Raw genomic sequence first — 71,391 nt, 5'->3', positions numbered from 1 at the left:
CAGTTTTGAGGACTAATTCTCTTGCATGCTTTAAGAGTGGACCTTCTAATAGATGCTAAACCCAGTACATTGGACTGAAACCACCCTGTGTCATCATTAGGAGTGTGCTGGGTCAGGCTGAGGAGGGCAAGAAGCACCCTTCCTCCCCTCAAAGGCAACAGAGGGCCTCTCGCCATTCACAGCAGTGATAAGTTGGTCTCTGCTGAGGAACTGGGGAGCTGGGGGCATGCAGTATTATGTCCTTTTTTTCATATCCCCATATATCTCTATATCTTTTGCCATTATAAAAAAGAGAAATTATAGCTTGCATCTCTTGGCTTCTTTCTTTCGTTCTTTCTCTTTCTTTCTTTTCTTCCCCTCTTCTTGACTTCTTTCTTCTTTCTTCTTTCCCATTCTTGGCCCATGCTGATGTCTAAGAAGTCATGACCTTTAAAACATGGCCCATTCACCCCTCTAGCCTCATTTATTTTCATTCTCTTTCAAGTATCTTGCATTCTATCTTCTCTGGTTTATTCTCTGTTTAGAGAATATTTTGTCTTCTATTTTTGTGCTGAGGTCCATGCCCCTTTCCTCAGTGTGAAAAGTTTATCTTCCTTGGTCTCCTTTATACTCTTTCCTTGCTCTATTCAAATAAGATTTATGACACAGTAACATGAGATATATTTAACCAGTGAAACCCACCATGAGGCGTATCCAGGCAGAACTGAAGAACAGTGAAGCAGACTTTGAGAGATTAAGTATACTACAAGTGTGAAGAATTCTACAGCAAAGTGAAATGAATTATGACTGCTAGAATTTGAATCCTGACTTGGCTTACAAGCTTTGTGAACTTCTAGGCACTTCATCTATAAAATGTAGATGTAATAATAGCAGCTGCTTTAGAGGATTGTGAAAATGGAATGGGATTATCTTCATAAAGTTCTTAACAGGGCACTTCACACAAAGCAGGATTTCACAAATCAAATCTTGGGATTCTGTTTTCTTTTCAGGGTTCACTCTATATTCTCTTAGGTATTCTTGGAGCACTTGAAGAAACAAGACTCTTTGTACACTAAGCAGCTGCTTCCTTCTGTAATCTGGAAAGCCCCAGAGGCTAGAATATAGAGAAAAACCAGTCTCTGGAGGAGTTGCAGTGTTTGGCTGTTGGCAGTGGCCAACAGAAACTGGAGTGTCCAGGGAAAAAGCAGGATGGTAAAATCTTAAGGGGAAGGAGAACTCCAGTGGGAGGTCTTTCAAAGTGACACTACTCACATCTTTATGTTGTTCATCTTTGATTTTGTGTTGTTCTTCCTGCTCCTCCTGAAGGCTACTGAAAAATCCCCCTTATTTTGAGTGAAATGTGGACACATCAGAGGAAGCTGAATAGTGAATACAACAGGAATGTGGGTAATTGACCTGGGGACTGGGTGTTGGGCTGATGGAGTTTTAAGGCAGGGTCACCCTAGAAAGGAGGATGAAAGTCCTCCATCATACTATAAAGGAGTGTTCAGGTCTGGTGGGTAGTGCTGAATTGAAGATCACCTCCTGGAAATGATGAGAGGATAGGGGGAGAAAGAAAGAAAAGGGAACACATATTACTTTGGTTCACAGCTGAGAAAGGAGTAAGTCCAACTTTGGGATAGTGGAGAGACAGTTTTCAGGGTCAAAAGGGAGTTATGAGAAAAGAAATTGAGCAGTAGGACTGATGGGGAGCATGTTTATTTAGTTGTAGAGGGGAGGCATAGGGTTATCATAAACACAAAGGCTCCATTCAAATGATTTATGCATTACTGCTTTTACTTTGAAGATAACTTTAATTTGAGTTGTATATTTCCCACTCTTTAAATAGGATTAAAAAATCCTTACATACCCTTTGATCTAGTTATTGAAGTTGACTTGTCTAAGCTTTAGTGATTGGCCCTCCAGATCTTCATGCAAATGCCTGCAGGGTTGAAGGAAGAGGCAGATTCTGGGCTGGAAATGTCTTAGGAGAGCTTGACCAGAGCTTTCTGAAGAACAATGCACCTCAACAATTAGGAAGCAATTGTATCTGTACATTGCTCTGGGGAGTGGCTATGTGGGTGTGTTCACGTGCTAACTTAAAAAAATTTTTTAATCAAGCTGTACACCTGAATCTGTGGATTTTATAGTATGTCATACTTCAATTAAAAAGTTAACAAATATGGCAACAGGTAGTCATGTTAAATGTTTTGGGTAGGTTAAGTTAAATAAGAAATGAAAAGAAATCACTGGATTGGTTATATGTCATTGATGGGGACCACTGTTGATTTTAGCAAGAAAATTTTCAGTGGCAATATAGAGTGAAATAAAAATGAAAAAAAAAAAAAGATGACCAACCAAACCAAATGTCCTGTCGTTTCAAAAGACTAATAAATATATAAACTTCCAGATGTGCTAATTAAGAAGGAAAAGATAAGAGAAAAATAAAATCTCATGAATGAAAGGTATGACTAGCTAGAAGTTGCCAGGGCTAGAGAGAGGAGGGATGGGCAGGGCACCAGCTGAAATTACCCTCAGAAGAAAGGTGGATTTAAACAGGGCAGTGAGCCAGGAGAGGAGGAAGATCATGGATCAGAGGTGAGTGGGGTGGTGGGTGGAGGCATTCTGTTTCCTCAGGCTCTTCTTCTTCAGCTCTTTAAGCAGTAATGGTCGACTCTGCATTTGTAGCATCCAGAAAACACATGGCAGTCTTAGGGATGAGCTGAATATTTTTTCCACCCTTTACTACCATTCTACTTCAAAAAGATTTCCACTGTCTTCTCATTGGTATCACTGAAGATGTCCCACCCGTGGCTACACACAGCAAGGTTCTTTTACTCTGACCATGAAACAGAGCTCACAACTTTAGTCAATCTGTTCCATTATAAGGCATTTCTGGTTTTTTTTTTTTTTTTAACTTGGCCTCCAAGTCCATATCCTTTTGAATATGCTATTCTGAGAAATCTAGAACTAGAAGATTAAAACCAGGAAACCACTCTTATTCTTTTTATTAGCAGTGTTTTATTGAGCACCAAATACTGTGCATTGTGCTAAGCACCTTTGCACAACTTCTCACTTAAATCCCAAAAGATCTCTATAAATTATGAATTATTACCCTCTTTCTACCAATGAGAAAATTAAGGCTTGGAAATTTTAAAAACTTAACCAAGGCAAAACAACTAGCAAGTGTAAGAGTAGAATTTTCAGTCTAGGTAATATGTATCTTGTAACAATGCTTTTTAGCCACTTTGCTATCTTGTCTCTTGATAATGTAGGACCAACAACACATTCTGAGTGGAGTACAAAGAAGCATGCAGGATTTATATGCTCTATTCTAAGGAAAGAGAAACTAGGGATCCCTTGAAAAAGTTCAACTAGTGTCTCTCAAGATTGAGTGATACCAATAGAAGAATAAGGGCTCCTTGTAAGGAGTATTCTTAAATGACTGGAAGAATGTACACATGCCCAAACATGATCTGAAATCATGGAAACCATCTATAATATGGGTAAAGTAACTAAAGGACACCATAAAGGAATGGAGTGGTGGTTATTGATGACTCCTTATACTGAGGGTGACTCTTTATACTAGGTTTTACCCAACCATATTCCTACATATTAATGATATGGTAACACTAGATTGTGGTAGATTGAGACTAAATATAGCAATGAGCAGAAATAGACAAGCTCCTGGATGTGCAGAGTAGTAATTCTGTTTCACCAAAACTGGCTGAGGGAGACCCCTAATATACCTATAGATAGATATATCTACATATATATATGTATATATATATATAATACCATCATATTATATGTCAGATATCGATCTATCTATCTATCTATCTATCTATCTATCTATCTATCTATCTATCTATAAAAAATGCTTGGCCCCTAATATGACACACACACACTTTGGTGTCATAGGTGTTAACAGGAGATGGAAAGACCTGAACTTGATTTTCAAATTTACCAACTGCTTGCTGTGTGATCTTGGACAAAATATTTAATGTCATTTTAACTGTATTAACTGTCTTATACGGAATGGATATCACTTTACAAATGGATAAATACACTCAGATTATGAATACTAGACTCTTCAAGTTAGTATTGGTACATACTATGTACATTAGGAAGTATTTTCCTTTCTAAAGGATAAAGCTTGTTATTTGGAATGTCTCGGTGGTTTAACATGAAGAGGGAGTTATAGGACTTGAAGAATTATAAAAACCTATTGGGGCTCATCTATGAAGGAGCCCTAAAGTTTTGTCTGTAACTATTTAATCTACTAATTGAAACTAGCTCAACAGAAAATCCATGCTGAAAATTAGGGAAGGTAGGAGGTCACAATTATTTCCAGACAATTTATCATCACCTATGGAAAGTGTTAGTGTTGTTCTCCAATCTCATCCAAACTCATCAATCTATTTGTTCAACCAGAAGGATGCTTCATTCATCTACTGTCAAAGCACTATACTAAAGATACAAAATATGACATGTTAAATCTTAAGAAATTCATTGTTTCATTCAATAATTATTAAGTAACATGAACTGAACATACAAAGATAGAAGACAAATTCCTCTGTTTTCTCACTCATTCTTTGGAAACTGTTTGCTATGAGGACATGTATCTTCTTTTAATGTACATGTGACATCATAGCCATGGATCATACACTTGGTATAAGGCCATGAACAAGACACACAGTTGATTGAATACAATGATGTCATAGGTAGAGTATTAGAATTGTTTAGGCCCCTCAGAGGTCAACATGGGAGATTCCATGAAAGTTCTGAAAAAGGTACCTCCCTCTGTGTGAGCTGGAGAAGGGGCCATGAGCTGCTATTTGAATAAAGAGAATTAGTAAGGCAAAGAATTCTGAGGGAGATGGAAAGTGGGGCAGGATAAACTGCTCAGATGTCAGTTTTCTGATCCTGTAGTCCACTGAGCTGAAAATGCCACCAGGTGCTCCTAGCAGTATACAGCTGGGAGCAAGTCTTACAGGATTGCATCCATTTCTTACATCATTTTATGTGTTAACAGGAAAGCAGTCTCACCTGTGATGCTGGGGACACCCTATAACCATTCAGTGGAAACCCCTGACACTTTCTTCCTTGTGGGAATCCCAGGTTTGCCATCTTCACATCTTTGGCTGGCTATTTCACTGGGTGCCATGTATACCATATCCCTGTTAGGAAACACCCTCATCATGACCGTAATCTGGGTGGATTTCACTCTACAAGAGCCCATGTATTGCTTCCTGTGTGTTCTGGCTGCCGTGGACATTGTTATGGCCTCCTCTGTGGTACCGAAGATGGTGAGCATCTTCTTTTCAGGAGATGGCTTCATCAGCTTTAATGCTTGTTTCACTCAGATGTATTTTGTCCATGCAGCCACATCTGTGGAGACAGGGCTATTGCTGGCCATGGCTTTTGACCGCTATATAGCCATCTGTAAGCCTCTACACTACAAGAGGATTCTTACACCTCAATTGATGCTGGTAATGAGTATGGCCATCACCATTAGGGCTGTCATATTCATGACTCCACTGAGTTGGATGGTAAGTCATCTGCCTTTCTGTGGCTCCAATGTGGTTCTCCATTCCTACTGTGAGCACATAGCTGTGGCCAAGTTGGCATGTGCTGACCCCATGCCCAGTAGTCTCTACAGTGTGATTGGCTCCTCCATTATCGTGGGCTCTGATGTGGCCTTTATTGCTGCCTCCTATAACCTGATTCTCCAGGCAGTATGTGGTCTCTCCTCAAAGAATGCTCAGTTGAAAGCGTTAAGCACGTGTGGCTCCCACATGGGGGTTATGGCTCTGTACTACCTACCTGGGATGGCCTCCATCTATGTGGCCTGGCTTGGGAAGGACACAGTGCCTCTGCATATCCAAGTACTGTTAGCTGATTTGTATCTGGTCATCCCACCTACCTTTAACCCCATTATTTATGGCCTGAGGACCAAACAAATACGGAAGCGAACATGGAGCTTGCTGACACGCTGCGTCTTTGACCACTTCAAACTGGGTTCATAAACACAAATTCTGTTCAGGTCTTGAGCAATCAAGATGACTCAAGATCAAGCATTCAAAGATGCCTTAGAAATCAGTAGGGCTTGTTTGGTTTGCTTAGCACCACAGAGAGTGCTAAGACGAAGCTGTAAAAGGTATTCTTGCCTAATTTTCCAGTTTCTAGTAAGAATGTGGATGGAATGATTAATTTTATGACAACATCTTTAATGGTTTCAATCAACTAGTATCTGTATAAGAGATAAATCTGGGCAGAGAATACAGATTTGGGGTTTTTCTTTCTTTAGCTTCTGACCCTTATGTTCAACTTAGTATCCTCAAAGTCTCCCTGCAGACAGATACCAACTGTTTTGTCCCCCCACACCTGGCTGATTTTCTAAGAATTGTTCATCTCTCATGTGATTATTATGGAAGCAAGTGTTAATATATAACCCTGCCTTCTGGCTCATTGATGAATCTACTCCACTTGGGTCATGTGCTTATACCTCAACCAGAGTCCATCTCTAGTCAAACTGGATCCCGGTTCATCTGAGGAGGTAATAAACTTGAGGTCACTGACTGTGGTCATTTTCAAACACATGAACTTGGAAAGAGAAATCTGTACCATAGCAAGATGGCGAATTAGCAAGATGGGATGAAGAATCTAAGTCTCTGGTTCTCTGATTCCAATTCATTTTGGACATACAGGCACAACTGTTATTAAGTTTTGTAAGATACCTCTATATCCTTTTCATTTCTCTCCTATTGTGAAGCTAGTTGGAGTCAGTATACTAATAACCAGCTTTTGCTTTTAAACAGCAGAAATTAAGGCAATATGAGTTTGGTTGTGGGTATCTTCCTTTTTGCTTCCTAGTCATGATTTATATATATGAACTTTAAGGCATAAAAGAAAAGGATCAAACATAATATAGGTCTTTCTTCATTTAGACACCACCACAGAAGTGTGCTCTGGGATGAAGAGGTTAATAGAAAGCAATATCAATAATGAAGCTGAAATGTCACTATCTTTTCCAGGTCACCAGATACTGGTGTTTGGATTTTGTTTTTATTTTCCACTTTCTGAATCTTAAACTGAATAACCAGTATATGTTAAAAGAAGATTTCACATGTAAAAGACACATAAATTTAACTTTGTTACATGTGAAAATCTATCTTAATAAAAAAATAATTTCTTAATAGTGTTGATAATAAGTTACTATATCTGAGTCTTAGTATTTCCTTGCTACTGATGGAGGATACAATGTTAATTCATAGACAGCACTAAAGATTAAAGAAAATAATGAATAGGGAGCATATAACACAACATCTGATATACTGTCTCTACTTAAAAAATATATGCCTCAAATTTCTAATTCTATAGTTTTAAGACCTAGGTCTAGGCTCTATTGAAACTGTATTCCCATGTAGGTCAGCACTCATGTGATTACTGTTCCAAATAGTCTGCTTAAAAACTTAGCATCCATACCTTTTGCAAGCACTGAAATTATTTACCTACCCAGAATGTATTCTATTTCTGAATACCACTGAATCAGCTTCTAAAAACTTCATAATGATGTACTGAGTTCCCAAAGAGTAGGAAAAAGAAACTCCTCTTACAACCCCTAACATAAAAACAAATCAAGATCATGAGGTGATTAAGTGCATTTGATAAGATTTCATTTTGAAATGTCACACTCTTCTTTCCCTATAAGCAACCCAAAGAAGAGACTATGTTCATCAAATACAAGAATATTAGATGTATTAAACAATCTGCTGTAAAGTAACAAAGGCATAGTCTAGCCTCCACTCAAAACAGAAATTTATTCCCAGCATTTCCCTCAGAAGTCTGTCCTGCTTTATGTTTCATTCACAGTATTCCCTGAAACTAGCTGGGATCCACTGTTAGACCTCAGATGTTGAACTACATACTTCCAAAGTGGACTAGTTCCCTGCCATCGCATTCCCAAAACAAAAAATCCTGTGCTTTTCCGGATATATCCGATCCGATCCCTGCCCTCTCACACTATGCAATGTATGCCATTTAACTAGTGCCTGGGACCTGCACAGCCTCTCAGTGTTTGGATGTTAAGCGATTAGAATCAATCCTGCTTGGGGCACCTGGGCAGCTCAGTTAAGCATCTGCCTCTTGGTTTCAGCTCAGGTTATGATCTCATAGTTTCGTGAGATCAAGCTCCACATCAGGCTCTGCGCTGACAGCACAGAGCCTGCTTTCTCTCTCCCCCTCTCTCTTTGCCCCTCCCCCACTCACACTGTCTCTGTCACTCTCAAAATAAATAAACTTAAAAAAAAATCAATCCTGTTTGAAAAATGGGGGACTGAATTTCCTGTAGGGAGTCCAAGGATTTTCCCTGTCTCTGTGCAGGAACTACCTATTTTCCCCACGAATACTCTTTTGCCTGAAGGCTCAGACATTGCACTCCTTGGTTTCTCTGCTAGTAAAGTAAGGGTGGGCAAAGCTCATCCCTGTCTTGTAGTGAGTGATCTCACAAAGCTGGAGGAGAGTAGTGCAGGCATTCTACCCTCTTCATGGCCACCTGCTTTTTCCCTTTCTGGACCACTTTTGTTAACTATCCTTTGACTTATTTTTTTAAACTTAAATTATAATTAAGTACCATCTAGTTGTTCATACCCCTATGAAATCAGAAGAGCTTATTTTTGGGTTCTGATTCTAGGCTTGGATTTCATTCTAGGGAATGAAAGTTCCCTCACTTAAGTATTTACATACTCACACCCATACACAAGTGGAAGACTGGGCTATAATGGTGAACCAAACAAGTTTCTTGTCTTCATGGGGTTCTTAGAAAGGAAGTAAGCAATAACCCTAGAGAAAAGGGTTTCATACATTTAGGAACTTCAATATTCTTGCCTGGTCTTAAAAATCAGACAGTATGAAATAAACAGTGTATTTAACCTTGTACTTCTTCTCACAAGTAACTAAACCAAACCAAAATAAAAACTCCTCCCTCAAACAGCATGTTACCAATGAAGCCATTTCACTACTTAATTCGCTCTAGGTTTGAATGAATTTCCCACCTAATAATCCTTTTTCTAAAAGACTTCCAGGGTTTGTCCTAATAAAACAATAGTAAAAGAACAGCACTGGTTTGGTCCCTATCCTCTTCTGCTAAGTATCCATGGACATAACTGGAAGCGCTTCCTAAAAATCTATTTCTCAAGTCTATAAACAATTCCCCAGGGACTCCTCCTATACAAAGACATGGTCTCTTTAACGAGGTCAGCTCAATCCTTGGCCAAGACCAGGTCTGTGACTTACCAGTTCGTTCCTCTCCAAGCAGAGAACAAAAACTTCTCCCCTTCTGCTAATGCTTGAGGAGTGACTCGGAAGCACAGTGGGTAGAATGAGTTTATTTCTCCATTTTAGTCTGCTTTACCTCCTCCGTATGTGAGCACCCACAATGAAAGTACAAGACAATTTTTGCTACTCTGTATTACAGGAATTACTTTGCTTCTGCCTATACCTGACCTGCTGTCTACTTTGCTGCCCAATCCTGACTCAATAGTCACTCCCTTCAAGCTTAAACCATATCAGACGTTGTGTTTTATAGCATTATGGTGACAATACGTGACAATACATGACAATACGCATCATGGTCCCTCATAACAGGCAAGGACAATAGTTCTCACTTGCCTTGTGGTTGGTTTCCAGGCACAAGCATTCTCATCATACTCCTAAGCCCTGTAATGAACTATTTTTGCCACACACAACCATCATGCTAAGGCCAATAAGCCCAGATATATAGTTTCAATTCCCTTTCATTATAATTTATGGTTCCTGAACTGGCTTTTTGTGCCTCGTCCTATTCTTTCTCCCACGCTTACCTCCTACTTTTCTCCTTCTGCCATAGGTTTAGAGAAGAGAAAGGCAGAATATCATGTAGTTACCAGAGCCATGAAGATTCCATTGGTGACAGAAAAAGATCTAAACTTTAGCCCAACTGGCTTGTGGCTGAGCCTTCTTTCTAGTGCACCTGTTTTGCATTTTTCTTTTTATTATTTCCATTCTCTACCTTGATGTTACAGTCCCCATTCTAATCCAAGTAGAAACACATATAATAGATGCACTACATATTATTGTGGTCCAGAGTCTGCCACTGGACACCTTTCTGTCTGAAGGGCTGAGGTTGTCAGGAGAAGCTCTAAGGAACAAATACACTGCTGTAAAATGCTGGCTGTTAAGACAGTAAGGCAGGAAGGCTACTACCGGTGAAATCTATGGCTTGCCTTCCTCTGTCCCTGAGAAAGGAACAAAAGTAAAGGATGGATCTGAGATCTTCACAACAATCCTGTGAGGTAGGGGAGTATGCAATTACTATACCCATTTTCCCATTGAGGACACTTACAATCTTTCAGACATGTGGGATGTTTCAGACCCAAATGTAATGAATGAAATGCAGACATGTGACCTGAGAAGTGAGTCTGTCAATCCTGTTTCATTCAAATGTGAGAGATACTTTATAATCTTTACAATCTTCTTTCAACAGTTTTGTGAGAACTTGCTGCATTAAGGCCATTTCAGTTTCTCCAACCATAAAGTGAAAATAAAAACAAGGCTCACAGGTTTTCTGATCCTGACACTCAGAGAATAGGGCAGGACCAGAACCTAGGTCTCCTTAGAGTCTGAGATACAGGGAGTTTCCCAATTTATGCTCAGAGAGGTGTGGCCTGGGCAATGTTGCAATGCATTTCTCTAGTTAGGAGGTCAGAGAGCGGGGGTCAAATATGGGTTGCTCAGTAGAGCAAATGTCAGGCAAAGCATCCTCTAATGGTATCAGCACAGCAAACAGCTCTGAATATGGACAATTGTCTTTTGGCTTTTTGGTAAACCCTGTACAGAGGGTTTCCTGAATGCTGGATCTACTTCTTCATCCTCACTCACTTAATTATGGCACCAACAGGGACCAGGAGAGAGCAGCATGAGCTACAGACAGGACAAAGTCCTGACTCTGACACCAACCAGTTATCTTACAATTGCTCTGATCCTCACCCTTAGCCACATCATGCTTCCCTCACAGGAGTGTGGTGCTCACTTAACTGAGCCTCAGCTTTTTCAGATGAGTGACTTTGGCCCAGTAGCAACAGACCACTGAGTCAGGCAGAGGACTCCTTGGTTCCTAAGCTCAGCTTAGTTTAAGGGAACCCCTGTCAGTGGCCAGGCCCACCAAGACCCCTGCAGGCCAAGCAAAACTCCAAGGCCTCTGGCTAGGATGGTGGCTCAGTCAGTCCTCCTCATCCAGGGAACAGATGGCCAGAGGAGCTGTGTTGTTAGCGCAGATGCTATAGCAAGGACTAAAGTAGGGCAGGAGACGCCCAGGGAAGGGATAGTGGGGGAACGTGAAAATGTGGGAGCCACTGTCAGTCACATTGTAGAAAGAGATATCATGGGCCTCATAATCCAGGAAGACCCCCACCCGGCGGGGAGGGACCAGCAAGGACAGGAGAGGGTATTCATCAGTGCCTGCTCGGTACTCATTTCCCTTCCGCAGCCTTATCACCCAGAATCCGTAGTGGGGGGATAAATAGACCACCTCTTTCCGGTCTACATTTTCTTTGCACACTCCCAGGCCCCATTCTGACCTGTCTCCCACTTCCACCTCCCAGTAGTGCCGGCCTGAGGAGATGCACTGGCTGCCCAGGACGATATTGTAGCGGTAAAATCTCTCAGGATTGTCGGGCAATTTCTGCTTGGTGTCTCCATAGCGCACACATTTTCTGTCCTCGGACACAATGAGGCGGGAATAAGCAGTGTCTGGATCCAGGCACACATCAGCTGGGGAAAAAGTTGGTGACACTGACACAGAGCACAGGGCATGGGTGTTCTCTCTCTGATGAACACAGCCACGGGTTTCCCAAAGATGGGTGGGACTCAGGCTAGCTGGGGCATCCAGAGGTCACTGAACCATTTTCTTTCTCTAGGAGGGGTCCCTCCCACTGCCCATCATAACCTCTCCTAGTATTCATTACCTGCATATGTCTTCAAAATCTCTCTTAGCCCCAGCACACGGCATTCTGTGTTCAGCTCCAGGGAGACTGGTTCTGGTCGCTGCAGGCTCCAAGACTTGCTCCTGGCAGGGAAGTGGTAACCCTTGGGACCAGAAGTCCCGGCTCTGCCCTCTGGGCCTCCCCTTACTACAGGAAGGGGGCTTGGCCAGGGACAGTCAGTAGGATGCCCCTCCCCTGCAACACCATGCAAAGCAGAGATGTGATGATTATTTGCCTAAGCATAAACAGACTGGACTGTGGCACAGAGATGACACATGCATTCACATGCATGTGCTGGGGGAGGGTCAGATGTGCAATGGGCCCTGGGAGAGGGAACAGTGTGCCACTATGGAGGATGGCTAATACGCCGGCTGGAGGACCAATGGAGACATCATTTTTCCCTTCTTGGGCAATCTACTTAAGACTACATATTTTATAAGCTTACCTGAAATTCTTATTGGTACTACTGGAAATGCATTTGATTGACTACAAAGAAGGAAGGCTGATGAACAAAGTTTCTTTAGCAAATACAAGGGAAGATGATTATGGACCAGCAGCCATTCTTCTGTGGGTATGGAGTCCCTTGCCTACTTCTGCCTCTGGCCAGGTCCCACTATCCTTTACAGGGCTTCCTCGGGGCTCTGAAGATATAAACATACCTGCTTAAGATTTCCTGAATACCCTAGAAGGAGAAAAAAAAAAAAGCAGCACATGAGTATGTGTTATTCCTTGGAGGGACCAGATAACATGGAGCTCCAGGAGGGAGTTTCTCTAAGGACAGCAAGGCTGGACTGGTTGACTTCAGGCTCCACCTTGACTCTCAGGCCAGAGGGGAGGGACTGGGAGGAAGCCAGAGCTGTCTGAGTGCTGCCCCACCTGCAACGTGACAAAAGGCTATGCCAAGGGTAAAGCAGCAGGCATTAGCAGAGGGGAGAAGGTATATGGAATCAATGTCTGGCAGGTCCTGGTGAAGACTAGCTAATTCTCTCCCGGAGTCCCATGCCATCTTTAGCTCTCATTTGGAGTTCCCAGGAAAACCCGACACTTACCTGCAGCATCCAGCGGACAGGCCTCTGAGACCTCTCTTCCAGTTCTGCAATCATCCCCCATAGCACCCGGCTCTGCTGCATGAGCTCATTACGATTCTGCTCCAGTTTTTGCATGGTCTCCCCTTCTTCTTGCTCTAGGCTGGCCAGAGCTGCGGCTGCTTCCACCTCCAGTTGCCGGCCTGGTGGCTGTTTTTTCTTTAGTAATCGCCGATATTTCTCAAACTCCCACATGATACTTTGCTTTCGGGTTTCTACCTGGATCTGCAGAGCCGGTACCAGAAATCAGTACTGCTACTTCTTTGTAAGGGCCGTCCAGGACTGAGGGCACTGGCACATGCAGACACACATACTCTGGAATTGCTGGTACCAACCGTGTTATCAGGCACTGTAGAAGCTGAGATAAAGGATACTGATTCTCCTACCTCTCTGTTCCCAGAGCTCCAGAGTACATGTTTCTGGGTCCCTATTCCTACTCTTCTTGACCTTCGTAGGGCCCAGGATATTATCTTGGTACTATATGCACTAGACTCTTTTCTATATTCAGAATAATATATTCTACTTTCAGAATAATGACCAGGAGGATTACACTTAGGCCTCTACAGCAGTGTGAATTTACACGGTTAGTGTTGTTCCCTATTGATATTATGTCAATTCAATATGCTCTTTTAGATTGGTTCATTGTTACCTTCTGCAGATCAAAAGCTCTGACGGTTTGGCAGTTGATGGTTCTCAAATTTCTTACAGGGATGGTTTTCCAATATTCTAGTAACTTAACTTTTGGTGACTATGCTCTTACTGGGAAAAGTGAAACAGAAAGTATGTATTACTAAGCATTATATAAATCTTACCAATGTGAACTAACGTATATCTGAAATATGTAGTTTTCCTTTCTCACATGTGAGGACTCAAACCCAGAGGTCATCCCTTTATCACTATCAAGGAACTGGAATTGAGTGGGTGCATGGCCTGTTGAGGCCACACACTTGGTAGGGAATGCTGGCTGGAGGATCCCAGGGTCTCTGACTTGAATGCTGCATCCCACGTCACACAAATGAGGAGGCTGCCGTGGGCCAGCTCCCGGACAACACAGGGACCACATAGTTTCCCCTCCCCGGGTGGCAACCTGCCTTCCAGCTGGCGGTTCGCTTCCTCTCACCAACTTCCAGCTTCCAGGCCTCATCTTGCTCTTTCCTTAGATGCTCTAGAGCCTCATGGAGTTTCCACTGAAAGAAATACAAACCTCATGAGGACACTTCAGGGAGCCTAGGTTGTCAACGAGGCTTCCTTGCATTGGCAGGAAAACAAGTGTCCCTCAGCAGGCAGAATGAATGGTGGAGGTAAAGGGAGTGCCTGGGGGAGTGGCTGGGGGTTGGGGGAGGGGGGGCAGTGATTCCTGCCCAGCTGACATCCAAGGCATCGCTCTGACAATTTTACTGCCACAGTTTCTAAGTTTCTGTAAAGTAGAAGAAAAGGTCCATTTCCAGCCTTGGATGTTCCTATCCATGACTATTTGTATCCTTATCTGCCTTGTTATCCTACAGCCTCTTACAGCCTTGTTATTCAGAGAATTGTCCATGTGGGTTAGCAGCCTCCACATTACCAGGGAGCTTGCTAGAAATGCAGAATCCCGGCCTCCCCTCAGACCTACCGAATTAGAACCTGAATTGTTCACATGCGTATTAAAAGTAAGAAGCACTATCCTAGAATACTACTACAAGAGATCACTTCTGGAAAGCATATTAACCATTATATTAAAGATTTTCCAGGTGCCACATGTGACTTCAGGACTAAACCTACATTTAGTGCTGAAAACCCTTGAGTATTATCGCTGTTTTGTAGATAAGAAAATTGAGGCTCAGCGACTGAACTCTCCAGGGTCATTCAGCAGTAAATGGCTAGCCTGGGATTTAACCCAGCTCTCTAACTGCTCTGTCGATATCTCACTGCCTCCCTATTTTAAAACTCAAAATAAAAGGAGTTAGTAATTACTTCTAATTTTTCAGAAATCATTTTGCATAGAAAAACACCTAATTCGGGGGATTTGTCTTACACTCATATTCTAAACTCAACTTCAAGAAAGAGAAGTAAGATCGGTACTAGATCAGTGGATCACGAAATCACTGGGACAATGAACCTGATAAAGATAGGTCAGCATGGACATCTGAGAAAAGAGCAAGGAGCTGGAAGTTGATGGAGGGACTATAGAAAAGGAGTGTAACAGAGATGACCTCTCCCAAAAAAAGAGTAGAGAAAGGAGAAAGAACACTGGATGAAGAGCAAGAAGATTGAAGTCCCAGCCTTTGATCTTCCTTTGACTAATTAACCTAAAGTCAGAGACACCTTATAATGTTAGATTAGATAATCTCCACTCAATCCTAAATGATTCAGCCTCCCAGCTCTAAAATCAATTATCATGATCTGAATTTCTAAACCTCAGTTTCGTAGATAAAGGACAAAGGACTGACTATTTGTGGCATTCCTAGGAGGAGTTTGCAGATTTTGCCGTATGGCCTTGACCAACCTCATGCCAGAGCTCATTCAAGGCACTCAGAACCTCAGCCAAACCAAACTGGTCTCCTTCAAATTCTCAGTAAGGAAAGGATGTTTGGGCTAGGCATTAAGCCATGTTGGGCTACGGAATGGGGTGTGGAAGCGGGAGGGAATGAAATGCAAGGAGAGGTGTGGCTCACTGTATTTGGTCGCCAGGATCAGTGGCTATCAGGAGCCAAAAGAATCAGCTCTCATTTAGTCTCTGGGGCTCCTGGTCAAGTCTTTGACCTAGAGATAGCCAAGACTGGGGCAGGGGAGGGACTAGGGTGGCTGGCCTCCATCTCCCACCTTATACTCCCAGGTGACATCCTCCATGGGCACAACACTGTGGTCCTCATGCTCGGGGGACTGGCTGCAGGCCTCACACAGGATCACGCCATCCTCTTTGCAGAACATCTTTAGCTGTTCCCTGTGAAGCTCGCACACATCCCCCTTTAGCCCCATTCCTGGATGCAGCCCTAGCAGACGAACTTTTTCTACAACATTGGCCAGCTGCCAATTAGGCCGCAGGTTCCTGGGCTGGACAGGAGCCCGGCAGAGGGGACAGGTGTAACCCCAGTTCTGGGATTCTCCCGGCACCTCCCAGAGTCCAGAGAGACAGCCGTGGCAGAAGCTGTGGCCACAGTCGATGCTCACAGGCTCCATCAGAAAGGTCATGCAGATGGGACAGGCCACTTCTTCCACGATGGCTTCCACCAATGTTGTAGGATCCATGGCTCCTTCTCACTCCCTCATCAGGGAGAGAAGAGGAATAGAATAAAACCAGGAAGAGGTATTTGAGGCTGAAAAGAAAAGAAAAAAAAAAACCAAACGGGATAAAAATGTTTTGTTGAAGAGCAAAGGGATCAGCAAAAAGGATAATTAGTGATTGGAAAAAACCAACTTTCTCCTTTGGACCCTTTATTGACCCTGTTTAAGAAGTGTTGGCCTTCCCAACTGAAGTTCTGACTGAGTTGCATTCTTCATACCATGGTAGAGACAGCTGGGGTGCTAAGTGAGTAGATATTGGGAGTTTTCAGTTTTTATTCACTTGATCAACCCTCCTCTGAGTTTGTTACCAGATCAGTTCCATTTTACTTCAATCACAGTCTCGAAATCAGCATTGTTTCTCTTGAGCTTGGCAAAGGTCTCACAAAAATGTGATGTTTCAGTATCCAAAATAAGGCCAGCAATACCCTTAGCCTTACTCTATAGTATGTTTATACGTGCAGAAACAGTAATATTACGAGATGCTCGTTGCCTATATGCTTAGTTTGTTTAGTGTTGCACACTTAAGTGTAAAGTATAAGGGAACCACCAATACTTTCTCCACACCTTCTAAAGCTCTGCCCATTTCTCCAGCACTAGCATTCACTAAGATGCCAAGACACTTTCCTCAGCCTTCAGTGATATGTTCAGAAGCACAGATGAAATAACAGCCATTGGAAGATAAAAACACCGGTTATCTGATGACAGTCAAACCCACACTGATGAAGTCACTACCCCAGCAAGAAACCTGAGATTTTTGCCAGGGACAGATATGAGTATGGAACTTGAATGGTCAATGGCAGGGTCTTGGCTCAATAGGCAATATTTATTTTTTCGCTTTCAAAGTGTTTGCTCCTGGCTACAATCTATACAGGGAAGAGCTGTGTTAGTCTTGGTCACAGCTGTATCCTCAGCACCTAAACAGTGTCTGCCGTGCTGTTATTGTTGAACAAATATTTGTTGAACAAATAAACCAGCTAGGCACAGGAAATAGCACCAATACACAAAATGCTTTTATAATTTGTCAGGTAACTGAGAGCATATCATACAGTCATAATAATAGCAAACACTCCTTAAGCACTTACAGTATGCACCAGGCACTGTTCTGGGCACTTTACACAGATTACCTCCGTTTATATCACAACCCTAAATAGAAACCATTATTTTGCTGTTCTCCTTTTACAGATGCTTGGGCCTGGGCTCCACCATTCTATCTTCCACAAATTACTTAACATCTCTAGCTTCAAGCTAGAATAAAATTTGAAGAGAGAGAAATCACCGTGGTTTAGAGTAGTCCAGAAGGCTTCCTGAAGAATCTGGAGCAGTGAGTAAATTTTGCAGGGCTCTCTGTTACAGGCCAGCGGCAGGTCGTGCCTTCTTACTGACCTCCCTGCCTCCTGACTTTCCACCTCCCACTCTCACTGCCAAACCAGCGATCAGTATCCTAAAACCTAGTTTTGTGAAATCACTAACCCACCAAGAGCCTCTCCTAGTTCCCTACCACCAGTCCAATAGGAATCTCCCTCTTCACTCCTGAAACAGCAAGTGTGCCCAGTGAAGCAAAGGGAGAAACTTCCACACTTTCCTGAAGACCCCATGTCCATTTATTCTACTCCACTTGGGTTCCTGAGATTTTTGTAGCTTGAAATGACTTCTCCGTGATCCTGCTCTTAACATCATTTTATATACAGACACATATAATAATAAACATATGTTTATTATTACTTCCCACAATAGAAGTTTCATGAGGATAGAGATATTCTCTCATTTTGTTCACTACTATATTCCCAATATCAAGAAGAGTTGCCTCAAACATTTTTTGAATATGAAAGAATTAGTGTTCATATAGTAGGTTCAAAGTGGAATGTCCTCACCTATCTAATACAGAGGGGCACCAAGAGCTACCACCTGAAGTGGACACAGGGGTAGTTGATATCTATGATTTAAAGCGACAAAGATCAACAGGAGAATGCAAATAAAAATCGAAAACTCAGAAGATGGTGGCAGGAGGGAGGTAAGGTAAAAAAAATATCAAAATGATAAATCAAGAAAAGCGGCACAGTATATCTTAAGATTTCACAGAATTATTAAGATCTAAATATGAAAAAGTTGAAAGCGGTGGCCTCTGTAAGAAGGACAAGGACAGGCAGCTATTGCTCTTCCATGTAAGACCAGTTTTTTGATTTTGTACTATACATAAAGTACTTTGACAAAACTTAAATTATTAAACATTTAATTGCTTCGACCTTGCCCTTGCTGGGGTGGGGGTGGGGCAATCTGGGAAAGATATTTGAGGGCGGAGAGCTGAGTGTGGAAAAACCTTGAGAGGAGGGACCAGAGCGGAGAGAGAGCGAGGGAGGCGGTGACCCCGGGGTTTCGGGAGCGGAGGGGGATGGTAACCTCCTGGGTACACCATGCAGGGCAGGGCCCGCGGGATGTGTGCACGGGTGGGGACAGAATAAGGTGAGCTTGCAGGACCGCTGACTTCAGAACAGGAATAGCTGTCACCCACCTCCCTCCTCAGCCGGGACCAGGGCCCCGAGGCGGAAACTGAAAGAGTAGACGCCAGGTTCCTGCGGCTGAGTGCCCCCAGCGTCAAGAGCTGCTGGACTTACCCCCCGCGGAGATGAAGGCCCCAAAGCGGCCAGCTCCTCGACCTCTCCCTCACGGCTTCAGGCTCCGCCCACCTGACCGGAGCCAATGAGCGGCGAGCAAGGCCGGGATCGCAGCCAATCACAGATAGGAATCGAGACATCCCGTGCCAATCGGAGGTTGGCTTTCGGAGAGCTAGTGGGGTTTTTTTTTGTTTTTTTTTTTCTGCTTGGTGGGTTTTTCTGGTTCCTTCCGGGCAGAGTGGAATCATTCCCAGGAGTCAGTCCCAGGACAGGTGGAAGGGTTGAGAATCCCGAATGAAGACCCCCCCTGCCCCCGCCCCCCCAGGGTCTGCTGGGGTCCCAAGGAACCCCGCAGTCTCACGCTTCCTCTCTGCGTGACTACAGGCTTTTCACAGCGAGCCTTGTTCCTTCCGGGTAATAGCACCGGACCTAATGCTATTCATTTGCCAGTTTTCAGTGTTAAACTCAGCAGCATATGAGGTCAGTCACGACTAGTTCTGTGGCCTATTTTAGCGCAGGGCAGGGCACGCATACGCAGTTTCCTGTACGATGAGCGACCTCTCCCGGCTCCAGGCTGCAGATACAGGGTTCTCAGGAGAAAACCTGCCTGAATTTTCTTGGCAACTCTTATTCTTTATTACTTAAGCAGGCAACTTCTCATCACTTATTGGCACATCCACTTTAAAGGTAGAAGCAGAGATGGGCTTTAAAGAGTGCACTTCTCTTGATGAGCACAGGGCTATGTATGGAAGGGTTGAATCATGTTGTACACTGGAAACTCATCATAACAACATATGTTAACTAACTGGAAGTAAAATACTTAAAAGAAAAAGTTATAAACAGGTATTGGGAGCTGGTAGAGTAGAAGTGGAATCTCTGATTACAAATTGTCATTGATATTTTAAAAAAAATTTTAAAAGACCCAAAGACACAGTGTGCACACACAAACTGGTACTTAAGGCCGTGTTTTGGATTTATCTTTGTACTCACAGCACCTTGTCCTTTTCCTGATACTTAGCTGTTTCCTGGATAAGCAAGGCGTATCCTGTCTACGTGGAAAATAACCAGGAAATGCTCCAATCAAAGCCCAGTTCCAAACGATTTCATTGCTGGGTCTATACACTTTGGATCCTCATGACAATGCCAGGGTCCAGGCCATGGTTGAAACTCTGAAGAGTGAGGACCAGAAAATTCCTGAAACAAATGGGGGCCCTAAGCAATGAAAGAAGAAAAGATGTAACTGATGTCTGAGTTGGACCCCCTTACTCACCTGGATCTCAAGAAATGATTGCCCTCACAGAAGAGTGAATGGGCTAAGTGAAACAAGTCTCTTTAAACTTTTATTGAGCATCAACTTTTTGCAACACTTTGTAGTGGGTGCTGGGATTACAGTTATCGGCCATATAGCGTCTGCTCTTGAGGAGCTCAAGATCAAGCTGGGTGTGCTCTGGAGCTTCTGTTAAGTTAAACTAGTTAATGGGGGAGATCCTTTTCATTTATAACTTGGAATTGTTCATGACCATGACTGGCTCTCAAGGGCCCAGACAAAAGGGCACCGGAGAGTTGCTGAATGAGAGGGCTGGACAGAGAGCTTTTGAAGACCTATCAGTCAGTCACCTGTGTGGAGAAGCTGTCCTTCCCAGCCTCACTAAGGGGGCCTTGTTTGCTGTGAAAGGCAGGCATGTGTACACAGGTGAGGCTCTGTTTTGGAGACATTCCAGGGCTATAACTGCAGACCACAATCCTCTGCCTGAATCCAAGACAGACCCAGGACAAGGTGAGTGGCTCGCTATGAGATCCTGTCTGTGCTGTGGGAGAGGAATGTTACCATAGGAGAAGCGAAGACTGAGAACTGATTAGGGGGCAGGGAAGGAGGTAAGGGCAGTGAGGAAGTGGGGCTAAGGAAGGGGTAGGTAGGGAAGCTGGTACAATCCCTGAGGCCTCACTAAGCTTCATTCAAGGTTAGGCGTGAACTTCAGAGGGTAGGAGATAGCCACCTCTGGTAGTGGCATAGCAATCAGAAGAAAAACTTGGTATGTGTGGAGACTAAGAGGAGTGTCTCTCAGACAATGGTTACTTGCCCACTCTACCTCAAAAGTTCTGGACCTCTTATAATAGAGTAAGATCTGCTGTTCTTTCAGTATTTTCAATTATCTTCAGTTTCCAGAAAGCAAGGCTGACACTTTCCCAGGGTCAAAGTGGGGGAAAGTGGGGAAAGTTAGGGCTTCCTTCCCCCATCCACTCAATGTTAGCTCAAGCTAAGAGGGAAGAAATCTCAGCTCAGAGCAGCAAAGCTGCAGACCTTTGTTAACACTCTCACTTAGGCTGGGGAAGAGAGGCAGGGATGGAGGGGCAAGGGGAGCCTAGAAGCTAATACCTAGAATTCTGTCTAGAGGAGGTGGAAAGCCTTTGTGGAAGTGCTGCGGAGTCACTGGAGGCCAGTGAAAGTGACTGGGGAGTCACTAAGAGTGTATATTAGCTATTAGGTATCCCAAGAGACTGAGAACAGGGAATAGGGAGAAGGGAGCAGATGTAGAAGCAAAGGAAAGTAGTAGTAGTAGGAAGAAGATGTACTTCAGGGTGGCTTCAGTGTGAGATGCCATGAATGGAAATACAGCAGCGTGTATGTGTGTACATGTATGTGAGATGTTTTAAAAAGCGTATATTGATGTATTGTTTTACTTATAGTTACCAAGATATATTTATACTGGTAATAGTTGCATATAACAATCAGCAAGGTGTCTGGATGGTTGACTACAGAACAAGTCATACAAATACTATTAATGGTTTTGATCTCAGTGTTAATGTGGTTTAAAAATAATAAGAAATAGCTTTACAGTTCATTGTATTGGTATCTATTTAGATTTCTTTAAAGTTTGAATGTTTTAGTAAGTTATTTTCCTCAGTATCAGTGTTTCCATGATTTATGAATGTACAATTATGCAAAGTTGTGATATTGTGGTTTATAATAAGAAATATATATTTGGTCTTCTTTCCTATATTTGGCACACAGCTTCTAAAACTCTTGGAACTGCCTCTGTGAAGAGAGCCTCAAAGGTGTCTATTGTTATGTTAATGAGACGACTTTTGGACCTCACTGAAGGGTGGGGGCTGGTTGCCAAGAAAACCTACAATTAGAAGGTTGTAACTTTCAGTCATGCCTTCCCATCTACCTTTGATCTCCAGGGAAAGAGAGAAGGGTTAGAGGTTGAATCAATTACCAGTGGCCAATGATTTGTTAAATCAATCATGCCTCTGTGATGAAGCCTCTATAAAATCCCAAGAGGACAGAGTTGGAAGAGCTTCTGGGCTGGTGAATATATGGACCTGCTGGAAGAGTGACACCCCTGGAGAGGGAATGGAAACTTTGTGTCCTTTTCTGTACCTTGCCCTGTGCGTTCCTTTCATATGGCTGTTCCTGAGTTATATGCTTTAATAGTAAACAGTAATCCTGTAAGTAAAATGTTTCCCTGAGTTTTGTGAGTTGCTCTAGCGAATTAGTTGAACACAAAGAGGAACCTCTGGTTTATAGCCAGTAGGTAGAAGCACAGATGAACTGTAATACCCAAGTTTCCAATATCGCCCCCCAAAACCAGAGACTACCAGGGAGACCGAGTCACGCATGCAAAAGCAAAGGGCTTTATTATGAGTTTATAAGCTTGGGCTCACAGACTCCACCAACACACTGGATCCACGTGGAGCGAGCGGAACATGGAGGGGCAGGGGCTCTTTTAGGAAGGGGGCGTTACAGGAAATGGCAACACAGGCACAGTGATCCAATCCCTACCCTCTATCAATACTGGCAGTAACTTTGACCAATCACAGAGTGGGCCCAGGACCCTCAAGTAGGGTATGACTAGGACCCTCACATAGGGCATGACTAGTCTAAACCTCCATCTTTAGGCCCGCCCTTAGAAATGTTAAAGGTGTTAGCTGGTCTTTCCTGCTTGGGTGTTACAAGGGTGGTCCCTTCTTTCTTGGGCAACATGTGCACTTCTATTGTCTCATGGAGTCAGTTTCAGACCTGCATCCTTACTTAACAACTAGTATGTGTATTGGAGGGTGGGGGTTGGGGGGCAGTCTTGTAGGATTAAACCTTTAATCTGTGGATCTGATGCTAGTTTTGAGATAGACAGTGTTAAGTTGAGTTGAATTCTCACTTTGCTAGTCTGAGAATTGCTTGTTCCTATGGAAAAACCTCTTTCACTCCTTCACAGGTTGAAATTGGGTCCAGCAATCCAAATTAAATATATTATCTTAATTTTGAGCTTTCTCCATTTTTAGGCTTTTTCTTGGTTCTGATTGCTAATATTATGCATTTACCACTACTTTTTTTGCCCTTTACCTATCTTTATTGTTCCACTCAAAGAGGCTGTTAATTTACAGTTATTTTAATTTAATTTTTTTCCTGATTTTATTTGTATTATATTACTCTTACTTTATTTTACTCTTGCCCATTTTTTTTCACTTGCTTCTTGCATTAGTTTTTAGTTTATTTATCAGGGTGTATAAAGTTTTCTCTAAATTTATGTTAGGCTATATATCCCATAAATTGTGATGATGTTTTCATTGTCATTAAATAAACTGTAACTACAGTTTTGAATGTAGCTTTCTCCAGAAATTGTTGAATTAGGTTTTTTTAAAATTAAAGTCTAGTTGACACACAGCGTTGCATTAGTTTCAACACATTACCTTAGGTGTACAACACAGTGATTCGACAAGTCTGTATGTCTTGCTGTGGTCACCGTAAGTGAAATTCTAAATATATAAGTACAGTTGAATAGTGCAGGTCCACTTATACACAGATTTTTTTATACTATAGTACTGTAAGTGTGTTATCTTTTCCTTATGACTTACCTAATAATGTTTTCTTTCCTCTAGCTTAGTTTATTATAAGAATACAGTGTATAATACATATAACACACAACATATGTGTCAATCTACTGTTTATGTTATTGGTAAGGCTTCTGGGTAACAGTAGGGTATTTGTAGTTAAGTTTTTGGGGAGTCAAAAGTTAAGTGTGGGTATCTGTGCAGGGTGTTTGGGGGTGGCTAATGCCCTTAATCCCCATATTGTTCAAGGGTCAACTGTAATTTTTTTAGGCTTGCTATTATTTTATGACCATAATGCATAACAATTTATTTTTTAAATGCCATTAAAACCTTGCATTGGGATAATATTTTGTGGCGAACTATGTAATTATGAAATTATCCAGCAGGTGATGGAAAAGAAGATTTTCCACATATTTGCACAGTAGAAAAGATTAAATTCATGTAGTCACTCTATCAGAGCATGATAGAGTTTAGAGGGATTTGTCCAAACTCATTGCCTTGGACATGGGTAGCAGAAGACTGAGTTAGGAACCAGTCAGCCAAAATGCTGACTAATAATAAGAGTTGAAAATATTAGAAATGTATTTTAATCAGAGAAAGGACTTATTAAGAAATATTAGGTAGCTCGTTGGTGATACAGGCAGGAACATCATTAAATTCCTCTGTAGGTTCACTTCTATACAAATACCACTACTACCTCCATTGAGTATAGCCAGCTCATATCTTATTCCCCAAACTGGCATTAGAAACTGTCACTAGAATCTCTACCTCTGCTTTTTCTGGAAGATGGATTCTTCTATTAATGATTTTCCCCAGAATAATTCAGTGTGGCATCTGATTTTTTATGTTCTTAGCTTCTGAATCCACTTCTTGCAGGTTTGCATGATTGATGGCACTTTGATCACGTTTCCACCCACAGAAGTAGATTGGATTATTGTTCCCATCTATTTTCTTGTTAGGGCGTGTTCAACCCCATCCAGTCTTATGGTGCACAGGGCCTCTCTATAGGTGGAGAATACTTCCCTAAGCCATTATCAGACTTGCCTATGTGACTGTTGTGGATCTGTGGAATGGGAGCTAAGGAAGTCTTTCACTTTCCTACAGAAGGTTTATGAGATATGCTTGCAACACTTCTTCATATTATGCCTCTGCCACATTAAGATACATCCCAAAGAGGAACTCCCCCTTCAGCTTGGGTCCTGGGTAAGAAGACTGTGTATCAGAGTCCCAGCAGACCACCTGCAGCCAGGGCCATGACATATGAATGAAAAATGTTTGTTGTAAGCTCCTGGGATTTTGGAGTTTTTAGTATGGTAGAAAAACCAATTAATTAGCCATGAAGGTGAATTTATAGTTTTCATCTTGGGGAGATATAGAATCATAAGGAGGGAAATTTCTCAGACACAGAAAGATCAATCCAGTGCAGAGTAGCTGCAATGAATAACAAATTTCCACCAAAAACACCAACTCTATATTCATAAAATTTAGAAAACACACATGAATTCTCAGAACAAAATGTGGCCACCATGTTGTGCAATAGCATTTCCCTAGTCAAAGAGAAGTTCAGGTCCATGTTGCCATTACAAGGTATTGTCCTTAAAGAGAAATACAATGTTATTTATGGAGGAGGCAGGAAGGAAAAAATAAGGGAAATACCAAAAGATTGATGGTTTAAAGTTTTCAAAATTGTTCTCTTTGTCAATGTGTCTATTGTTTGGTGTCGAGCCAGACTCAGGAGTATCTCTAGTTAAGAACTTGGGAGCAATGCTCTGCTTCCCACAGAATGGGAGGCAAAAGAAAATTATTTATATCAACAGTCTCCTTTTTGAGGAGAATAGTATATGAAAAAACTTCTGTTTTCTCAACTTAGAAATTTTCAGTGTATCAATCTTCCCCTAAGTATCAGTATGTGTATTATAAAATGGCTACATTTTCCTTTCCATCTCTTTATTCCCAACTTTCCAGCATTGAGAGTATGCTTTGTCTGAGGATACAGTATCTACTTTGTTTTGAGTAGGATGCAGATATTAAAAAAACAACAACAACAAATTTCAAGCAAAGGTTAGGGCCCAAAATTTTCCACAGTCCTTATTACCTGCTTTTTTCTTTGCATTTCTCTGTATCTTCTGTGAGGTTCCAAGGACTCCAGCTCTTTCCAAGGTGGCTACCACAGCTACTTACTGTTCTGGAATTCCCTAGCTCTGTGAGTCTGGCCTTCTTGGGAGGTTTTTCATTATTCTTTACGTTCATGAGCTAGAAAAATCATGACCAGCTAATTCCTGAACCAGAACTGCTATTTCCTTCTAGAAACTAAGCCTTCAGGGACCCAGAAAGGACTGTCTTGGTCTAGTTGTGCTTCTGTATTCTTGCTTTTTCTTATTGAGCTTTTATATTTTTGAGAACTTCTATAAATGTTGTCCCCTCTTTTCATGATTAGTAAGATATGACTTTAACTTCCTTTACTATTGCATTTTCCTTTTTTTCCTTCCTGTCAGTTTAAGCAGGTCCAGATTTAAAAAAAATTTTAATGTTTATTTATTTTTAAGAGAGAGAGAGAGAGAGTGAGAGCACGCGCACAAGCAGGGGAGGGGCAGAGAGAGAGGGAGACACAATCTGAAGCAAGCAAGCTCTAGATTATGAGCTGTATTTTCTCTACCACTTGTAGTAGCAACACATTTACTGGATCAAAGTGTTCTCCTGTGCTCCTTCACTTGCTTTTTCAACTCAACTCCTAAGGAGGATCCTTTCCGGACATACCCTTAGTTTGTCTAAAGTTCATAGGTATCCCTCTATCTCTTCATTAATATATACTGTGATTATTTACCTGCTATTGAGCATACAGCTGCCACTGTTGTTTTTAAGCCAATCTGATTACCAAAGCAATGATGTTCTTTTTAAATGTTTATTTATTTTGAGAGTGAGAGAGAGTGTGAGCACATGGGGAGAGGGGTAGAGAGAGAGAGAGAGAATCCCTAGCAGGCTCTCATCTGTCAGAGCAGAGCCTGATACAGGGTTCTAATGACAAGATCATGACCTGACCCCAAATCAAGGGTCAGATGCCCAACCGACTGAGCCACCCAGGTGCCCCCAAAGCAATGACATTCTTGTTATAGATTTCTTTTAATTATTTATTGGCCTAAGGATTTATGATGATTTATACTGATTTATGATGATTTTCTTGCCTCCCAGCAATTCAAAAGAAGTTTACTTCTTTATCTGCTTATTAATGACATTTATTATTCTTGGAACCTCATTCCAGAGCTCTGAAATACACAGCTTTGATTAGGGTGTAAATAATAAATGAATCAAATGTAATTTTGATGCATAGTCTATGTCCAGAGACAGATTTTGGACAAGATGTGCAGTTCCTTAGAAGTTAGTTCTACTTCCATCCTGGATACAACTTAAAGAAGGTTAAAAAGAAGGAGAAGGAGAAGAAAACCACAAAAATTTGGGGAATCATATATAATGCCGTTTACTAATTCATTGTAGTAACATCTTAGAGGCCTAAAGTAACCTCACCAAATCTCTAGCTACTTTGGGGTTAATTTACCCTTTGCCCACTTAGAATTACTCCACTCTTACCATTTAATGTAATGGAGAAGTTCCCTGCCTTCCAAGGTGAGTCCCTGACTCTACAAATCAAGATCTTATGTATATGGTACCATTTTCAGTTTAATACCTAAATATGAAGGGCTTTGCTCTGCCAACAAATGGTTTTGCAAAGTGGAATAGTCCTGTGTTCCTTCCCTAGTATGCAGAGATGTGGGTTGAAGGACACAGATAATTAATACAGTATAAACAGTAAAAATGGAGTTCTAATCTGCCTGGAGATAGTCGTATGTAGACTCAAAAAGATATTCCTGATAGAGGGCCCAGCAAAGCCACAGAGATACCATAGAATGTGTATAAAAAGAGAGATGCTGGAGTGATCAGCAGGCACCAGATCATGCAGGGCTCATTCTCCTTGCTAAGAAGTGTGAGTTTTTACTTTATTTGAAGGGTAAAGGGAAGCCTCAGTGAAGTTTTAAGATGGAGACTGACATGTTTAGATATGAAAGTATACCAGGGAACAGGGACTTGCAATTTTCAGCAAATTTATTAGCCATAAAGTTTATTACCAAGTAGTCACTCATGAGCTTATGGACCCCAGTGTGATTTGAAGAGTATGAAATCAAGAAAATATTCATACTGGATCAGTTATATTTATAATTCCTTTTAACCTTCCTTAAAAAAATTCCACTCTACGGAATTTCAGTCTTCAAGCTGCCCATTTCTCTTTCCAGTGATGTAAAAGATTCTTATGGGTGTAGTGTGGTTAGGCATGAACACCCAGTTTCCCTTAAGGCCTTTTAGGGTGTGACCCTCCAACTCTTAAGATCTTCATTATCAATTGTGAGTATGCATGAGAATAGTAGATGACTTAGAACTCTGAAATACTGCCCTCAGTGATAGTTATTCAGCCAGCACTATGAAACATGGTCTTAGAAGTTTGAGCCTCTGGGCCATGTAAGACTGTGCAGCAACAAGGAAGACCATTATGAAATAATGCTAAGGAAAGATCAAGATTCAACATTGCACTCAAGAGAGTTTTGGGAAAATGGCAACATAACTTTAATTTCTACTTTCTGACTTTGTGTGTCAAAAGATTCAACTAAGAATATAAAATTTAACAAGGATATTCAAAAGAGAAGAAAATTCATTCTAAAATTTGGGATTCCTGTGAATCTGTTGAGAATATGCTAGAAGGCAGCTGACCTACTTTGGGGGAAAGCTCTCATGAAGCCATGCTGGGAGGCCCTCACGTCAGAGCCTCCAGTATTTGGCACCTGTGGAAAGAGCTCTGCCTCACGGCTCCATGGGCTGCAGTATGGGCTGGCCAGCTTACCTGGGCTGTTTCTCATAACCGTCTTAGGAAGAGGCCCAAGCTACTGTTCACTGAAAAGGCAGAACATTATGAGAACCTGCATCAGCTAAGAAGAGTGATTTGTCAAACCATCATTCATAACCATAAGTAGATAAAAAGAAGCTAGTAATGTGGAAAAATATCAGAGCTTGAAAAAAGATAACAAATATGAGAAATCAAATGGCCCAGTAAAAAACAGGGATGAAATGAGAGAACCTTAAAAAATGAATGCATACCTTCAGTGAGGGCAGAGAAAATCCTGTCTTAAAATAAGAAGATGGCCACAGAATAAGAGCAATGTGTAAACAGCAGCAAATTATTAGAAATAATAACAACAAAGCAGAGTGTGCACATTTTGTGGGAAAAGTTTAGTTGGTTTTGAACCAAGAGGGGGAAGAGATAGGAGCATTTTCTTGAACCCCTAAAACTCCGAGGTGTAAATTGAAAGAAAAGAAAAGAAGAGAAAGGAAAAGAAAAGAAGGAAGGAAAGAAGAGAGAAAGAAAAAGAAAGGAAGGAAGGAAGGAAGAAAAAGAAAAACTGAATAGAAGCAGAGTAGCCATTTCTTTTTGCAACAATGTTCTGGGAAAATATCTCATGTCTATTGTGCATAGTTCTTTGTTTTTCAGCAAGTGTATAGACTTGGTCAAGAAAAGACAAGAGACAGGGAGGGCAAATATAGGCATTCCAGAGGAAAGAAAAGAGGGGATGAAGTAGATGGAATGAACAATAATCAAGGAAATAACTAAGATAAAATTTCCATAAGCTAAAGACTCAAATCTAAAGATGCTTGCTTATTCATAAAATGAAAGATCCATACCCAGATAATTTCAGATGAAATTTCTGAACTGTAAGAGAAATGAAACTCTTTGGCATGCCTCTAGACAGATATACTTGCAAAGGAAGGCTAAACCATAGTGACTAGCATATAAGCTCCAGAAAAGCATTTACCTGTTCTGTTCACTGATATATTTCCATAAATTAGAAGAGTGACTGTCACATATAGATAAGGATTCATGAATGAATTAGCTGGCATTAAAAAATCAATCTTTACTGAGGTCTTGAAAATATTCCTTTATATTACTTTGGAAAGTTTAATTGCTTTGCCTTTTGTACTTCTGTCTATAAAGAATTAATATTTGTGAGCGGTATGAGATCAGGGTTCAAGTTTAACTTTTTCCATATGGATATTCAGCAGTTCTGGTACCATTTATTAAAAGTGGCCTCCTTTCCTTGGGGCGCCTAGGTGGCTCAGTTGGTTAAGTGTCAAACTCTTGATTTCTGCTCAGGTCATGATCTCACTGTTGGTGGGATCCAGGCCTGCTCCAGCTCCTTGCTTACAGGACGGAGCCTGCTTGGGATTCTCTTAGTCTTCCTCTCTCTCTGCCACTCCCCCCACTGGTGCACAAGCACTTTCCTCATTGTCACACAGTGCTACCATTGTCATATAACAACTGGCTGTAAATCAGTTGTGCTTCTGGGCTTTTATTTCTAGCATTGGCCCAGCTGTCCATACTGTACCAATATCACAGTTTCATAATTATTATAGCTTTTTAATAAGTCTTGATATTTGATATATCAGGGATTCCCTTGTTGGTTCTATTCTTTAAGAGTGTTGTGGCTATTTTTAGACATTTATATTTTACTATAATTAAAAACATTTTTTTAAATGGTTATTTATTTTTGAGACAGGAGAGACAGAGCACAAGCAGGGTAGGGGCAGAGAGAGAGAGGGAGACAGAATTGGAAGCAGGCTCCAGGCTCTGAGCTATTGGTACCGAGCCCAATGTGGGGCTCAAACTCACAAGCTGTGAGATCATGACCTGAGCTGAAGTCGGATGATCAATCAACTGAGCCACCCAGATGCCCCTTTGCTACAAAATTTTTAAAATGTTTTTAATTTATTTTTGAGAGACAGAGATAGCGTGAGCAGGAGAGGGTCAGAGAGAGAGGGAGACACAGAATCCGAAGCAGGCTCCAGGCTCTGAGCTAGCTGTCAGCACAGAGCCCGATGCGGGGCTCGAACCCACGAACCATGAGATCATGGCTTGAGCCGAAACTGGACACTCAACCAACTGAGCCACCCAGGTGCCCCCCTTTGCTATAAATTTTTAATTAAACTTATCAAGTTCTACAAAATGAGCTGTTAGGATATTATTAAGATTATATTGAATCTGTAGAAAAATTTGGGGAGATCATTAAATTCTTTACATTATTGAGTTTTCCTATAAAATAACGTAGGTCTCCCCCACCTCCCATTTATTTTAGGTTTTATTCAGTTTCTCTTAAGGATGCTTTCTGGCTATATCCTTTGTTAGATTTACTCTTAGACACGTGATTTTTCTATGTCATTGTAAATGTTTTTAAAAAATAATGTCTCTTTTATAAAGAAATACACTGGAATTTCATACATTAACCTGTATTTAGCAACCTTAATATACTTATTAATTCTAATTATCAATATTTGGTAACCTTTCTATAGTTACTTGTTAATTCAAATTACTTATGAATGGATTCTTTTGGATTTTTGTACATGTATAATCACTAATCCACAAATAATGATTAATTTTTTTTCTAAATTTCATACCATATGTTTCTTTTTCTTGCCTTAATACAGGTTTTTAATACAAGAAATAATTTTTATCTTCAGGTAAAACCATGCTCTCGTTTCAATGTGGGTATTTTGGCTTTGTATCAACACATCCATCAGTATCTTCTAACAAAAAACAATGACATTACTCATCTGAAATGGAATTTGAATACCTTGGAAACAAGAGAATACTTTCTTACAGGAGAGATTTCCTTGTAGATTTTTCTCTATCTCCTTTGCCTTCACTCCATTTTAAGACAAGATAATCTCTTGTCTAGGTGATCAGAAGTTTTGCACTGATCAGCCCCACTTAAGATGTTTTGCACCAATTACTGTCCACACTGGCTAGTATGATCTTCCAAACATGAGTCAGTCTGTGGCATATTCTCATTGACAGTAGAACACCAGAATGAAGTTCAGACTACCCAAACCAGCTCATAAGGACTCTGTGAGCCACCTTGGTGTACCTCTCCATCCCCATCTCCAGCCACTCTACCTCCATGTTTTGCCTGCTATGTCCCAGATGCACTGAAATTATGTCACCACTTCAATGTGCCATGCTTTCTCTCATCCATCAGCTTTTTTTTTTTTTATTTTTTTTATTTTTAATACAGAGAGAGACAGAGCATGAGAGGGGGAGGGGCAGAGAGAGAAGGAGACAGAACTGGAAGCAGGCTCCAGGCTCTGAGCTAGCTGTTAGCACAGAGCCTGACGCGGGGCTCGAACCCACGAACGTGAGATCTGACCTGAGCCGAAGCCGGAGGCCTAACCGACTGAGCCACCCAGGCGCCCCATCATCCATCAGCTTTTGTATATTTTTCCCCATAGAGAGAATACTCATCCCACTCCCTGTTCTGATGAATTTTAAGCTTCAGGTATTTGTTTAAACATCCTTTCTTAGGAAGACCTTTCCTGACCCCTAATCTTGGTGGGACTACTTTTCTCTTTTCTCTTTATTTTACTTAAAGCATTTAACATTATGAAATTATTTTGCATACTTATGAGCAGATCTTTTGTCGTATTTTTGTAGGGGGGATGGAAACTGATGCACATATTTTAAGAGGAGATTTATAGTCCTCCTTTACTCACTTTTAATACTGGTCCTCTTGTTGATGTTCATTCATAACTCTCAACTCTATTTATCACTTCATTTGAGGCATTTTTAATGAGCAGGTCCCCTTAAATTTTTGGTGGCAACATCAAGCACCAAGCTGTCACAATTTTTGAATGGAGATTTTTCACAGGAACTTTTCAAATATTTTTTATTTCTTGTGAAAAATACTGAAACAAAAATATAGGGATATGCTATTATTTTTAAAGTCATATCATGATCCATCTGACTCAGAAAGATACTAGTCTTCATGTATGGCCCATTTCAGTCCTCTTCACATGCAAACTTCTTCAAAGAGTTGTCTGTATCCACTTTTCTCACTGTCTTCCCAACCCACTCAGTCTTCCCTTGCTGCATTCAAGATTCTCTTCCCACAAGCCTTTCTCAGGGTATTAAGTGATTTTCGTTCCCTCTAGTGCTTGATCTCTCAGCAGCCTTCTGTGCTGCTTTCCACTCCTCCTTCTCAATGTATTTTCTTCGCCTGACTGTTGTAGCAGATTTCTCGTACTTCATTGGCTCTTCCAGTTGTTTTGAGTAATAATAGGAACACAAACATTCACTGAAGAATTGCTAATACCTTGTTTTATTTTTATCAAACTGAGGTTAAGCCTAGTCATACCATGAGCAAGTAGTTGGAGCCCATTTTGGACACAAATGTTTCCTGACAGAGCCCCACGGGTAAAGAACCACTGTACACTGTCCCATTTCTGGGGGGACAAGTGAGCTATGATTAGTGGAGCAAGGAGGGAAGAGTTGGTTTGGAAGGAAAGGGGAGCTAAGGTGCAATGGAAGGAGTTCAAAATCAAGCTCCGGGAGTCAGGTCCTTGGTCCTTGAAGAGTCATCAGAGCTACAGCCCATCATCCACGAGGCTGCAGCTTCCCTATAAGACCACAAGGGGGCAGCATCAAGAAGCAAGAGGTTGCACCCTGTGCCTCCCGCCCTTCCTTGGATAACGCATTTGGGAGCCTGAGCAAGATTATCTATCAGTGGCTGTACACTCTCTGGTACATGCTCACGCCTCCATTCAGTTGCTCCTTTTTTTCCAGCCCAGATCATCCCCTTTCTCTCCACCCCAGGGCACTTGTCTTCCCTCTAGTCTCCTGAGTCTTAGAATAAATAGTAATAAGAGTGAAGCTACTTTGGGTAGGGGTAAAGTGCGCAGTTTTCCTCGGGCGCCTGAGTGGAGCGCGTCTCCTGGTGGGCCCAGAGGAATTCACCCTCCATCATCCCTCACGCTCCCCAGGGCCCCGGAGAAGCTATAATTTGCGCGGTAGCCTTGGGCAGAGGCGCTATTGGTGAGTGAACCAGGCTCAGCCCAGGGCGGGGAGGCTTGCCCGGGAGATCCAGTCAGGACTCATTGCAGGGAAGCCGGCCTTTGCTCAGCTTGCTCGGTTGCTTGGAGAGGTCTGTCTGCGCGCGCACTTCCTAGATTGCAGCGGCCCGGGCTCCCAGACCTTGGTCAGCGATCTAACCAAAGAGGAGTTTCTTCAAACCCTGCGAGGCCCAGTCCAAACGTTGTCTATCGCTTGAGCCAGGAAGGACTCCCTGGTTCCAGCCTCCTACCCTTCACTGAAGAAACAAGGCAAGGGGAATGAATTTATCCAAGGGAATTCTGTGTGTGGAACAAATACATGTGTGGTGGTGGTGATTAGTAATGAAAAAGAAACTGGGAAGCTGGGCTGTAAAGGAAGTTGGAGCCACCCAGTAAAGGGCCTTGAATGCAGCCCATGTGGTTCCAACTTTGAGGGCTATGGGAGCCATCAGCAACTTGCTAGACAGAGCCTGACATGTCTGGTTTTGTTGCTTGGATGGCAGTGATGCAGAAGGTAGATTAACATATCTGGGTTTGGAGGCAAGGAGGTGTTAGGAAGCTCATTTCGTAATTAGAGCAGAGTGGATGATATAATGAGGTTGGGAGGGAAGGTAGGTGTATTAAATAAGAGGAGAGGGCATAATAGAGTAGTTGGAAAAGTAAAATCACATGTGGAGGTAAAAGAAGAAAAATAAAGATGGGAGTGGCTGCCCTGAGCTGGATTTGGAAGAGGTTCTATTTGGGGCAAGATGAGTGTAAGCCTGTAGGCTATCCAAGTAGAAATAAGAAGCGGCAGCAAGTTACAGGACTGAGCATAGAGCAGAGTTGTATGTGAGAGAAAGGAAGTTGAGCCTGCTGGTTATGTGATCACCAGGGAGCAGAGAGAGGAGTGGTAGGAGGGGGATGTGCCTGTGGGTACCAGCAGCATGGACTGCTTTTCTTTCCACGTCTCAGCTGCATCTGGTTTCTGTGTCACATCCCAGGCAAACAGTCTGGGACTGTCATGCAGGTCTCCAGAGATCCTGATGAAAAATTCTATTCTATTCTTTGTTGGGGGCTGGAAATAATAGTCCTTCTTTATCCCCATCTCCCTACCTCCCAGAACACCAGAACTGCTTTTCACAAATTTCTTTGATTAAAACTAAAATCACCAGGGGAGAAGGGATACTGTTCTTAATCTGATTCCTGGACTTCCTGTCCTGGAAATTCTGATTCTCTGGGCTTGGAGTCAGACCTTGGGGATCGTGTTTTCAATAACTGCCTCGGATGAATCTATCGGAGAAGTCTGAGAAATGCATCTCAGGCCTAAACACATCTGTCTCTTGAAGCCAGTACCAGACCAAACCCCTGCTTTCTGCCATAAATCAGGTTAGGGTGCATCTTAAAGGCAACTGCAGACTACGCCTCACACTCTAGACCCAAACCAGCCTTAACTCCACATGAACTAGAAGAGCTAGGGTCAGTGTGGAACCTTCTGGGAAGGTCTGCTGTGTTGGAGGAGTGGTTAAGAGCAGTGTTCAGCTCTGGCAAAGAAGAGCTGTTGCGTGTGTTCTGAGTGGGTCATCACACACTGACGTTAATGGGCTCTCCAGGGAAGTGTGTATAAGGAGAATCAGAACACAGAGAGTCTGGGGTTCAGAATTACAAGTACTTAATCTTCTGTTTACTACAGTCATGATTTCAGTGCCCTTTCCTTGTAAGTCCTTTCTCTTTTCTGAGTTGTGACTTAATGGTGTTTCTCCTTTCCCCCTATGTAGACCCTGGACCTGGCATGCAGAAGCCTCAGCTCTTGGTTCCTGTTATGGCCACTCCAAATGGAACTCTGCTCCATCCAGCATACTTCCTGCTGGTGGGCATCCCTGGCCTGGGGCCTAACATACACTTTTGGTTGGCTTTCCCACTGTGCTTTATGTATGCCATGGCCACCCTGGGCAACCTGGCCATTGTCCTCATCATCCGTGTGGAAAGGCGCTTGCACGAGCCCATGTACCTCTTCCTGGCCATGCTTTCCACTATTGACCTAGTCCTGTCTTCTGTCACCATGCCCAAGATGGCCAGCCTCTTCCTGACAGGCATTCAGGAGATAGGATTCAATGTTTGTCTGGCCCAGATGTTCCTTATCCATTCTCTGTCAGCCATGGAGTCTGCTGTCCTGCTGGCCATGGCTTTTGACCGCTTCGTGGCCATCTGCCATCCACTGCGGCATGCTTCTGTGCTCACAGGGCCTACTGTGGCCAAGATTGGACTAGCTGCCCTGACCAGGGGATTTGTTTTCTTCTTCCCACTGCCCTTCATCCTGAAGCGATTGTCATACTGCCGTACACATACGGTCACACACTCCTTCTGTCTGCACCAAGATATTATGAAGTTGTCCTGCACTGACACCATGGTCAATGTAGTATATGGACTCTTTATTATCCTCTCAGTCATGGGTGTGGACTCCCTCTTCATTGGCTTCTCCTACGTTCTTATCCTGAAGACTGTGTTGGAGCTGTCTTCTCAGGGGGCTGCACTCAAGGCTCTCAACACCTGCATCTCCCATCTCTGTGCTGTCCTAGTCTTCTATGTGCCCCTCATTGGGCTCTCAGTGGTGCACAGGCTGGGGGGCCCTACCTCCCTGCTCCATGTGATTATGGCTAATATCTATTTACTACTACCACCTGTGGTCAACCCTGTTGTCTATGGAGCCAAGACCAAGGAGATCCGTTCACGGGTCCTCCATATGTTCTCACAGGGTGGCAAGTGAGCAGGATAACCTCCTCAGTGCCTTCAATCCCTGCCAAATCTGGGAGGATTGGGATCTTGTTGAATGTCTCGGTGATTAGAGCATCCAGCCCATTGGGCTGTCAGCTTCCAGGTATCTAACTGGATCTTGGATTCCGGTTTCCAGGAAATGTGTTGGTACAGAAGTTTGGTTCTGAGAAAGTTTTGGTCAGGCTGAAGAAGCATCCCCAAGCAAAGGTTGCTCATTGGAAGAGCAATGTTGGCAGGAATGAGTCAGTACTTAGTCATTAGCTGGCAAGTGTGACCATTCTGCTAACATGGTAGTGGAGCCAGAAAGGCAGCAGCTGGCACTGTCAATCAGCTGTGCCCCTAGCAGCAGGCTTTTGTGAAGGGGATTTGAATATCACAGCTTTGTGGCTCCCACAGCATCTGACTTTGGACATTTGACCATCTAAGTAAGACCTGGGGTATGAGACCTTGGGTATTTTCTGCCTCAAGCCCTCAGATGTATTTAATAGTTTAGTGAAGTGTAACTGATACACAACAAATGGCACACTTCTAAAGTGTAAAGTTTGAGGGGCACTTGGGTGGCTCAGTCGGTTAAGTGTCTGACTCTTGGTTTTGGCTCATGTCGTGATCTCACGGTTCATGAACCTGGAGTCTGCTTGGGATTCTCTCTCTCCCCCTATCTCTGCTCCTACCCTGCTAACTATATCTGTCTCTCTCAAAATAAATAAACTTAAAAAAAATTAAAAAGTGTACACTTTGATAATGTTGACACGTACACCAAGGTAATGAACACATCCATCACCCCCAAAAGTTTCCTTGTACCGTTTTTAAAATTCTTCACTCCTATCCTCCTGGTCACTCCCTGCTCCAGATCCCAGGCAACCACTGAAATGCTTTATGCTACATTAGTTTGCATTTGCTAGAGTTTTATATAAATAGAATCATACAATGGTTTTCTTTTTTGCCTGGCTTATTTTATTCACACTTATTTTGAGATTCATCCATGTTGTAGCATGTGTAAGTAACTTAATTCTTTTTCTTGCTAGGTAGCATTTTATTATATATGTCATATTTTGTTTATCCTTTTACCTGTTGTTGGACAGTTAGGGTGTTTCCAGAATTGGAACCAAATAAAGGTGCAATAAATATATAATAAGTCTTTGTATGGACATGGTGTCTTTTCCTCCCCTCCTATGTAAATATATAGGAATGCAATGGCTGGATCATACTGGAGATATATGTTTAAGGTTTTAACTTCCCAACTGTTTCCAGAATGGTCATAGCATTTTACATTTCCTCTAATAGTGTATGGGAGTTATAGTTTTGTGGCATCTTAGTCTACATTTGGTGTATGTATTTTTTATTTTAGCCATTTTAGTAGGTTTGTAATAGTGTCTCAGTGTGATTCAGTTTGTATTACCCTAATAAATAGTGATAGATGTTGGCATCTCTTCATGTGTTTATTTGCCATCTGTAAATCATTGCCACTTTTCTATTGAACTATTTGTTTTGTTATTTTTGAGTTTGGATTTTTAAAACTGTATATTGCATGTAAGTCCTTTATCAGATATATACTTTACATTTCTCCCAGTCCGTGGTTTAGTTTTACTTCTCTTAGGTGTCTTTAAAAAATATCAAACATTCTAATTAATGAAGTCTGGTTTATCAAGTTGTTCTTTCATAGCACATATTTTTGATGTCATATCTAAAAACTCCTCACCACAGTCACATATACACAGAAATCATTATTCTTTCCCCCCCTCCCAGCCCCAGAAGCATTATAGTTTTAGGTTTTACATTTAGCTCTGTGACCTATTTTGTGTTAGCTTTTGTATATAGTATAAGGTAGGGATCAAAGTTGATTTATTTCCATACAGACATCTAGTTATTTTAATGCTACTGGACTATCCATGGTCAACTCTTTGCTTTTGTATCTCTGTAGAAAATCAGTTATCTATATGTGTGTGGGTCTAATTCTAGACTCTGATTCATTGGCCTATTTTTCTATTTTTATGTCAATACTACATTGTTTTGACTACCGTAGCTTTATAAGAAGTCTTGAAATCAGTATTGTTACCCTTTCGCTTTGTTCCTTATTTTCAAAGGTGATCTTTCATGGGAATTTTAGCAGCAGTTTAAACATTTATATAAAATAGTATTTTAAAATTTTGATTTGAATTGTACTAGTTGATATAGGTCAGTTTAGAGAGAATTGACATTGCTGAGTCCTCCAACTCATGAACAAAATATATATCTTCATTTTTAGTGTATATCTTCAGTTTCTTTCAGAAATGTTTTGTAGTCTTTGTAGTCTACAAAGACATGTAGATTTATCATGTCTTTCATCACATTTATCTGTTTACATTTTGATGCTATTATAAATGGTATTATTTAGTAAAGATTTATGGTCATCCATTATGCTAGTATAGAGAACTATAAGTGATTTATTTATATTAACCCTGAATCTTGAACTTTGATAAACTCAATCATTTCTATAAGTTTATTTTGTATATTTCATTAGATTTTTCTACATAGATGATCATGTTGTTTGTGAATAAAGATAGTTTTACTTCTTTCTTTCAATTTGCATGCATTTAATTAATCTGTTTGTATTGTATTGGTAAGAAATGACAAGACATTGTAAATAGAAGTGATATGTGCCCTGTGATCTTAGGCAGAAGACATCTAATTTTTTACTATTAAGTATGTTCTATCAGTTCTTGAGAGACATTGAAATATTTAGCTATAATTTTATATTTGTCTATTTCTCCATGTAATTATATCACATTTTGCTTCAAATATTTTGAAATTTTCTTAATAGGTACCTAAATATTTAGCATTTAAAAATTTTTTCTTAATGAATTAATCTTTATCATTATGAAGTGGTCTTCTTTATTTGTGGTAATAAATTTTTTCTGAAATGTACATTGTCTGATGTTAATGAAGCCATTTTAGCTTTCTTGTAATTAGTGTAATCATGATATATATTTTTTTCCATTCCATACTTTTCATCTGTTTGTGTCCTTTTGTTTGAAGTGACTTTTGTGACTGACGGCATATTGTCAGATCTTACATTTTTATCTGATTTGATGACATCTGTATTTTACTTACGGTCTCTTATTTTCTCTTTGTACCATCTGTTTTCTCCCCTTCTCCTTTTTTTTGTCCTGCTTTCTTTTTGATGAACTGAATACTTTCAGTGCTTCCATTTTACTCCTTTTATGGTTTTATGGATGTCACTGTTTTGTTATTTTAATGGCTGCTTTAGCGTTTATAATATATCTTATCACAGCCTACCTTCATTTAACCATTTGATGTGTAGAAGAAGAATTTTTATAATACTGTATTCCCATACCTCTCCTCGCAACCTTTGTGCTATTTTTTGTACACTTGCTTTTATTTATTTTATAAACCCCACAGAGCATTATTGTTTTTTAAAAATTTTAATTTTTTTTAAACATTTATCTATTTTGAGAGACATCAAGAGACAGATCACAAGCAGGGGAGGGGCAGAGAGAGGCACGCACAGAATCAGAAGCAGACTCCAGGGTCTGAGCTGCCAGCACAGAGCCCATTGAGGGGCTTGAACCCATGAACTGTGAGATCATGACCTGAGCCGAAGTTGGATGCTCAACTGACTGAGCCACCTAGGTGCCCCTGCTTTGTTGTTGTTGTCGTTTGTTTGTTTAAGCAATCAGTTATCTTTAAAGAGGTTTGAATAATAAGAAAACAACTTTATGTATTTACCCATGTTGTCACAGTTTTCAGCACTCTGCATTTCTCCGTGTAGATGCCTATTATTTCTATCTGGTATTATTTTTCTCTGCTTGGAGAGTTTCTTTATCATATACCTTGTAATGTGGTCTGCTGATAATGAATTATTTCAGCTTTTGTATACCTAAAAACACCTTTATATTGAGCTTCTTGCATCTATGAATTTATAGTTTGTATAAAATTGGAAAACTTTTGGCTTCTATTTTTTGTACTCCTGCGCCCCCCCACCCCCTGAGGATTCCAGTTACATATAATTAGGCTACTTGAAGTGGTTCCACTGTTCGCTGAGTCTGTTTGTTTATTATTTATTTTTGTAAGTTTTTTTTTTTACATTTACTTATTTTTGAGAAACGGAGATAGAACATGAATTGGGGAGGGGCAGAGAGAGGGAGACACAGAATCTGAGGCGGGCTCCAGGCTCAGCACACAGCCAGCTGCGGGGCAAACCCACTAACCATGAGATCATAACCTCATGATCTGAGCAGAAGTCAGATGCTTAACTGACTGAGCCACCAAGGAGCCCCTGTGTTTGTTTATAAAATATTATTTCTTATCTGTGTTTCATTTTGAATAGTTTCTAATGCTATTTCTTCAAGTTTATGAATCCTTTCTTCCACAGTATACCCTCGTCCAGTGAGTTTCACATCTCATACATTGCAGTTTTTATCCCTTAGAAGTGTGATTTCAGTTGTAAAGAACATCTTTCATGTTTCTACTTAAAATTTTAATCTATTTAATGCAGTTCTAATTATCATCTTAGTATCTTTATCTTCTTCTAATATCTGTTTCAGTTCTGGATCAGTTTAATTATTTTCTTCATTATGGATCATTTTTCTTGCATCTTTGCATGCCTGGTAATTTGATCACCGGTGAGACATTTTACTTTGGTGCTGCATATTTTTGTAGTCCTGTAGGTATTCTTAAGCTTTGTTCAGGCAATCAGTCAAGTTACTTGTATATAGTTTGATCATTTGGGTTTTGCTTTTAAGATTTGTTAGGTAGGACTAGAGCAGTGCTCAGTTTGAGGTTCATTATTCCCCACGACTGAGGCAAGATCTTTTTGCATTCTCTGCTCAGTGCCCTGTGAATCTTGAAGTTTTTCAGTCTGGCAGGTGGAAACAGTCACTGTCCTTGGTCCTGTGTGAGTACTGGAGAGTGTCACCTTTAATCTTTTCAGGGAGCTCTTTCCCTAGCTTTAGGTAGCTTGCTCACATGCGTGTGTTGATCAGTACCTCAGCTGAAGTTCTCTAGAGTTCTCTCTCTGTGTAGCTCTCATTTTTGATAATTTCTCTTCAAACCTAGCTGGCTTGATCTTCCTGAACTTTTTGCCTCCATTTCCTTAACTTAAGGTGTCCTCTGGATGCTGCCTGGGTTCTCCTCCGCTCTGCTGCAATGAGACTTCCTTAGGGGAGTAGGCTGGGGGAACCCCACGGTTTCACGTTATTTGTTTCCCATATCTCAGGGCTTACTGTCCTTCATTGCCTGAGGCCCACTGTCTTGTAAACCATTGTTTATATGTATCGTCCACTTCTTGGTTCCTTCAGGTGGATGTTGCTTCTTGATATTCCATTTTCTTCAGAAGTAGAGGTCCCTGGGATGTATATATATTTTAAGTCTTTACATAGTCAAAGTTTGGGAGGTTGAGGAAAACAGCAAAGTTCAAGGGCAATGGCAGTGAGTGTCAGGCTACAGATTCCACAGGGAGCTGAGAGCTCTTGTCATCACTAGTCTTGATGTGGTTCAAGATGGAATCGCTTGGTTTGACATGGTCTGTTTTTGCATAGTTTGAGTTAGCGTGCTCTGGGTTGTATATTTAACACTTAGTGATGTAAAACTGACAAATAGAAAACAAGGAGAAACCTGCTAAAATTCACTTTGCTTTATTTATAGACTTAATTTTTTTTATTTGAGTATAGTTGACACACAATGTTTAATTAGTTTCAGGTATAAAACATGGTGATTCAACATCTCTATGTTGTCTATTCTTACCACAAATGAAACTATCATCTCTCATCACACACCACAATTACATCATTGACTGTATTCCCTGTGTTGTACCTTTTATTTCTGTGACTTTAAAAAGACTTATTTAAATATTCGAGGTATTAGTTTCAGATTAAACTTGTTCTCTAGATCTCTAAAATGGTCTCTCACTATTTTTGCCCTTCATAGAGAAATCAGATGGCATTGGTCTAATATGGCTGGTGTTGGAGGTAGGGAGGTTTAAGGAAATCACATTTTCCTTCCTCAGCCAGAGATTCAGAAACCCAAGGCCAGGGAATACAAGATAGTATGGTCCCCAGGGATCCATGTTATGAGTTAGCTAGATGCAGGGTGCAGAGCCTGGGAGACAAAGAAAATGTAGCTTTGGGGAAAGGTGGATGGGTCCACTGGGATCCAGACTTAGCAAGGACCCAAGCAGGGGCCACCAATGGGGAGAAGGCAGAGGACAGAGAAAGCTGCAGGAAGAAGAGGAGCGCATACTTAATCATGGGGCCTCACTGAAAGCTTATTCTGCATTTCCTCTGGCTGAGTTTGATGAGCCTGGGAAGAAACTTAGAGAAAAGCGCCTCACAGAGGTCATGGCCACACAAATGAGTTTCTTCTATCCTTTCCTTACTCATCCCCCGTCTAACTTTACACTGGGAACTGGCCAATAGCCCAGCTGGCACAGGGCCCATCTGGGGAGGACTCTAGAGACCCTATCTACCCACTGCCCCTCCTTCCTCATACCCTGAGGTACTTTCCCAAGACACAGAAGCCAAGAAGGACACCAGACCTACAGCTGGCTGCTTCAAGGCACCTGCTCAAAGACCTTCTGGGAAGCACTCTCTCCACTAGAAGGGAGAAGCAGAAAGAGGGAGGAGGTAAAACGGAGAATAAATACCCCAACCAGGGAGGCCCAAAGGAGGGGGTGGAGACAGAGAGTGGCAGCCTGCCAGTCCTCTTCAGGAAGAAGACTAGAGGAAAAGACACACGTTCCTTCAGTGCCATTGAGGTGAGTGCAGGAGACTAGTGGGTATATGCAGATATTTGGGTTTCTTGTAGCTGGGGATTTCCCATTAGACTTGCCAAGTGAAGAAGAAACCAGGCTGTGATGAAACTAAGTACAGGGGTGGAACCGGGGAGTGTAAAGGAGGCTCCTGACTCAAAGGACAGTGTTAGCAGTTTCTATGTGGGGTGCAGGGGAGCATGGACAGTGTAAATTGCTGCCTGTAGGTAGTTTTAGGAACTAAAAAAAGCGATCCATTTACTAGGATGCCCATCTAGATCCTGGCAGGAGCTGTCCTAAATGGAGATGAATGGCTACAGAGAACAGACTGGGTTGGGACTGGGTTAGAGTTCAGCTAGGGTCCATCCATGTGTTCACGGGACTAGTCCAGTTTGTTAGTATGGTTGAAACTCAGTTTGCGGTTGGAGGTAGGGGCTCATTCTATACTGTGCATCGGAAGTCAGACTGTGGCTGATATTGGGACTTGGAGATCCTCCTAGAGCTCTGGTCCTGACACAGTGTGTGCCTAGGGACAGGGTCCAATATGGATTCCATTTAAAGAGCAGATTACTGTCTCCACTGTGACTTCCCTGCCTTGAACTCTATTCCCTGGCCCCACTGAACCATTGGCAGCTTTCCAAACAAGGTATGTACTCCTTCTCTCTGGGTGTTCGAATTTGCCAGTTTGCATGCACTTTTAATGACAGGTCCAATTTGTTGCTTTGGCTTCATCAGACCCCTCAGAATTAAATCAAAGCCCTTTGCCATGTCCTACAAGCCACTACATGATGTGGCCCCTGCCCTTCTCTCTGATGTCATTTTCCAAAACTCTCTTGAGCTCTCTTTACTCCCTGGTCACGTTGACCTTCCTTCTTCTGTTCTGTGAACGACCAGAATAGAAGACCTTTTCCTTTTGTTGTCTCCTTTGCTCTTTCCCTAGATCTCGGAATGGCTGGCATTTTCTTCTCATACAGCTCTCAACTCATACATCATCTCCTCTGAGAGGCTGCCACTGACCATCTCAAATATGGTTACCCTCCCCTGTCCTTTTCTATCCTATCACTCTGTCTTCAGTGCACTTATCTTTACCTGATACGCTCTTGTTTATTTGTTTGCCTACTTTTTCTTATTGCCCTTCTAGTGTATGAGCTCCCTAAAAGCAGCCATCTTTTCTCTTCTATCCACTGTGTTATTTCTAGTTTGGTGCACATGGTAGGTACTCAATATGTTTTTATTATCTAAAATAAACATATTTATTTTATCTGCTGTCCCCATATTCCCAGCCCTGCCTAGTTAACCATGACTGGCCCCACAAGCTTGGCTCAGAGGTTACCTTCTCAGGGAAGCCCTCTGAACCTGAAGACCTGGTAAGCTACTGTCTGCTTTCTCCCAGGCTCTTGTATTTACCCCTATTCTAACATGTTGTGATAGCTGTATAATTTGTCTCCATTTCTCCCCACCCCTGCAGTTCTGACCTGTGCCTTTTTTACTCTGTGTCTCATTATCTGCAGTGCTTAGTACAGATCTGGTACCTGGCAGTGAGTCAGTAATTGCTGAAAACCATCAGTGTATCAGTCAAAGTCCCCGATCAGGCTTTTCACTGCACCACCTTTCCCTGTGTGTAGGCAACAAAGTAGCTGTGCTGGGCACTGATTTGCAGGTCAAGCTTGCCGGTCTGTGGGACTTTTACTGACTCTGGTTCTACTTGGAAATAGGAGGGGCAGGGCCCTGAATCCCTGGAACTCTGTTTTGGGGTGATTTTGGAGGCCCAGGCTGCCTCCAGTGAGTAGAATGGAGTTGGGAGCCTTGCTCTACTTTTTTTGAGTTAGAAAAACAAAAGTGCAAATTCTATTCTCATTTTGGCCCTTCTAAAATGAATGTTGGCCACTACAACACTTCATCTGCTTTATAAAATCCAAGAAAGGCAGGGGGGAGAGTAATCAGGATGATTTGAGGTGGAAGTGATTCTGGGCTACCACACTCATGGAGTATTAAGGAAGGTACCCCCCTCTCCTGAGCTGAGTGATGAGCTCCTGCAGTTCTTGCCCACCACAGCATTGCCTTGAGTTTGCCTGTTCTCTCTGGGCATAGGAGTAGGAACCAGAGGCTCCCAGGTATTCTGGGCTCCCTCCAAGGACATTCTCTTCTAGATATGTCCGCAGAGGCCCCAACCCCACTGCTCTAAGCCTGGAGCATTCTATGTGTTTATCCCTGACGATGATAATTACTATGACTCCCTTCTCCCATTCCCTCTTTGTTCCCCTTCCCCGCTGCACCTACGTGGGGAGAGCTGGTCAGGTGTCCTGAGTCCTGGAGAGGCCCTCTAGACTCACAGGTCCTCAAAGTGTGGATTTCTTGGAGATAGCATTTAAATGGTCCTTATAAAGCATTGGTCTATTCCCTTTTATTTTTAATGTTTATTTTTTGGAGGGAGAGAGGACATGAATAAGTGAGGGGAGGGCAGAGAAAGAGGGGAACAGAAGAGTCGAAGCAGGCTCAGTGCTGACAGCAGCTCTAAGCTACCTGTCAGCACAGAGCCTGATGCAGGGCTCAAATCCATGAACCGTGAGATCATGACCTGAGCCGAAGCTGGATGCTTAACCAACTGAGCCACCCAGGCGCCCCTTGTCCATTCTTAAGGAGAGTGAAATAGGGCAGGGCAATAGCCTGGCCTATTGGAAAGCACATGGAAATCTCCAATAAACCTTCAGCATCCTTATCAGTTAGATAGGATTAATAATATAGGTTAATGAAAGGCTCTAATCATATAAGAAAGGTAGAGGATTAAGTTTTTAAATGTCCATTGTGTGGCCTGCTCAGAGTCACAGCCAGACGAGTTGGGGCTAAAAGGAGAATGCTCAAGTCTTAGTCCCGGAGGGTCCTCTTCACTGCTCTCCTGGGTTTCCTTCCAAGAGTCTACCTGGGTAAGGTATCCTACTCACCAAGCCCTTTTACCCTGCCTCTTGAGCAGATTTTATTGCTTTCAGAAGGTGCAACAACAATTAGAGCCAGCCTAGAATAGGGGGAAATGTGCAGGCCTTTGGTGTTAGACAGTCCAGGTTGTTTCTGTTTTCCCAGTCAGCTATTAAACCCTGGGAGCATTATTTAATCCTGTGGGACCTCAGTTTTCTCAGCTATGTATAAAGATCCATAGAATTCCTATCATGTAGAGTTGTTCTTAGGTTAGAGGTAATATTTTTACAGTATCTGGAATTTTGTAGGCACTCAGTGATTTCTATTATCATAAAAAGCACTAAAATCAGTTTTGGGAGTGGCCTCATTATTGTTCTCTTGGATCAGAAGTAGAGCTCACACCCCCTGGTATACCTTTTTGAGAGCTTTTCCATGTGTCTCTGAGAAAGAGTGAGTTCAGAGAGGTCTAGGAAGAGTGTGAGGATGGGTTGGTCATGGGGGCTGAGCTGGCACTGGGGGACGGAGTCCTGGAGGCCAGAGGGAGGGAATGAGGAAGATTGGAGGCCTCAAAGCATATTTCTCCTCTGTGTAGTGGTGGCTTTTTCTCACTCCACCCTCAAGAAAGGGCCAAGATGTTCTTCACAGTTCTCCAAGGCACGCCTGGGACTTCCTGAGATAGTGTGACTTTTTCTTTTTCAGAGAAAGTCCCAAGCCTATTCCCTGGGATTAGGGAAAGGAAAGAAAAAAGACTTTGTTTATATATTCTTGAGTATATTTTATTTTCAAAATAGAGTGATTTAGTTCCATTTTCCACCCAGAACTCCAAATGTTCTCTGAGTACATGCCAATGGTTCTAATTACCAACAGCCACTCAGACCAGATGATATCTGTTCCCCCTGCCTGGCTCCTGGCAGGACTGTGGGAGATTGGGATGCTTCAGTGCTTGAGCCTTCTGGCTGGTCTCCCTACCATTCCTTCATTTTTCTCTTGCTGAAGGGTCTGTGGCTCAGCCTGGTATTTTCCCCCATCAGTAGTTGCCCACTTTCTACTGCTTGAGGTGTCTCCCTTCCCAGACAGCTGAGTCCTCTTCTGCTTGTGTGATATCTCCACATTAGTGTTTATGCTTTGCCATTGAGAGAGATGGACCGCTAGCTACTCTGTGTGTGTGTGTGTGTGTGTGTGTGTGCGCGCGCGCGTGCACGCGTGCGTATAAGTGTGTGCCTGAGGTGGAGTGGCGACTTAGGTGACAAATGAGGGAAACGAAAAGTTTTGGGAAACTTCGTATGTTTTCAGGAACCTTCTTTCTCATTTTAATGGAAATTTTTAAAAAGTGCTTCATATACTGTGATACAGTGTTTTACAGCATCCTTCGACATGTCTTATTACATAATTTTGCAGCCGCACTCTAAGGTTGTTATTGTCCTCTGCTTATTTTGAGCTGAGACTTGCATTTCTAACCCCAGAATTCTGTTACCACATCACCTGACCCTTCGAGGTAATTGGATGGAATATGCCAATCCAATGACTCTTTCCTAATGTTTCCTAAAGCAGCACATGGTGATCCTGTTCTACCATGTCTGTTCATGTGAAATTTTTGGATGGTATAGATATCTGGCCCCCTGGAGTAGCAGAACCTTCTTGCTGATGTCTCCAGAGGAGGAATCCTAGGTCACCCCGCCTCTTGGGCATAAACTGTGCTGCATGTCTTCTTTGCATTTATGTAGAGCCAAGGCTGTGCACCTGCTCTGTTCTCCACGTATCCTTTCATGGCCTCCCTAGGTGAGAAAGGCCTTTTCTGTTTGACTCTAAAGATTCTTGTTCTAAAATTAGGACTACCCTGCACTATCCTTCCAAATATTCGTTCATTCTTTTCTGGAGTCTATAGTTCATAAAAATGGCAGTCCTTCTTACCTCCTTGCCTGTGCTATCCTCATTAGGTGTTTCTTGAGGGATATTTCTTTTGATAAAACTCACTTTTACATTCAATAAATGTTAACTAAATACTAATTAATAAATATGGTAGGGTCCCTGCCATTCAGGAACCCATAATTCAGACAAAAAATATGGCAATAATTATAGTTCAGGACTGTAAATGCATAAAAAGAGACCTAAACAAAGTTCTTGGGGGAGCACAGGGCAGGAAACATTTAATTATACCCAGGGGTAGAAGCTTAGCAAAACTGTATAGGAGAGAGACAGTAAATCAGGAAGTGAAAGATAAGTAAGATTTTCTCAGTGGGAAGTCAAGGAAGGGATCTGGGAGGATCTTGACAAAGGAATGAGAAGTAAACAAGAGAAAAAGACATGGAAGCACAGGCATCAGTGCAACCTTCATGAAGCAGCATGCCTTCTAATGTGGCCGGAGCCCAGGGGCCGGGTCAGCAGTGGCCAGACAGCAACCTAGGGCTGTCTGGAGGACAGACTTTTTGCCACAACCTAACAGTTTAGTCTTTTTTCTAGAATTAATTAAATTACTTTGACAGATATTTTTTTAAGTGATAGATAATGAGCCGATTTCATTTGGTCAAAGATTGTTGGGATTGTGCAGACTAAGAAGGCAGCACTGGAAACATGGCAGTGAGAATAGAGCCTGTGAGCTTGTGTGGCTGTTCAGGCCACACAACAGAAAAAAGGAAACACTGTAAGAAAACAGTGAACAAGGATAGATAAATTGTTTGCACATTTACTTTGTGTCAGGTGTTGTTTTCCATGCTTTATACTCATCGTCTCATTGAATCCTCACATTGAGCTCTATTAGGCAGCAACCACTATCCTAATTTTTAAGATGGGAAAATGGAGGTTTAGGAAGGTTAAATGATTTTCCCAGACAGCACAGCTAAAGAAGTTGTCCACCAGAATTTGAATCCAGGACTGAGATCAAAGCCTTTTTTTTTTTTTTTTTTGGACAGGGAGAGGTGAGTATGCTTGAGAGACAGACAGGTGATTCCCTTCAGTAAGGCTTTAGAATTATGAATCTGGATCACAAAAGATAATTTAAAGCTTGCTAAAAGATTATGGAATCAATAGGTTTTGCATAACAAATAGATTTATTGAAGGGACTGAGATGGTCAGGGAAGATGGTATAGAACAAGAGGAAAAAATTCTGAGAGCATTATTATCTAAAAGTATAGATAAGCATCAAGCAGAGGAGCTGAAGCTCCAGAAAGGAGACCAAGAACAGATGATCAGAGAAAGATGAGGAGCAGCAGGAGGAGGAGGGAGAAAGTTTTCAGAAGAAGAGAACTGCTCATAGTGTCATAGGTTAGGGAGGTCAATAGAGAAGATTTCATACACTGATGGCTTCTTTGCCTCATATTCTAGGTTAAATATGGCTCCTTATACCTTCTCCCTCCAGCAGTTGGAATTAGACTTTCACTCTCTGCTCTAAAACCCATGCTCTCAGTGTTTTGCTGTCTGTCTGCTCTGAGGGAACTCCTGTGGGGTAGTTTAATGGTGGAATAAAGATTACTGGCACATCCTAAGCCCATTGGATGCTGTAAGTCCTTCCTGATGCTGGCCATGCACGTTTCTTCACAATCAACTGCTCTAGTAACTTGTCTTAGTATTTCACTTCTTTTTAGGATTGATTTTAGAGGTAAGATTAGTGATTTGGCTGGTCCTTGAGTAACAAATGGCTCACACTCACCCGCTTTCTGACAATCCCCATCCCAGTTTCAAGATCTTAGGAACCCAACCTTTCTTTTTTCTTCCCAAGATAAAATTATCCTAAATATATCCTAGCAATAAGTGGCACTATTTCCATAGTGGAGAGAGGAGATAGCTAGTTTCCAGATCATAGCTGAGCATATTTTCATATAGATAACAAGTGTAAATCTATATAATCTAGTAAATCATAGAAGCACATGAACACTTGTGGATGGAAAAAAGGAATGGAGGAAGGAAGTGGGTTAACTTATCTAATTGTTTCAGCAGAGAAATATGATCTGAGATAACTCAAGTCTGACATTTCCCATATCAACAATATCTATTTATAGCCATCACTTTTGTAGCCAGATTCGGAGATACCAGCATGCAGCTATAGGATTGATTATTCCTGCAGTGCTTTTAATGCCATCATCTTTTGGGTTTAGTCTTCTGTGCCAGTCCCTCTCCTTTAAGCTTGGTGGGTCCCCTAGACACAGAGCTTGAGATGGTGATTCTTGTTTAAATGATGTACTGACAAATTACTGTCCTGAGAAGAGGGGTGAAACAAGCAGGATAGAGCAGGAGAAGAAAGCAAAGCAAGGCTGTGGTCTCAGCAAGGTCTGGTTCCTCAGGAAGCTCTGAAGTACTCACTGCTTCACAGGTTTGGTCCCCCCTGGAGGCTACCTGGTCCCACCTGGAGGCAGGCTGGCTAGCTCTTCAAACCTATATGCCAGGCAGTCCTTGGCCTCTAAATTTGTCCTGGGGAGGGGTGGGGTTATAGCATAACTTCTGGATAAAGTGCCTCTAATTTGATCAAGGATAATTTTCTGGAGAAAGGGAGAAATGTGAGCCTTCAGTTTTCCACACGCAATGCAAATATAGGTGCATTGGTTTGGTGAAGTGGCATCCATCACAGCTATTGTTCCTTTTATGTTATAAACTGGATAGTCTGGAAAGTGTAAGACTCTGGATGGACTCTGGGCAAGAGTGAAGTATAATGTTTAGAATGAAGCTAGTATGTCAGTTTTTAAAACTGGATTAGGGTTTATCTTAATAAAATAGATATTATTAAGTTTTAGATCAAGTTTGAAATAGCTACCAGAATTAAGTGTTAGATTAATGTTAAAGTCTGGGTAAAGGTTAGAATTACAGACATCATTAAGATTAGTGGCAAGATTAAGTTACCATATTGATTTATGTTAGTATTGCTATATTTGGATTAGAATTAGTTTTAAAGATAGCCTAATGATAGAATTATAGTTGATATTGAGCAAAGGGGAGCATAAGGGTAAGATAGGGTAGAGGAAATGATGGGATAACATAAAAATATCACCTAAGTCTGTAGAGTCAGTCAATAGCCTATTTTTGGTGAACTAAATAATTTAAAATATTCTTAGAACTTTTGTCTCAGTATTTCACTTGTTTTGAGGACTGAATTTAGAGGTGGGATTAGTAATTAGGACTGGGTCTTGAGTTACAAATGGTGGTTAGGTTGAGTTTAGAATAGAATCAGAGTTTGGATAGGCAATGAAATTAGAGTTAGGGTCAGAGAATAGGACATCAGGGTGGAGGGAAAGAAGCATGGTATTGGGACCCTGGAGGATCTGATTGTTGCTTATTTTTATATTCCAGCCTGTTCCTGCTTGGCCCTGGTTGAGGCTCATCTTCTTCACTATGGTGGACCCCAATGGCAATGAATCCAGTGCCACATATTTCATTCTAATAGGCCTTCCAGGCTTGGAAAAAGCTCAGTTCTGGTTGGCCTTTCCATTATGCTCCCTCTACCTTATTGCTGTGCTAGGTAACCTGACAGTCATCTACATTGTGCGGACTGAGCATAGCTTGCATGAGCCCATGTATATTTTTCTTTGCATGCTTTCTGGCCTTGACATCCTTATCTCTACTTCATCTATGCCCAGAATGATGGCCATCTTCTGGTTCAATTCCACCACCATCCAGTTTGATGCTTGTCTGCTACAGATGTTTGCCATCCACTCTTTATCTGGCATGGAGTCCACTGTACTGCTGGCCATGGCCTTTGACCGCTATGTGGCCATTTGTCACCCACTACACCATGCCACTGTGCTAACATTGCCTCGTGTTACCAAGATTGGCATGGCTGCTGTGGTACGGGGTACTGCACTTATGGCACCCCTGCCTATCTTCATCAAACGGCTGCCTTTCTGCCGCTCCAATATTCTTTCCCATTCCTATTGCCTACACCAAGATGTCATGAAGCTGGCTTGTGCTGACATCCGTGTCAATATCATCTATGGCCTCATTGTCATCATCTCTGCCATTGGCCTGGACTCACTTCTCATCTCCTTGTCATATCTGCTTATCCTCAAGACTGTGTTGGGCTTGACACGTGAAGCCCAGGCAAAGGCATTTGGCACTTGTGTCTCTCATGTGTGTGCTGTTTTCATATTCTATGTACCTTTCATTGGGTTATCTATGGTACACCGCTTTGGGAAGCAGCATGACTCCCTCCTGCCCATTATTATGGCCAATACGTACCTGCTTGTTCCTCCTGTGCTCAACCCTATTGTTTATGGAGTGAAGACAAAGGAGATTCGGCAGCACATCTTTCGTCTTTTCCATGTGACCACCCATACTTCAGATCCCTAGGTGTCAGTGAAAACTTCTACACTCAAAGTTTTTCAATTCAGATTTTAATATCAACATTTTGGTATATAGTATTAGGGAAAAAAACCAACTTCCCTAATAGAAACACAACTGAACCTTCAAACAGGAAATTGGTTGGAGAATCTCTGTATGGACAGGGGCATCAGAATTGTATACTCCCAATTCCCATTTTAAAATATTATTTTCCCTTTATAATTCTCTCTATATAATTAATAAAACCCTGAAGTGGTTGTGCCTGGAGGGTTATTACTTCCCACTTAACCATTTAGTCCAAATTTCTAATTGCTTGCACTGAGAGTCCACAGAATTCTGAGATGAGGGATGCACATCTAAGGGACATTGATCTAAAGTTAAGCATGGCCAAAGTAAAATAAACACAAGAACACAATCTAATCCGATAATCTTGCTTGAAGCTATGATTTCCTCTTCAGAATCCCCAACTATATTGGATCCCAGGAAAACAGATGTACCTGGATTTCTTTCTTCAAAATGATCTCCACAGAGAATAAATAATTTCTTTTACTCTGGGTACCAGCACTAAAGAGGAGGATTAGAAATAGAACCTTGAAAAGACTACGGTTACCTACATTAATGAAAGATGACACACTCTGTTCTGAGTGTTTTCACAGATCATGGACACTTTTCCTTACTTCACTTTCTTATCAACGTTTCTATCTAGGTAGGAATATGATTAATATTACCATTATACCAATGGGAAAATTGATATTTAATGGGTATCAGTGAATTATATGAGGTCACAAGAAGTTGTCTTTTGATACCCATATTGTGGGGAGGGACTATTAGAGAAACCTGTGAGGTAGTGAGTTAGACATTTCAAAAGTCTTGCATTTTTTAGGGGAGGTATTTAATTTCCTTCCTCACTCATTTAGTATTGCATATAGGAATTTCCTGTTAATGTTGTTGATGGCTTTAATCCCAGTAGTTCCTGGTCCATTTGCCACCATACCTGGGTAGTAGGAGCAGAAGTGTGGACATTCCCAAACAGTGGCTAGTTTGGAAAATAGTATGGTTAGTAGTAGGGGCACTCATAGGATACCTGGAGAGACTATATGGAGAAATGCAGCTGAGAACCCTGGAAGCTCATGACAGAAATGGCAGGCCTCTCACAGACCAGGGTTCAAGAGCAGAAAGCATCATGAGGCTGAGCAAGGGCAGTGGCCCATGTGGCTAGCTGAGAAGCAAGGTTAAGGCAAGCATGGCTCCAAAGAACCTGAATAGAGCATATAAGTGGACATGGTATATCCCCTAGGCTCTGAATGACCCTGTAGGAGAAGCCCACAATATCAATGCTTGAAGAACAAGACTGTAGGAGAGACCAAGACTTCATCCCTACTATCTGTACTTAGCATGAAAATGGTCCCAGAGGTCTACCTAGGCACAGCACTTCCAGAAGGAAGCAGAATGGGAAGGAAGGTATGGACACCACAGGAGTGCAGTGGGAATAGACAAGGAAGAAATGAGACCACCACCCATGGGGAAATGCTAGTTAGACCCAAAGAGAAGCAGGTAGTATAGTAGAAAGTTGGGCACAGAGCTAGCCAGAATTTTCTGGCTATAGCTAGCAGATTGCTTGGTAGAGAGGGTATAGAGAGAGCACATTGAATTCTTGGTCTGGAATCCAGAAGATGAGAATTGTGAGAAGTATGGAATCTGATATGCTCAGGTGAGTGGTGGCCAGCAGAACTAGGAGCATAAACTAGAATCAGTGCAGACTTTGGTCATTTTGGACAGATGAGCAGCCTTTTATCCAGTAAAGCCCTGACATTTGGCTTGAGAGAAAGAGAGAATGAAAGAGAGAAAGAGACAGATCTTCTTTCTTATTAGGAAAGCAGTATGACAAACTTTGGACATTCCCCAAATATTAAAGAAAAATATAATGAACTCCAATAAAGTTGTCACATTAAAAGACAAAGACTGTTAGCATTTTGGTGTTTATTTCTCCAGATTTTTAATACCTGTTTGTATGCATGCTTCTATATGGGCATATGATGAATGTGTGTATCAGTTTTGTATTTGAAAATCAACAGATAAATCAGACACATTTTAAATTTTTTTAAATTTAAAGATACAGCCATTATCCTAGATTTTAGAAGGGAATCCAAGTCTGTTATAGTTAATATGCTCACAATAGGTTTCATGGCTTTAATCCTAAGTGATTTAACCATTTTGTAAGTATAAACACACACCACCACCACCACCACCACCACCTTCTATATGTAATTTCTTAATAAATACTAAATTATTAAATGCCAGATACAGACACAAAGCTATAGTTGGACTTTTCTTTAATTTTTTTTAATGTTTATTTATTTTTGAGAGAGAGACAGAGCCAGGGAGGGGCAGAGAGAGAGAGAGAGAGAGAGACAGACAGAGACAGATAGACAGACACAGAATCCAAAACAGGCTCCAGGCTCTGAGCTGTCTGCACACAGCCCAATGCAGGGCTTGAAGTCACAAACCGTGAGATCATGATCTGAGCCAAAGTCAGACGCTTAACCAACTGAGCCACCGCAGCATCCCTATAACAGGGCTCTTCTAACTTCTAGGTCAGATTTATGGTTATTTATTTCATGAGTACTCACTGGGTCACCTGGAAGGGCCTGGAGTTAAGGACTAGAATGAGAGGGATAGGCTGCCTGTTTCAGATTTGGCTGGAAGTTAGGATATGTTCTGGCAAAGACCTTCATCTTATGCCTTTCACATCCGCATCCTTTTATCTTCCCAATTCCTTTGTTTAGACATTGCTGTCTCTGACCTTACTGCCTCTGCCATTTGGACCTTTGTTGGGTCCTGGAGGAGTCTGAATAATACTAAATCTCAGTCTATAAGTCACTCATTTTTTTTAGGTTTATTTAGAAATATTTCATAAATGTGACTTGTGTTCTCTATTCTGACTACCAGGGCTCTGGTCCAGATACTTAACCTCTTAGAAGATTGCCATACTTCCACATTTGTCTCCTTGCCTTTCACATCTCATACGTGATTCCTAAATCCCATGTAGTTCGCAGGAATTTTTCCAAACACAGTTCCAATTATCTTGCTCCCCTACTTAAAATCCATTGAGAGTCTTTTATGGCCTCCCATATAGAGTAACTTCTTAGAATGACAGGAGGCCATTCTTTTTTACTTTTATACCTGTTCCCATTTTATTTTTTCAGCGTAAAATCTCTAATTTTTCCACATAATGTATTTTTCAGCTACTTTATAATACTTGCTATCTCTCAATGATTTCATGCACTTTTAAATCCTCTATTTCACTCTTCCCTTTGAATTGCTTTTTGCCATTTTTTTCTTCTTAGTAACACTTGATAAAATAAAGCTCTTTTGTCATTTTTCAGGCCAAAAGAAACCTTCTCTCTTGAGTGTCCCCACATCTCTTGGCTCATAGTTTAGAACTGGACCACTTACAGTTCAGAAAGTCTGAGTGAGGCTTCTGAGTCATATATGCTCAAGTTAATAAGATATCCTATATTATTTCTTTAATTAAATTGAAATAAGACTCCTTTGGATGCAATAGGCATACATGTGGAGGGTCTATCTTTAAGACAGACAGAGCTGAATTTGGGAAAGTGCCATATTATACCATTGGTTTAGGATTTCAGAGTTGATGTTTGTTGTTTATCTCTTAAGGAACAATAGTCCCCCCTCCTATCCACAGGAGATGCATTCCAGGACCCTCAGTGGATGCCTGAAACTGCAGATAATATATACTATATGTAACGTACTATGCTTTTTTCTACATATACATACCTATGACATAATTTGATTTATAAATTAGGCACAGAATGAGATTAGCAACATAACTGATTAATAAAGTAGAATAATTATACTGTAATAAAAGTTATGTGAATGTAGTATCTCTTCAAAATATTTTATTGTACTATATTCACCTTTATTCTTTTTTAAAAAATTTTTAATGTTTTGATTTATTTTTGAAAGAGAAAGCTTGAGCAGGGGAGGGTCAGAGAGAGAGAAGGAGTCACAGGATCTGAAGACAGGCTTCAGTCTCTGAGCTAGCTGTCAGCACAGAGCTTGACACAAGGCTTGAACCCATGAACCGCTAGATCATGACATGAGCTGACGTCGGATGCTTAACTGACTGAGCCACCCAGGCGCCCCTCACCTTTTTTCTTATGGTGATGTGAGATGATAAAATGCCTACATGAGGAGATGAAGTGAGGTGACTGACATAAGCATTGTGATGTAGTGTTAGGAAACTGCTGATTTGGTGATGATATTTTCTTTTCTTTTATAGTTTATTGTCAAGTTGGTTTCCATATAACAGCCAGTGCTCATCCCCACAAGTGCCCCCTCCATCAGCCCTCAGTTTGTTCTCAATATTCAAGAGTCTCTCATGGTTTGCCTCCCTCTCCCCAACTATTTTTCTCTCTTCCCCTCCCCCATGATTCTCTGTTAAGTTTCTCCTGTTCCACTTATGAGTGAAAACATAAGGTATCTGTCCTTCACTGCCTGACTTATTTCACTTAGCATAACACCCTCGAGTTCCATCTACATTGCCACAAATGGCCAGATTTCATTCTTTCTCATTGCCATGCAGTATTACACTACTATATAAACCACATCTTCTTTATCCATTCATCAGTTGATGGACATTTAGGCTCTTTCCATGATTTGGCTGTTGTTGAAAGTGCCACTATGAACATTGGGGTACATTACCCCTATGCATTGCTGATGATATTTTAAAAGGAGATTCACCTGCTTCCAGACTGCTGTTGACTATAGGTAACTGAAACCATGGGTAAAGGGGAGGACTGTATATTCTCAAAGTTTCTTCTTGTCCATTCTCCTGACATCTAATAGCTTTCTTTATTTTAGACTTAATCCAAAGGGAATGAATCTGATGCAGAATCAGACTGTAGCCTGCCTTTTCTACTCCTAAGAAAGCCAACAGGATAAAGGGCTTTGAATTATAAGAAAGTTAAAGAACAAGGGGATGGAGAATCACTGGCTTTTTTTCCAAGATCTTCATCCCAGACATGTCCAGATCCCTGACTTACTTCCAAATCCATTTCCTCTTCCTCCTCTTATTCTTCCTTTTCACTTTTTTCATGACCATGATTGACTGGAAATCTCTGCTGGTCAATCCCTACCTTTGTTTTTAAGCTGTTTTTATGAGTTCTTGTTATGTATTAAAATATAGAGATATCAGTAGAGAGAAGCCATACTTTCAAAGATAGTGTGAAATTTGGAAGGTAAAAATTGCTTCTAGTGAAAATCACTTAGAAAAAATATCCTTAGAAAAGATGACTTATGGGAAGGGAGACTTTAGGAAGGAGTGAAAGGCATATCACCCTTTCTTGATCTAACTTAGAATGTCTTAGGTCTTCCAAGAAATTTTCCATTTCATCTAAGGTGTGAAATTTATTGGCATATTTTCTTACAATCTTTTTAACATCTGTAGTATCTGTAGTGAGGTCACCACTCTCATTCCTGGTATTGACAGTTTGTGTCTTCTCTCTCTCTCTCTTTTTTTTTTTTCCTGTTCAGTTTGGCTAGAGACTTATAAATCTTAATGCTTTTCTCAATGAAATATATTTTGGTTTCATTGATTTGCTTTATGTTTTCTTTTTTCTTTTTTGTTGATATTCTCTGTCATTTTCTTTCTTCCTCTTACATTTGATTTAATTTCCTCTTATTTTTATAGGTTCTTAAGGTGGAAGCTGACGTTACTGGGATCCTTTCTCTTATACAGGTACTGTAGTGCTATGCATTTCCCTCTGAGTACTGCTTCAACCTGCATCTCACAAATTCCATATGTCTCATTTTCATTCAGTCCAAAATAACTTGTAATTTCCCTTTTCCTTTTTGCTTTGACCTATAGTTATTGTAGATTCTGATTCAGGACATCTGGCATAGGGCTCTGCAAGGTAGAAATTTAAAAGGGAGGTCCATAAGTGATTCTGATAGACAATAAGGTTTGGGAGACCCTGGTTAAGATGGCAAGTGTGGGATGGGACACAGAGATAACATTGGCCATTTGAGGGTGACTAGTAGCTGGTGAGGGATCTTTCAGGACTGTGCTTTTTGGGGGGGTATTGTGTGGTATGAAGACAATTGGGTTGAAGAAGCAAAGGAATCAGGCAGTTCTGCCTTTGAGGGGGCTATTTCCAAGGGTTAACAGATTTTGTCTTCAGTATGATGTGAAAACAGTCTTTTTAAAAAAATGTTTTTTAGTTTATTTCTTGAGAGACAAAGAGACACAGAGTGCAAGTGGGGGAGTTTCAGAGAGAGAGGGAGACACAGAATCCAAAGCAGGCTCCAGGCTCCAAGCCATCAGCACAGAGCCAGATGGGGGGCCCAAACCATGAACATGAGATGATGACCTGAACCAAAGTCAGATGCTCAACCGACTGAGCCACCCAGGCACCTTGATGTTAAAACAGTCTTAGCCAGGAAACTAAAATAAGAACCTCTGAAATGTGTGATTCATTTCCCTTTTTAATTCTCGGATTCCCTGATAGGTATTCCCACAAGACACTTTCTTCTTCTCTTGTAATACTTATTATGTTTGGGAAATGCTTATTTAATATCTGTATTTGCTGCTGAATTTTATGTAAGTGTATGAGAGCACTGTTTCACTGAATCTCTTCATCATTGCATCCTGGGGCATGGTAGATGTTCCTGGGGGCATAGTAGGTGCTTATGGCAGACATTGACTGCTTTTCACCAAACTGATTCCTCCAAGTTCTGGACACACAGCTAGGCATTTCCCAGCCTCTTGTGAGTTGGGTATGCTTAAATTCTAACCATTATGTTCAATGTGAGTGGAAGTGCAACTTCTAGACCTGGCTTGAAAACCCTCCTATGTAGTCTTCAATACTGACACCACGTGTGACCTGGGAATGCATGTGTTGCATAGAGTAAACTCCAGTAGCATGAGTTTCTAAAAAAAACTATGTGGGGCCAAACCCTTCCCCCTGCAACCCCCCACCAAACCATATTTGCACCATCTGATAACTGAAAACTGAATGAGTCATCACTGAACATATTTTTGTTCTTAAAGTAGTCTAGCCTTGCAAATATAACACAAATAAATATTTGTTGAATAAATAGTGTTAGAAACTAAAGGAAACAAAACCTGGAAAGTGAGGGGCTCCAGTAAGACTGCTGTTTATCCTTCCAGAAAAGAAATTGGAAGTATGAATTTCTTAAAGGAGGTATTTCCTTATCATAATTATCACAAAGTCTTTATTAATCAAGATAACACCAAACTGGGTCTTATATAGGCTTTTATTAATTTGCTTTGGATCAATATCCTCTCACCTTCTTAGGAAACTTTCAATATTGTTCCTTCTCCCTTTTGGATATTCACACCTACCATCTCAATCATTTCTAGCATTCATTATGTTCAAGTCTCTTCCATATTAAAATCAACAAGAATAAATCTGCCTAGATCCCATATTCCTCTTTCATCTCTTCCCTTTCTTGGCCAAATCTCTTAGAGAACTTATCTGTAGCTTATCTCCATGGGTGCATTTTTCATCTAACCCTTTCATCACTCCAATATAACTTTGTCTTCAGTCAGACTACTTTGGTAGTCTGGCATTCACTGTCATCATCAAGGATCTCTCTGTGTCTGAGGTTTTAAGTCCTTACCTTCCTTGACTTCTCAACAACATTAAACACAGCTGACTACTTCCTCTTTCTTGATACATTTTCTTCCTTTGGCCTCCGTGGCATCACACCTGTGGTTTTCCTCTTATCTCTTTCAGTACTTCTCATTTTCCTTTGCCGCATACATTCTACTCAGCCTTATGAGAGAAAATGGTATAAGAGGGCCTGAAATTAAACCGTTAATTGTTAGGCAGTGACACTTGGGTTGATGGCTTTTATTGGCATCTGGATATCATGACTTAAATTTTATCTCTGGTCTCTGGCTAGTTGAGAGCTCCTGGGCTACAAGTTTAATGGCCTGTGCAGTCTAGTCATTTGCTTTCAAGGGAGTTCAGGCTCAGACATAGTCAAATTCATGATATTCTTTGCCCAACTAAATTTCCCTATTAATGTTTCATATTTCAGTTAATCATGCCACCATTTACTCTGAGTGTCCCAAACTATCAGTCATCCTTGGCCTTTTCTTTTTCTTCTCTTAGCCTTCATATTTGATCCAAAATCAAGTTATATAATTTCTACTTATATAATAAATTTGAATCCATCTCCTTCTCTTTATCCCCACATCCCGAGTCTAAATTCCACGAAATCACATCTTGACTATTTCACTTGCTTTCTGATAACTTAATCTGTTCTCTACAACAAAGTATTATAAATGTTGTTTTAAAAATAAATATGACCATGTCAAAATGGTCCTCATCCCTGATTAACACACTAATTATTTCCCATATTTCTGATTGGTTCTCATTTATGTTTTTCATATTTATCTTAAGCCATAGGTTCTTTGCTCATTGACCTCTAGTAGCACTGCTTTTCATTCCATTCCTTTACTGTCCCGTGCTTCCCTTTCCACAAGCTATTTAGAGACAAGGGTTTCTTTGCCTAATATACCTTTCCCTAAACACTCCCCTTTTTGCTACTTAATTTCTCTTTAAAATTTGGACATCACCATAATTATCACTTCTTACGAAAAGCCATTCCTGATCCTTTGAACACCTGAAATACCCTTATTGTGTACTTTCATGGAACCGTATATCAATTAATCCATTTATTTAGTCACCATGGTGGGCAGAATTCTAAAACACACCACAAAAATATTCTGTTTTAGTTCCCAAAACCTTTGCATATGTAAAAATATCAATTCTGTGATTATGTTATTATATGGCACAGCTGACTTTAAGATAGGTGGGCTTGAGCCCATATGAGCCCTTAGAAAAAGGGACATTCCTACAGTTAGCTGGTGACAAGCTAGAGATATTCAAAGTTAGAGAAGAATGTGATGCATTGCTGCTGGTTTGGTGATGAAGGGGGTCATGTGAGAAGGAGTGTGGGTAGCCTTAAGGAACTGAGGAAGGCCAATAGACAGCTGTTACACAACCTCAAGGAACTGGTTTCTGCCACAGCTCAGATAAACTTGGAAACAGATTCTTCTCCAGGGCTTCAGGTAAGAACCCAATTGGCTGATAACTTGATTTTGGTCATATGAGACCCCCAGTTAGAGAATGTAGCCAAGCCCATCCATATCTGACTTTCATAATGTGAAGTAATAAATGAGTGATATTTTAAGATACTAATATTTTTGGTAATTTTTTAATGCAGCAGTGGAAAACTAATATAGTCACTGAATACATTTTTAGTGCTATTAACATTAAGTACTATTAAAATGAGTGCAAACCTTGCATTGAGAATGCAATGTGGTTTAGATTCTTCCTTTATTGATCTTAGAGTCTACTAGGGGAAGAGGAGCCTAAATGTATAGCCATTAACTCATTGCAAATTTACATTTATTTTAGTACATATTTAGGCTAGTCCCTCAAATCTTTGAAAGTGGTAAAATACCACTCCTGCGATTGTGATGTGTTATATGGTACAGTTGACCTTAACACAGGAAGTGTATATCCAGATGGACTGAGATAATTATAAGAGCCTTTAAAAGAAGAGACATTTCTGCAGCTGGTGACAGAAGTCAAAGATATTTTTTTCTATTTCTTTTTTTATAATAGTTTATTGTCAAATTGGTTTCCATATAACACCCAGTGCTTCTCCCCACAAGTGCCCCCCTCCATGACCATCACCCCCGTCCCTGTCTCCTCCTCCCCCTTCAGTCCTTGGTTCATTTTCAGTATCCAATAGTCTCTCATGATTTGTGTCCCTCGCTCTCCCCAATTCTCTTTCCCCCTTCCCCTCCCTATGGTTCTCTGTTAGGTTTCTTTTGTTAGATCTAGATGTGGTATATATATATATATATATATATATATATATATATATATATATATACACAATGGAGTACTACATGGCAATGAGAAAGAATGAAATATGGCCATTTTTAGCAAAGAAATCAGAGATATTAATTGATATGTATTCCTTCCATAAAAATCAAGTTTTGGTACCTTTATGTTCTGATCAACTAGCAGAGTGCTTGGCACATAGGGGTCACTAAAGAAAAAAACTATTTGTTAATCATAATACATAAAAGGTAAAGTCTTCCCAAGTTAGATAGCTGGTAAGTATAAGACAGGTTTAGAATTTGAATAAGGTTTGTTACCTGACTACAGTTTGTGTTCTTAACCACTATAGCCCAGTGCAGACACTATATACTAAGATCTTGTGATATTGAACCTCATACTTTTGGGAAGATGGGGGGTGGTTAAGAAGAAAGACAGCCCCTTTCAGCTTCACTTTGTATAAAGGTATACTCAGGCAGAAATATATTAACAAGTTTTAGTATTATAATTTCTTTCCTACAAAAATTCTTTATGGAGCCAGAGTATTTCACTGAGGAGTGAAATGCATAAATTCTGGGAAAAGGGTCCAGGAGGAGATCCCTTAGGGTGAAAAAGTAGGAAACTTTCACAAGATGAGGAACCTTAGTTCAATCAGTTGTTTTGCATGCCTCATATCTCCAGGTCAGCTATCCAAGCTCAACTAGAAGTCTTTTCACAAACTTTTGCTATTATTTATATGTATTCTTTTTTCTGAAAGACCAGAGGCTCCCTGGAATAAACATCTCCAAGTTATCTCTTAATTAATTATTGTCTTTCCCCCCCAACTTAAATTCATTTATACATTCAAAACAATTATTAAGCAGCTATTAATCCACCACAGCTAGAAACTGAGTATATTTTGGCACCCATGGGGTTTACAGTTAGGTGAGTGATAGATTGTTTCATATTGTACATGTGCATATATTATATAGGAGATAAACACCATCCAGTGAATAATGTGTAGAAGAAAATTGGACAGGATTTTCTGAGAAATTAGGCTTCTACTTGACTAATAAGAAGTGTAGCTAAAAATGAGACATTGGTAGGTGGGGAGATGAGAATATTGCAGGCAAAATAAATGGTGTCTGGGAAGACTCTGAGACCAGATAAAAGTTCATGCTGATAGTCTTTTCGGCTCTAGTTTTGCTTGTATGTCAACACACTTTTAGCCTGCAATACATATTTCTAACTGATTAATTAGGAAAAATATTTAATAAATGATTTATATGTTTTTGGGCAACCCAAACTACTTAGATAGTATATGCAGTTAGTATACAGTTATGTTAGTATAGGCAGTCCTGTATAATTCTTTAAAAATTGTACACTCTTTCTGGCCTCATCCCTCTTCAAACCCTATGTCCCAGTCACACCTGTATAGACATAATGAGTAGTCGAGACAAAAGAAGTGAAGAAATGCGTAACTTTCCACGAACACATTTACCTCTTCAAACATGGAGCCTTTTTTCATGTTGCTCTTTTTTCCTAGATTTTTCTGTCTTACTGAATTCCTACTTTGCCTAGAGAAACTATATAAATTTTTCAAGGTGAAATAAAAATTATTGTCTCCTTTATAGAAGTTTGTATGATCTTCCCAGGCAATTTCTAGCAAATAGCAATGTGCAGTTCCTCTAGTAACCTCTTACACAGAACTTTATTATAGTACTTGTGTGCTGGTTTTGTATTTACCTGCCTTTACCCGCATATAAGGTTGTGTTTCTGGAGAGAGAGGATCATGTTTAATATAATTTTCAGTCTTTAGTCCTCAGCACTATTTATAGTAAAAAGTAAATCATGAATGTAAATTTGAAACACAAATAATTCCAATGGTCTAGCCTTGAGTAGGAATTTTCAATGCTTGCTGAGGGTAGCAGGTTCCTGTGAGGTATGACAGCAGGTTTCCTTTATGGTACCTAGACCCAGTTATATTTCATAGTTTGATCAGCCTTGGCCTTTTCTTTTTAGCATCCTAAGCATGGCCTTCCTGATGGGTTTGGATTTCACACTGTAGATGATGGGGTTGAGCACAGGGGGCACCACCAGGTATACATAGGCAACCAAGGCATGTACAATGGGGGGCAAGTGCCTCCCAAAACGGTGGATCATGGACATGGTAATGACTGGAATGAAGAAGACAAAGACAGCCAGGATGTGGGAAACACAGGTGTTGAAGGCTCGGATGCGCTCCCTGGGAGATGCTAGTCCCAGGACTGTATGTAGGATGAGAGCATAGGATAGCATGATGAGCAGGGAGTCTATGCCTCCAGTGGACAATACCACATAGAGTCCATAGAGGATGTTTATGGTGATGTCAGCACAGGCTCTTCTCATCACATCAGGATGAAAACAGAATGAGTGGGACAAGAGGATTTTGTTAGGACAGAAGTTTAGGCGTTTAAGCAGGAAGGGCACTGGGAAGAGAGACAGGGTAGCACGGGCTGCAATGGCCAGCCCAATCCTGATGATGACGTTATTGGTGAGGACAGCTGCATAGCGAAGAGGGTTTGAGATGGCCACAAAGCGGTCAAATGACATGGCCAGGAGCACCGACGACTCCACCACAGAGAAGGAGTGGAGGAAGAACATCTGGACCAGGCAGGCATTGAAACCAATGAGCCGATGGTCAAACCAGAGCACGGCCAAGGTGGTGGGCATTGTGGACAGGGTGAGGCCCACATCGGTGAGGGCCAGCATGGACAAGAAGTAGTACATGGGCTGGTGCAGGCTGGGAGTCTTTCTCACAGCCAAGAGGATCAGGCAGTTTCCAGTGAGGGCCACAGTGTACATGGAGGAGAAGGGGATGGAGATCCATCCATGAACAGCCTCCAGGCCTGGGATGCCAATCATCAGGAAGGCATGTGGCTGGAAGAAGGAGATGTTGACATAGGTCTGGGAAGAGGGCATCTTTGGCAAACAGTTGAAGTCTTCAGAAAGATGTGACCTCTTATGTCTGGCCAGACAGAAAGACAATGACAGGACACTTGTTATTAGGAGGACATTTTTTATGCTGTATATAATTTTTCATTAATTATTTCCACCTTCTCAGCTCTTTGTATTATTAACCATTCCAGGAATGTACATAATTACCTAATATATCTTCCAAACAAATGCAGAATGTAGGGGATTGTTTAACTTCCTCATAATTACTGGAAAGTAAATGACCAAAAAGGACTTACATTTCACATATACTGTTGCCCTACCTAGAGAAGCAAATGGGTACTAATTTTCTTGGACACAGAGTCTTGGTTTCTGAATAATTGTCTGAATCAGAAAATTTGTGCTTTAGGCAAGTAGACACCTTCATTTCCTCTGCCTCATCTATGGACATAGACCTGCTGTCTCTGTAAGTCCAGTCCTCATTACTTGTCTTCCTGCTTCTGACATGTGCTCATCTCCTTCCCATTGGCTCCTCCTCCTGACAGCAGCTCAAGAGAGGGGATCTCAGACTCACCAATCAGACCTCCATTCTTTTAAGTAGAATAGAAGGGATTGTATTTTGGCCCCAAGCTTGTCACAGCCTTCTCTACTTCTCCACATCCTGAAGGAGCCCAGAAAAACTGCAACTAAGATACTACCTTTATACCAGTGGCTGGATACCTTAGTGAGTTGCAACTCCCCAGGGATGTCCAAGCCACAGCCCAGAGGATAGTCTATACTTGTTTTTTCTTGGGCAATGGAAAATGTGTGGGGGAATTGTGTTGTCATAGGGAGTTATAGAGAAAATGAGATATGTGAGCAACAGAGATGTGGAGGAGTGGTATAGAATCCTTATCATCTGTAGTTCATTCATTCTACATCTGCGGGAAATTTTACTTGGCATTTCAATTTTTTCCTTTACTGTGCTCTTTAGTGATATCAGATGAGACATCTGGAGTCTGTTCTGGAGTCACATAGAACATTTTCTGGCCCTGCCAAATGGTACCTTTCAGAGACATGGAATTCATTGTGTCTCATTCACTGTACTTTCTCCTTAGCCCCTAGAATTGTTCATGCAGGCTAAGCAATAGCACTTCCTGTGTCTGTTCTTCATGTAACATCGTGAAAGCTCCATTCTGTTGCACAGCAAATATGTATGGAGTACCCTGAGAAGATAGATGGGGAATAAAGGGTCCCAAGACAGAGAGAGATGAATGGGGGTACACATGTTTACTTGGAGCTTCCATATCTCTGTTTTTATGTTTTTAAGGATACGGAGTATCTTCCTACCTAGGAAATTTTCCTTGGTATCTTGTTCCATCCCAGGAGTTTCCTTTTTTTTTTTAATAGAGTGAAACAAATTGAAAGTATGAAGAAGCTACAGGGCTGAAATGCAATAGTTTCTGTGTGTGTGTGTGTGTGTGTGTGCATCACAGCTTTATTACAATATATTCGATGTGCAAAAACTATTAATGTTAATTTAACAAACTTGGACATATGCATACATTCATGAATTTATCATCATAGTCAAGGTAATAGACATATGAATCAATTCCAAAAGTTTGTTTCAAATGGCAGGATTTCCTTTTTTTCAAGACTGAATAATATTCTACAGTATGTATATATCAAATTTTCTTTATTCATCTTTTGATGGACATTGGATTGTTGGATCTTGGCTATTGTGAATAATGCTTCAATGATAATGGAAGTGCTAGATATGTAAGGAATTGACCTCAACATAATAAAAGACATATATGACAATTCCACAACTAATGTCATACTCAACAGTGAAAAACTAAAATATTTATCTTTCACATCAAGAACAAGGAAAGGATGCTCATTTTTTCCACTTCTATTCCACATAGAACTGAAAGTACTAACCAGAGTAATTAGACAAGAACAAGAAATGAAAGCATCAAATTGAATGTCTTATGTGTAGAAAACTAAAACTCCATTAAAAAATTGTTAGAACCAATAAATAAACATAGTAAAACTGAAGGAAACAAAATCAATATACAAAAATCTGTTGTTTTTCTATATAGTAAGAGTGAAATATCGAGAAAGAAAATTACTAAAACAACCCCATTAACAATAGCATGAAAAAGAATAAAATCCTTAGGACTACAATTAACCAAGGAGGTTAAAGACTTATGCACAGTAAACTATAAATCATTGTTGAAAAAAATTAGGACACAAATAAATGGAAAGACATTGTATTTCATGATTAAAAGATTTTATATTATCAAAATATCCATATTATTGCAAAGTGATCTATGAATTCAGTGCAATTCTTATCAAAATCTCAATGACATTTTTTTTACGGATATAGGAAAAAACAATCCTAAAATTCAGATGGAACCACAAGAGATCCAATATAGTCAAAGCAGTTTTGAGATAGAAGAAAAAAGCTGGAGACATCACACTTCTTGATTTCGAAGTACATTACACATCTACAGTAATTGAAAACAGTATGGTACTGGGGCATCTGGCTGTCTCAGTTGGAAAAGCATACAACTCTTGAGCTCAGTATTGTGAGTTAAAGACTCACTTTGGGTTCAGAGATTATTTTAAAAATTAAAAAAATATCTACCCATATAAAACTGACATTTAGGATGGGGAGCCCAGAAATGAATGACATATATGAAGTCAACTGATTTTTGACAAGGGTCCTTAGAATATACAATGGGGAAAAGACAGTCTCCTTAGCAAATGGTGTTGGTAAAACTGGATATCTCATTGCAAATGAATGACACTGAACTCTTATTTTATACAATATACAAAAAAATGGACCTGGAATTGTAAAACTCATAGAAGAAAACATACAGAAGAATCTTCATGACATTAGACTTGATGATAATTCATTGGATATGACACCAAAAGCAAAATCAATAAAAGCAAAATTAGACAAGTGGGGCTACATCAAACCAAAAACTTAATGCCTATGGGGCACCTGGGTGGCTCGGTTGGTTAAGTGTCAGACTTAGGCTTAGGTCATGATCTCACAGTTTGTGAGTTTAAGCCCTGCATTGGTCTCTCTGCTGTCAACACAAAGCTGGCTTCAGATACTCTGTTCATCTCTTTCTCTCTCTGCCCTTCCCCTGCTGGTTGTCTCTCTCTCTCTCTCTCTCTCTCTCTCTCTCTCTCTCTCTCTCTCTCTCAATAAATAAATAAATAAATTAAATAAATAAATAAATAAATAAACTTTAAAAATAATGCATAGCAAAGGGAACAATAAAGTAAAAAGGCAACCCATGGAACAGGAGAAAATATTTGCAAACCACATACCTGATAAAGGATTAATATAAAAATATATATGAGGAACTCTTACAACTCAATAGCAAATAATATAAATAACCTGGTTAAAAAATGGGCAAAGGGATTGAACATACATTTCTTCAAAAACATATAAATGGTATATGTAAAGGTGTTCAACATTACTAATTATTAGGGAAAAGCAAATTAAAACCACAATGAGAGATCGTCCCACAACTATTAGGATTGCTGTTCTCAAAAGAAGAAAAGAAAAGAAAACCCAAATGATAAAAAGTATTGGTGAGGATGTGGACAAATTGGAACCCTGGTGTACTGTTGGTAGTAATGTAAACTGGTATAGCCACCATGAAAAACAGTATGCAGGTACACGAAAAGTTAAAAGTAGAACTACCAAAGCATCTAGCAATTCTACTTCTGAATGTATACGAAAAGAATTGATATCAGGATTCAAAGAAATAGTTGCAGAAGAATCTTAAGAGAACATTTGTGTTTCCTAACATTGGCCTATAAATCCTACTTAAACTTGCCAAGTTTTCTGCCAATGCACCTATTAGTGAAGAAAGTGCCTGCCCCAGTGGTCTCTTCAGGATGACTTTGGAATGACGGTGTTCCTATCCCAGGACAATGAATTTTAAGAGCCAAAGTAAAATAGAGTGATGTGTAACTTAAGTCTAGAGTTTCCAATATTATAATCTCAGGTAATCATGGCAGGCCAGAGGAAAACTGTATTTGAGCAAGAAGTTGCCCTTTTGGAATAAAGGATGCCCATTTGCTCCACAGGTATGAAGAGCTTTATCTATGGCTTTCATTGCGTTGAGTGTGGTGTGAACTTAGAAACTAGTTGTTAAATAGACATGAGGATATTTGTTCAGGAATTATGATTTATAAGTGGGTTTATTAAAGTAATATTCCTGAAGTCATGCATGGGCAAATCCCTCTTATGAGTAATGAAGGCATTCAGTGTGAATGAGTGAATCAGTGTTGCCTTCCAGGAGCTAGAATAGATCAGTACAATAGATTATTTCAATAGCAGGTGACAAGTTCTCTGAGAGACGTGTGTACAAGCTGCAAAGAGAGTAGAAGAGAGAAGATCAAGAAACAAGACATGGAAGACAGAACCTTTAATCTCTTCCTGAAAGGACAAGAGTCTCCCACTTAAGGTGGAGAGAGTAGTAGGTGACAATCACAGCAGTAAAAAAAGCTGGGAATTCCACTCACCAGGGCTGTGCAGTTATGGATTCATTCTCTACTGCCTACATTTGTAGGTAAACTGAGGGAGGACTGCTAGATCCTGCACCCAGAGATCTTTATTTCTGACCAAACCCATAGACTTTATGCTATCTTTCACTGTCTTCATTTGTTCATTCACTAAAACATCATTTTTTAAGCAATGTGTTTTTATGTGCCATGGCAAACCTAAGAACTGAGAACACAGAAATAACTAGAACATCAGCACTGGTCCCTAGCTTTAAGGATATCAAAGTCTCAAATTTAATGTAATTATTTATAATTACAGTGTAGTGTATTAAGTACTACAATTGAAGGAAGCACAAGGTGCTTGGGAATCACTGTTGAAACCCCTGACATGGCTTGGGATTGGAGTGGGGAAAATCCCAAGGCAAGTCTTAATGAAAAGCACATTCTAGTCAAGAGAAAATATAATTATTTTGATTCCTCTGCATTCTAATTCTATATTTAGAACACCAGTGGATTACCTTACCCATGCTCAGTCTTTGGATCTCTCTCAGCGTTCGTTCGATAATTACCTGAGACACTGTACTGTCTGTTTTGAGATATTACATGGGCATGGAACTTGCTTGTGCTGTCCTTCCTGGGCATCCCGCGCATGTGTGCACACACACACAAACATGCACATACCACACACATACACACTTTTTCTGCAGACTCATTAAAAAACTTTTTTTAGGTGTTTATTTCTTTTCAAGAGAGAGGGACAGAGCATGAGCAGGGGAGGGGCAGAGTGAGAGGGAGAGATAGAATCCAAAGCAGGTTCTGGGCTCTGAACTGTCAGCACAGAACCTGATGAAGGGCTCAAAGTCATGAACTATGAGATCATGGCCTGAGATGAAGTTGGACGCTTAACTAACTGAGCCACCAGGGCCCCCTCTGCAGACTTACTTTTTAAAATTTATTTTATTTTTATTTGAGGGAGAGAGAGAGAGATAGAGACAGAGAGGGGGAGAGAGAGAAACCAAGTGAGGGAGAGAGGCAGAGGAAGAGAGAGAGAATTTTAAGCAGGCTCCACACTCAGCATGAGCCAGATGCAGAGCTCAATCCCATGACTTTTGGATCATTACCTGAGCCGAAATCAGGAGAATCAGGAGTTGGACCCTCAACTGACTGAGCCACCCAGGCTCCCCTCGGCAGACTCATTTGAAAGTAAATTGTAGACATTACAATCCTTCTCAATAAACATTAACTATGGACCTCTTAAAAATAGATTCTCATACATAATCACAAAACTATTTTCAAATCTAAGCAAATAATACTAACCTAATAATACTGTCAATATACAATATATATTCAGATTTCACAATTGTCCTAATAATTACTGGTTAATGGTAGCTTTTGGTTGTTGTATCCCTTTAATCTCTTTTTATTTAGGTTAATTTTCCAATATAGTTTTTACAAAATTGCCTTTTTTAAGATTACAGGCTAGGGTGTGTGTGTGTGTGTGTGTGTGTGTGTGTGTGTGTGTGTTGCTTCTTATATTCAAGAGTTTTCTGATTACTTTCTCATGGTTAGATTCAGTTTGAACATTTTTGGTAGGAATTTTACATATATGATTTTGTGTTCTTATTGTTCATATCAGAAGGTATATAAGGTCAGATTATCTTATTATTGGTTAAG

The 71,391-nt window shown here is 40.9% G+C and overlaps 5 protein-coding genes across 8 annotated transcripts; 3 read left to right on the top strand and 2 right to left on the bottom strand.

Moving 5' to 3' along the window:
- Positions 1-5,018: 5,018 nt before the first annotated feature.
- LOC115306412 (olfactory receptor 52I2-like) lies at positions 5,019-6,008 on the top strand. Its single transcript, XM_029956794.1, has one exon. The coding sequence runs from the start codon at positions 5,034-5,036 to the stop codon at positions 6,006-6,008; it is 975 nt and encodes a 324-aa protein (XP_029812654.1). The 5' UTR covers positions 5,019-5,033.
- Positions 6,009-10,434: 4,426 nt separating this feature from the next.
- Positions 10,435-19,064, bottom strand: TRIM68 (tripartite motif containing 68). Of its 4 annotated transcripts, none has more exons than XM_029915154.1 (7): positions 18,964-19,064; positions 15,890-16,383; positions 14,179-14,274; positions 13,052-13,312; positions 12,662-12,684; positions 11,985-12,085; positions 10,435-11,790 (listed from the first exon to the last, which is right to left on the bottom strand). In XM_029915154.1, the coding sequence occupies exons 2-7, from the start codon at positions 16,313-16,315 to the stop codon at positions 11,240-11,242; spliced, it is 1,458 nt and encodes a 485-aa protein (XP_029771014.1). In that variant the 5' UTR covers positions 16,316-16,383; positions 18,964-19,064; the 3' UTR covers positions 10,435-11,239. The 4 variants fall into 4 exon arrangements, with proteins under 4 accessions (XP_029771014.1, XP_029771015.1, XP_029771016.1 ...); XM_029915155.1 differs by lacking the exon at positions 18,964-19,064 and adding an exon at positions 18,861-18,879; XM_029915156.1 differs by lacking the exon at positions 14,179-14,274 and having other exon boundaries at positions 15,890-16,384.
- A 1,598-nt stretch (positions 19,065-20,662) lies between these two features.
- On the top strand, positions 20,663-52,647 carry LOC115271664 (olfactory receptor 51E1). The gene is made up of 2 exons (XM_029914578.1): positions 20,663-20,740; positions 51,404-52,647. The coding sequence occupies exon 2, from the start codon at positions 51,446-51,448 to the stop codon at positions 52,397-52,399; it is 954 nt and encodes a 317-aa protein (XP_029770438.1). The 5' UTR covers positions 20,663-20,740; positions 51,404-51,445; the 3' UTR covers positions 52,400-52,647.
- On the top strand, positions 35,471-36,460 carry LOC115271665 (olfactory receptor 51D1). Its single transcript, XM_029914579.1, has one exon. The coding sequence runs from the start codon at positions 35,486-35,488 to the stop codon at positions 36,458-36,460; it is 975 nt and encodes a 324-aa protein (XP_029770439.1). The 5' UTR covers positions 35,471-35,485.
- Positions 52,648-64,272: 11,625 nt separating the features above from the next.
- LOC115272092 (olfactory receptor 51I2-like) lies at positions 64,273-65,235 on the bottom strand. Its single transcript, XM_029915119.1, has one exon. It carries the CDS (start codon positions 65,233-65,235, stop codon positions 64,273-64,275), a length of 963 nt encoding a protein of 320 aa, XP_029770979.1.
- Positions 65,236-71,391: the final 6,156 nt, after the last annotated feature.

This window comes from Suricata suricatta, chromosome 11 (genome assembly GCF_006229205.1).
Source record: "Suricata suricatta isolate VVHF042 chromosome 11, meerkat_22Aug2017_6uvM2_HiC, whole genome shotgun sequence".
In the NCBI taxonomy this organism is placed as follows: Eukaryota; Metazoa; Chordata; class Mammalia; order Carnivora; family Herpestidae; genus Suricata; species Suricata suricatta.
The sequence above is the reverse complement of the archived record's forward strand: the minus strand, read 5'-3'. Positions and strand labels throughout refer to the sequence as shown.

Bases quoted from the DNA above. Each gene is read 5' to 3' on its own strand.
- LOC115306412 (XM_029956794.1), top strand. From the start codon at position 5,034: ATGCTGGGGACACCCTATAACCATTCAGTGGAAACCCCTGACACTTTC.
- TRIM68 (XM_029915154.1), bottom strand. From the start codon at position 16,315: ATGGATCCTACAACATTGGTGGAAGCCATCGTGGAAGAAGTGGCCTGT. The intron at 14,275-15,889 runs GTGGGAGATGGA...TATTTCTTTCAG, and splicing joins ATGTCACCTGGGAGTATAAG to TGGAAACTCCATGAGGCTCT. The intron at 12,685-13,051 runs GTAAGTGTCGGG...TTCTCCTTCTAG, and splicing joins CTGTCCGCTGGATGCTGCAG to GGTATTCAGGAAATCTTAAG.
- LOC115271665 (XM_029914579.1), top strand. From the start codon at position 35,486: ATGCAGAAGCCTCAGCTCTTGGTTCCTGTTATGGCCACTCCAAATGGA.
- LOC115271664 (XM_029914578.1), top strand. From the start codon at position 51,446: ATGGTGGACCCCAATGGCAATGAATCCAGTGCCACATATTTCATTCTA.
- LOC115272092 (XM_029915119.1), bottom strand. From the start codon at position 65,235: ATGCCCTCTTCCCAGACCTATGTCAACATCTCCTTCTTCCAGCCACAT.